General features: G+C 43.0%; 3 protein-coding genes across 11 annotated transcripts in view; 1 reads left to right on the plus strand and 2 right to left on the minus strand.

The window, feature by feature from the left end:
• gatad2ab (GATA zinc finger domain containing 2Ab) overlaps window positions 1-16,971 on the minus strand; it is a 32,485-nt gene extending 15,514 nt beyond the window's left edge. For 5 of the 6 annotated variants that reach the window (XM_020498850.2, XM_020498849.2, XM_020498847.2 and 2 more), the window contains exon 1: window positions 16,782-16,970. The gene's annotated coding sequence lies outside the window, so the exon portion shown is untranslated. Of the gene's footprint in view, window positions 1-16,781 lie in introns of all 6 variants that reach the window. The other variant, XM_031786170.1, reaches the window with a different exon arrangement.
• A 15,392-nt stretch (window positions 16,972-32,363) lies between these two features.
• Window positions 32,364-39,666, minus strand: LOC109902469 (MAU2 chromatid cohesion factor homolog). 4 transcript variants are annotated; one of them, XM_020498844.2, is made up of 19 exons: window positions 39,371-39,666; window positions 39,058-39,075; window positions 38,811-38,876; window positions 38,591-38,686; window positions 38,374-38,468; window positions 38,186-38,213; window positions 37,863-38,018; window positions 37,534-37,680; window positions 37,308-37,398; window positions 37,098-37,201; window positions 36,836-36,913; window positions 36,636-36,701; window positions 36,433-36,516; window positions 36,287-36,336; window positions 36,024-36,101; window positions 35,798-35,909; window positions 33,936-34,026; window positions 33,690-33,817; window positions 32,364-33,533 (listed from the first exon to the last, which is right to left on the minus strand). In XM_020498844.2, the coding sequence occupies exons 1-19, from the start codon at window positions 39,602-39,604 to the stop codon at window positions 33,459-33,461; spliced, it is 1,797 nt and encodes a 598-aa protein (XP_020354433.1). In that variant the 5' UTR covers window positions 39,605-39,666; the 3' UTR covers window positions 32,364-33,458. The 4 variants fall into 4 exon arrangements, with proteins under 4 accessions (XP_020354433.1, XP_020354430.1, XP_020354432.1 ...); XM_020498841.2 differs by having other exon boundaries at window positions 36,627-36,701; XM_020498843.2 differs by having other exon boundaries at window positions 38,805-38,876.
• Window positions 39,667-39,744: 78 nt separating this feature from the next.
• LOC109902470 (mitochondrial coenzyme A transporter SLC25A42-like) lies at window positions 39,745-60,611 on the plus strand. The gene is made up of 8 exons (XM_020498845.2): window positions 39,745-40,087; window positions 40,496-40,630; window positions 43,040-43,139; window positions 43,267-43,292; window positions 47,077-47,243; window positions 52,651-52,767; window positions 57,523-57,674; window positions 57,782-60,611. Exons 2-8 carry the CDS (start codon window positions 40,550-40,552, stop codon window positions 58,105-58,107), a joined length of 969 nt encoding a protein of 322 aa, XP_020354434.1. The 5' UTR covers window positions 39,745-40,087; window positions 40,496-40,549; the 3' UTR covers window positions 58,108-60,611.
• Window positions 60,612-65,417: the final 4,806 nt, after the last annotated feature.

Here is a 65,417-nt window from a genome sequence, read left to right on the forward strand (position 1 = left end):
ACTAAAATCGGCCTATTTTCCAGGAAGGCAGGGCATTTAACTAAAACAAACAGAGGCCAGATTTAGGAAGCTCAAGCAATGATAACAGAACCAAGAGAGGTGGAGGGCACGAGAGGTGGAGGCAAGAGGGTCCCTGCCTATAAAATGGCGGGGTGGAAACACTGTTGCGCTAAGAGGGACTGAGCACTGCGACATAACAAGGACAGATGTGCCCCGTTTCTACCCATCCATGAGCACAAAGGGCATCTATCTGAAGGGGGTGGAGCATGCATGAACCACAGAGCACACAGCTCTTTACTATCATGCCCTGAGCTCACACATTCAAACACACTTAGTGACACTGGAGGGAACTGGTGGTTGCTGAACGTCCTCCCTGAATGCAGCCAGGGACAGCAGGGCTCAAAATGGCCGCAGGGCCTGAGTGGCACAGCACAGTGTAGTATTACCTGCTCTTGACGTATGTCTACATGTGAATCATAGGAGCCAGAATGGCCTCTGCAATTCCCTCCCCGCTGATGACATCCAGTAGAGTAATCTCTAAGGGAGCTATTCTTGTTTGTAACTCAGGCATGCATGACTCATCTCATAGTAGATGGATGGCATGATGAAGATGTAACATTTGAGAGACTTATGTGCCCGTCCTCAAATGTCACGTCACACTTCACCTACCTACCACCCTGTTGAAGCTCATTTGCTATTCACCAAGCAATGTCTATCTATAGCTAGGTTTCCATCCAATTGGCAACAGATTTTCATGCAAATATTCCAAAATCTGCATTAAACAATATGCGCATTTTCCCACCAAATTGACAAAAGGCTGGGCTTGATAACGTAGTGCACATACAAATAACTTGCCGTTAAATTCCCATTTACTGAATAAGAGTTCAAATGCGTTTCCATTGCATTTCCAACTTTGATGGTTGTCACAAAAATATCTGCGTTATATAGCAAAATGTGCCCACTCTGGTCTTGGCACGTGCTCTCTAGCCAACAGCTCTCAGATACAGTGTGGGTAGGCTACCTACATGATGAGATTATTATGGACAAAAGAGCCAGATTACTTTTATTTGTCAAATGTCAGCCAAGAGTCAATCACCATGTGATTGCGATTCCAAGTTTACGTCAAGATGGTTATTATATCAATATTAGCAAATAAAGGCGTTTCACTGCAATTTCTAGCGTAGTTAATTTTACAGACAAAAATATCCCACCTTGTCTAGCGTATTTTGTTTTGTCGACATTAGGAACATTTACCGGCAAATTTGCTGTTTCCATCAGGCCCGTCTTGACATGTAATTTATTCGCATAAAAACAGTTGGATGGAAACCTGGATTATGTGAGAAATCAGGAGATGTTGCATTAGACAACCTCTGAGAAAACAGACAGAGCAATAAACAGAGTACAGCTAAAACATATGTACTAAAAGGCCAAGTAGGAAAGTGAGAGTTTATCCATTCACTGCCATTCAAAGTAACGTGAGAGGGATTGACTGGGGAATAACATGGCAACAGTACTTCAACCAGTCATCTGCACTGACACGTGCTGAGAGAGTACTTTGGAAGCAGGTGATGGCAGGAAGGTACCAGGAAGGAGTGGAATGAAGAGAGTGCTTAGAGCCCATACAAGGACAGATTGATGACATTTCTTTCTGCCTCTCACTATAGGGTGTCAATCAGGAGACTGTGCTGTGAGAATTGAGCCTTGCTCTCAGTCAATGACCCTCCATTCAAGAAAACAAAAGCATTTCATCATGAAAAGACAGGAAAAAACGAGTTCAGGATTTCTTTCATTACTTGAAAATGGCCAGTACAAAACACCGAAAAACATGTTTAGTTTGAATAGAGTGTAGATCATTCTTGCTGTGGGCAGAGGGCCAAGTATGGATCTAGAATCAACGATAGTGTCATTAGGCACCATCTGGCAACTCCAGTGAGAGTCAGTAAAATACAGTGGAATTTGGAAGACAATTTCATCTCACAAATAACCCCAATCTGTCGATCAACACCTGTAATGTAAAGGAATCAACAGGTCCGACTGAAGTAGGCTATGCATTTCAAACAAGCAAAACACCATGTGTGACATCTCAAAAGTTTGTTTGCCTCAAGTGGGGGTGGAGTGAGACAACCTGGTCTCAGAGCATTTTGTATTATTCTCTATGTAAATTCAAGACACTCCATTTGGTATGCTAGGTTACGTTTCGTATGGTTACATAAGGAAGATGGTTAATTAAGGCAAAAAAGAAAGGAAGGTGGTCGGTCGGGGTGGATGGGTCGGCGTATAACAAACTTCGAGCAACCCAAAGGTTTGCAAGTTGGAATCTCATCACGGATATCTTCAGCATTTTAGCTAATTAGCAACTTTAACAACTTACTACTTTGCATGTTAGCTAACCCTTCCTCTAACCTTAACCCTTCACCTAATCCCTAGACTAGCTAATGTTAGTGAGCTAGCTAACATTAGCCACCTAGCTACAATTTGTAACATATCATACGTTAAGAAAATTAGTAACGTACTGTACATAATGCAAATTCGTAACATAATAAATTGTCATTCTTAAAACATATATGAAATGGATGATGGACATCCATAAATTAATACATACCATGTCATACTAAAATGGAATGTCTCAGATGCATGTACAGAATAATACAAAATGCTCGCAGCACATCACACGATAAAGTTTGCAAAGGTGATGGTAACATAGTATGTATCAGAAAACAAATGCTTCAATTGGACTCGATAACTGGCTTTGTAATGTACAGCATTAACGTACACATTCTAAAGGCAAACCGTCACCTCAGGTTTCTAAATGACGTGTGCTCATACATTGCACTCTATCCATTATCAACAGGGTTGGAAAATTACACCCGCCAAATGCTCGGCCTCCAACCGCAAGGCACTACAGAGGATAGTGCGAATGGCCCAGTACATCACTGGGGCCAAGCTTCCTGCCATCCAGGACCTCAAAACCAGGCGGTGTCAGAGGAACGCCCTGAAAATTGTCAAAGACTCCAGCCACCTAGTTATAGACTGTTCTCTCTGATACCACACGGCAAGCGGTACTGGAGAGCCAAGTCTAGGTCCAAGAGGCTTCTAAACAGCTTCTACCCCCAAGCCATAAGACTCCTAGTCAAATGGCTACAGAGACAAATGTCAAATGGCTACCGAGACTATTCACATTGCCGCTGCCGCCGAAACAGAAAGCATGCTCATTTACCACTTTTGAATTAGTTTAGGCCCGTTCCATTTTAAGCAATTTCTGCTATAAACATTGGATCGATTACACAGTTGGCTAGAACAATATGGAGAACCTGGTATGACTCTCCTGTGAGCACATTCTATTTTCATGCAAAATCCTTCAGGGGTATAGGATCAATCAAAATGCTCCATTTCCTCAGGCTGCTAGCTAACCTCTTCTATCTGATATGTAAATTACCTTCCCTAGGGATTGGATTTAGCGAGCTAGAACATTAACAGCACACGGACACTTTTAAAACGGGCTCTATTGGGTCCAGTGAGAGAGGGAGACAACATAATATTGCCCAATAAATGGGCTGCACACAACGCTATTAAATCTCCCTCCTATGCAATTAGTGTCCATCTGTTCCCTGTGATACACATTTTAAAATCAGCATATCATCGTAGATATGAATAACGCAAAATACGTTTGTTTAATTATTCATTTAAGCACTACAGATCGTGTTTTAGGTTCAGAATGACGTCAACTCCTAATATGAATTTAGAAAGAAAGTAAAACTTCAACCCGCTGCATTTTCTTTGGAATATCTGATTGTGACAAAAAACACATTGCTTAATCTGGTTCCACCAAGCTGAGTACATGGAGACTAAACAGAGAGGGAGAGAGAGCATAGAAAGAAGAGTGAAAGAGAGGGAGCCAGCTGACTGGGTGGTGGGGGAGGGTAGAGTGGCTGGCCATAGATCTACTGTACACTGATAAACACTTTTCCTCTTCAGCGTCCTCACTCTCCGTCTCCCATTGGTTGTAGCAGCATGAAGGCAGGGAGGGTGCCCCTACTGGTTCGGCCCTGAACACCAAGGGTTAAGCCCTGCCATTTTAACGCAACTGACAGATCAGGCCATTAGGGTGTTACCTAACAAAATGGAGGCCTTTAACCCTGCATCTACCAGAGTGAGGCTCCACCTGGATTCCCCTTAGCAACCGGACGACGACCGACGGCACGCACAAAGCCCAAGAGGTGCAGCCAGCCCCCTACACGTGAGCACAAAGGAATGTGCACGTACGGAAAAGACTCAATCACAAACACCAAGCACACTGCCCCCCCCTCAAACATACGCGCGCGCACACACACACACACACAATCCCAGTTTCTGAGAGGAAGAGGACTACTTTATATTAGTGTTTGCAGTCACGATGCAGGCCGATCGAGCCGCAGTATGCATTGGGACATTAAGAGCAGATTAGTTCATAGATCATAATTAGTATGAAATACCAGCCGCTGTACCTCTGATTCCATTAACCATGTGATCTTCATGATGATACTGCCAGTGGATAAACTGATCAGCTAGACTAGACTCGTTTTAGCTTGAAGTCATGAATTTGAATGGCAGCACAGTTGAAGTTGAGTTTACCCTGCTCAATAGGTCAACTACCTGGACCGTGATTCTGCAGAACTCAAAGTGAAGGGTTGCACAGGGGTGGGCAATTCCAGTCCTCGAGGGCCTGATTGGTGTCACAGTTTTGCCCCAGCCCTGACTCCAATAATCACCTAATAATGATCTTCAGTTTAGAATGCAATTTGATTTAATCAGTTGTGTTTGCTAGGGATGGAGAAAAAATGTGACACCAAATCAGGCCCTCGAGGACTGGAGTTGCCCACCCCTGAGGGCTAGCACATAGCCTACTTGAGGCAACATGCTGGTAACAATATTTGAACGTTATTCTTCGGCACAGGCTACCTGAAGCCTAAAAATTATTTCTACCCTAGTATATGGAAAAATACCCTTCTTAAAAGGGATATTTTATCCCAATCATATAACGCATCGCCACACTATTTACTTTGTACTGAAAGTGATACATCTGTAAAACTTACTGCTGACATGGGATCATATCAACAGTGGACTAATGAACAAAATAATCAAATAAGTTGTGCGTAAAATATGCGTAAAATATCCCTTTAAAATCTCTACTGTTATAAGTCTCTACTGCATTTGTGAATCCTGATGCAAATTCCCTTAAAGGCATACTATGGGAATTTGCCACGAACTTCCTTCCTACTGGATGCAGAGACTTAAATGGTATCCATGAGTTCATCTGACTCGGGAAGTAGATAAAGGGCCTCATGCCAAAATCCCGAAGTATTCCTTTAAATCATACAGTACACATAATCTAGCAACATCAGAGATTCCTTTTCCTCTGGGAATATGGAGCAATTTCTGTGCCAACAGAAATTGTATTTGAATTCCATTATTTTGAATTTGTATTAGGATATTGAATTTGAAATGCACATATTGAATCATTGAATTTGTAAACGTAACTTGTATTACATGATTTTAAACTGTATTGAATGAAGTGCATTCTGTTAAATTGATTTGAATATTCAATTTAGCATATATACACATACATAGCATTCATTGTCTATCAAGTTAAACTATAATTTCAAGTTTATTATAAGTTTCATAATCAACTTCCCTGATGCAGTTTTGAAATTCAGATCCAAAACCAGAGACAACATCCTGGTACTTTGCCAGCCAGGAAAAGTATAAGAGAACAGATAGTTTCAAACGCTCTCTGTGATAAAACCAAAGCCAGTAGTATGAACAGTGTGATTTCTGGTGCTTTTTTGAAGACATTGTGGCATGTTTATTTCTTCCTATAAATTTGGCTCAAGCATTAATAATGGCGCAGGAGAGGATGGCTGCCGTTTTTACAGTCTCCTAACCAACTGTGCTATTTTGTTTGTAATTAATTTTGTACATAATGTTGCTGCTACCGTCTGGACATCAGAACAGCGATTACTCACCACGAACTGAACAAAGATTTTTTATTTAAAATGAGTCTGACGTGAGAGAAATACTGCCCGAAAAAAGGGGGAGTAGGGCTGGGTGCCTAGCAAGAATTCGCTGACGAGTAGGTAAACCACCACTACCCTCTGTATTATTGGCCAACGCGCAATGGAGCTGACACGGTACAAATCTGTCATTCTGGCCATGAGCAAGGCAGTTAACCCACTGTTCCCCGGGCGCTGATGACGTGCTGATGACGTGGATGTCAATTACGGTAGCCCCCTGCAACTCTATGATTCAGAGTGGTTGAGTTAAATGCGGAAGACTCTTAAGTTGAATGCATTCAGCTGTACAACTGACTAGGTATCCCCCTTTCCCAATCATTGGAAAACAAACTGGACGATCTCCGATCAAGACCATCCAACCAATTAGACGTTAACTGTAATACCTTATGTTTCACCGAGACGTGGCTGAACGAGAACACAAATAATATAGAGATGGCTGGCTTCTCTGTGTTTCGGCAGGACAGAGCAGCTACGTCTGGTAGGACGAGGTTGCGTTTCTATTTGTCAATAACTGCTGGTGCGCAATGTCTAACGTGCTGACCAGACCGGACACGTTGCAAAATAATTATACACATACATTTGATTAAATCATTGCACTCACACTGCTCGCAGGCGTCTGTGTAGCCAGGCGCTAAAACTTGGTTATTTAGTAAGTCCTGCCTCTCCCATCTCCTCATTGGTTTTTAGGAGCATATACCCATGTGGGCGATTGAAAGCTGAACTGAGGTCCAAACACCAGTCGGTTGTGGTAATGCACCTTAAAGTTGGTTGCCAATCGCCATATAAAGTCCAAAGGAAGAAGCATGAAGGAACGAGGAGGGATGACTAGAAATGAATTCAGTTTACAGTTTTATCTGTGGATTAATTGTCAGAGTAGAGGACCATGTCCATTTCAGGCAAAATAACAACCCAATGTTTATATCCCACAGTTTGTTTTGATATTTCAAACTCCCGTGTCCGTCCGGTGTGGATGGACAACAAAAAAAAAGAACTTACGTGCGACTAACATTGAATCCTACTACACCGGCTCTGACCCTCATCGGATATGGCAGGGCTTAAACTATTACGGACTACAAAGGGAAATCTAACCGCGAGCTGCCCAGTGACGTAAGCCTACCAGACGGGCTAAATGCCTGTTATGCTTGTTTCAAGACAAACACTGAAGCAAGCATGAGAGCACCAGATGTTCTGGACGACTGTGTGATCACGCTCTCAGTTGCCGATGTGAGCAAGACCTTTAAACAGGTCAACATTCACAGAGCCGCAGGGCCACACCGATTACCAGGACATGTACTCAGAGCATGGGCGAACCAACTGCAAGAGTCTTCACTGACATTTTCAACCTCTCCCTGGCCGAGTCTGTAATGCCTACATGTTTCAAAACAGACCACCATAGTCCTTGTGCCCAAGAAAGCGAAGGTTAACCTGCCAAAATGATTACCGTCCCATAGCACCCACGTCACTAGCCATGAAGTGCTTTGAAAGGCTGGTCATGGCTCAACATCCACACCATCATGCCATAAGACCCACACCCACTAGACCCACTCCAATTCGCATACCGCCCCAACAGGTCACGCAATCTCAATCGCACTCCACACTGCCCTTTCCCACCTGGACTAAAGGAACACCTGTGAGAATGTTGTTCTTGACTACAGCTCACCGTTCAACACCATACTGCCCACAAAGCGCATCACTAAGCTAAGGACCCTGAACACCTCCCTCTGCAACTGGATCCTGGACTTCCTGACGGGCCACCCCCAGGTGGTAAGGGTAGACAACAACATGTGCCACGCTGATCCTCAAAACTGGGGCCACTTAAGGGTGCGTGCTCAGTCCCCTCCTGTACTCCCTGTTCACCCACGGCTCCGTGGCCAAGCACGACTCCAACACCATCATTATGTTTGCTGACGACACAACAGTGGTAGGCCTGATCACCGACAACGATGAGACAGCCTATAGAGAGGTCAGAGACCTGGCAGTGTGGTGCCAGGACAACAACATTTCAATGTGAGCAAACGGGTCTGATCATGGACTATATGAAAAGGAGGGCCAAACAAGCCCCCATTAACATCGACGGGGCTGTAGTGGAGCGGGTCGAGAGATTCAAGTTCCTTGGTGTCCACATCACCAACAAACTACCATGGTCCAAACACACCAAGACAGTTGTGAAGAGGGCACGACAACACCTTTCCCCCTCAGGAGACTGAAAAGATTTGGCATGGGTCCACAAATCCAGAGAGCATCCTGACCGGTTACATCACCACCTGGTATGGCAACTGCTCAGCATCTGCCCGTAAGGCACTACAGAGGGTAGTGTGGCCCAGTACATCACTGGGGGCCAAGCTTCCTGACATCCAGGACCTATATACTAGGTGGTGTCAGAGGAAGACCCACAAACTTGTCAGAGACTCCAGTCACCCATGTCATAGACTGTTCTCTCTGCTACCGCATCGAAAGCAGTACCGGAGCACCAAGTCTAGGACCAAAAGGCTCCTTAACAGGTTCTACCCCCAAGCCATAAGACTGCTGAACAACTTATCAAACGGCCACCCGGACTATTTACATTGAACCCCCCACCCCGTCCTTTGTTTTTATAGTCACTTTACAAATTACCTCGACTAACCTGTACCCCCACACATTGACTCGGTACCTGTATATAGCCTCCCTATTTTTTTCACCTTTATTTAATGTATTTTTTTATAGCCTTGTTATTAGTTATGTACATTTATTGTGTTTGTTTTTACATTTAGTAAATATTTTCTTAACTTTCTTGAACTGCATTGTTGGTTTAGGGCTTGTAAGCATTTCACATTAAGTTCTACACCTGTTTTATTCAGCGCATGGGACAAGTAAAATTAGATTTGATCCGTTTGGGCTTCCCCTCTATGATGCTCACAGGCCGAGCAGTATATGCTAGAACTGAGAGTAACAAATACCACAATTTGGCTCTCATAAGAATATAATTGAATAGCCCCGTCATGGCTCTTCTAAGGATAGCTTTTCCACTCCCTATTTAAAATCTTACTCTTGTAACTGACTTGGTTCGAACAAGGTCTACTGCATGTCACCATACTGTGTTAGTTTCCTGTGGGCTTCAGCTAAGTGGGCTAACAAGTCTTCAGCTAGGTTACTCTTCAAAAAAACAAAACAAAAAATATATTTATATATTTTTATTTATTTATATGTGGTTTGTTGAACCCCCTCGTTTACATTTCACTCGCCTTTGACCTCATACTCAGAGATCACGGCACCAATATAACTGACTGTGCTCGAAACCAGGCCTACTGCAAAACACCACCACTTTCTGTGGCAGAAGGATCTCAGAAAAGTCACTCATCACACAAGCGTAGTCACAAAACCACCAGTGTTACACTTCACCCCCCTTTGACCTCCTCCTTGTGGAGACCCATCCAAGTCACAGGCGCAATTCCTAGGCTTTAGCTCAGCAGGCTAACACAGTCAACCCAGTCAGTCACATTACCATTATAATGACTACCCTTGCTGGAGACTTGAAACTAACACATCTCAGGCAAGGTTGCTCATCACATAAGCACAGATTACCAAACCACACTATTTTGATGAGTAACATTGCTGGATCTTGAAGACTTGTATTAGTGTAGCCGATGGGGATCTGTGTAACTCACTCCTCAGCCTGAAGTGTTGCTTGCCCCTTGCGCAATTGAAGAAGGCCATTTTTAATACTACGATGGGTTGGAATGCTTCAGGAGGGTGGTCACGTGTGTTTGAGGCAGTGTCCAATGTGTGTCCTAACTTCGAGTATCCGAATGAGCTGAATCAGGGGGAAGTAGCACCTGTCAAGCAAGCAGCGTGTCATCCTTTACATGAACTTATTATCCCTATAGGCTTTAGCTATATGGGCAATTTAGTGACATGCAAGAGACCAGATTCAATCCCAGTCAGTTACAAGAGCAAGATTAAATATGTAAATATTAATTGGAACGGCTATCCTTAGAAGGGCTATTCAACTATAATCTTATTGTGGCCAAATTGTGTTTTTTTTGTGACACTCCCTTCTTACGTGTCCGTCACAGCCTGTGATCATCAGAGGGCAGCAGAAGGCATGTCCATGCGCCAGTGTCTTAGCTTTCAGGAATGGGGTCATAATAGCTTATAGCCAAAACGGTTCAAACGCTAGAGGCAATTTTGTAGAAAGAAAATAAATTCAACAGGCAACATTGGCTTCAGAAATAGCCAGAAGCTTCCATTTACCACAGACTCAAACGCTCTATCTTTAATCCTCTACCTTTCCTGGCTGGCAAAGTACTAGAATGTTGTCTCTGGTTTTGAATCTGAATTTAGATAACCAAAACTGAATGTGTCGGGGAAGTTGAATATATTACATTTTGATCAACTTGAAATTATATTTTGTAAACCTGATACAGACAATCAAATGAAAGCAATATCTACGATATTGAAACTGAATATCAATATTGAATAGTCAATTAAATGTTAAAATATGCAATGTCCATTCAATTTATGAATTAAATTATTAAATTTGTGCATTACAAATAAACAAATATCTTATTCAAATTCAAAATCCAAAGACAAATTCTAAATCATGGAATTCAATTCACTCCATAGGGGAACTCTACAAAAGTTCCACGTATTTGTTAAGTCTGACAAACAAGTTATTTAATAACATTGATCTCACATCAAACCTTGAAGGAATCCCCATCAAGGGTAATGTATATTGCCACAACGCATACAAATGTAACTAAACAAGGCTGCTTGAGATGAACTTCCAAATAATGGGTTTAACCTTCAAACCACATGTGTTCCTGGTGAAAGATCTGCACTGAATATCCTACAAGTGATCTCCCATTTCAGCAAAATTACTTCAAAACACTCATCACAAATCCCAAAAATCTAGACAGCCATACCGACATAGACCTTGCTTACAGTCATACCAGATTACTTTTGTTGGAAATGGCCTGTTGGGGGACGGGGGTGACTTTAGGCCATAGAAAAACACCCAAATCTGAGCAGACAATTGCAGGCAATCTCTCCCACAGCACTGAACAGATAGAGGGGATCCCAACAAACAAAAGACAATACACTCCTTTTGTGCCAAATCAACAGCTACCAACAAAACCAGTATCTGACCTCCAGTACTATTATCTACCTGGAAGCCCACTCCTGAGCGTTGACACAGGCAGCCATGTTTAATTAAACACCCTCTGAAGCGGTGACGGTCAAACACACTATAGGTGTGCTAGATGATGAGCAGTCAGCACCTCCACTAGTGTAACGTCAGCTCAGCAAACATCTAGCTGGCATGTTTGCGACACAGGCAGCCAGCAGGGCATCTGGATGCTTGGTACCCCTCCTGGATGAGTGCCTTGATGCTGTATACGTGTGGCTGCCGCACTGAGTTCCAGAGTTGCCATGTCAGAGCTGGCCAGTTAAAACAGACAGTGGGTGCTATTGTTAGGAGAATAACTGGAATAATGTAGCAATGTCATAGCCCTCACTTCTTCATCCACGACTCTTAATATACCCAGTCGGAAAATGATTGGCAATGTTGAGGCATTCCTGAGAAGTATGTGTGATCATATTTTGAAACAGTTTTCAGGAGTTTGACGATATGTATGATGTCGCAATAACAACTCAACGTATTATTCATGTGAAAATAGGACACAAGGATAACTGTTGGCAGACAGGAAAGTAATTTGGTTCTCATAAAAAGTCACAACTCAATAAAATATTTAGCACACTAGTAGACAAGAGCCCCTATGGCCTACCTACCTGGTTAACAGGTGGCGAATCCCCTATGGAATACCAGCACCGACCCCTAATGTCTGACCAGCTTTACAGCTCCATGTTGAAAGACAGGAGCCTCTCATTTGTGAATTCACAATAAGGCAACACAATGAGGAACCATGCTTGAATTGAGCTAGCTGCCCGTTGACCCCTGGGCTATGAATGAGCAGCCATGTTGGAGATGATGGCCTCCACTAAGTATACAACTCAGTCATCAACAGCAAAAGGGGGCATTTCAATAAACTACTTTTCTCCCCTAACCTCCTTTCTTCCCTGATCTGAAATAATAGGTCAAGTGAAAGCAATTCCTTGGTAGAAATCTCTCCTGTTGCTTTCACCTGTCAAACCAGTCATCGAGGAGAGGAATATACTGTTGAGACGCACCAGAAGTGGAGTACTCACTTCTTCCTGATACTAAGGGCCATTGCTCAGAGTTCACATCTATACTCACATGATCACCAAAGTCCTAATCTGTTCTGGATTACCAGAGGAGGGTGGAATCCAGCACAAACACAGCATTTCTCAAGTGCTAGAGCTGTTCTGGTCCTGACATGAGGAAAATGGTCAACTTGACATCCACACACAGTTGAGTCAACATGAAGTCCAACTAGGGCTGGCGATATGGCCAAAAAAATTCTCTCTCTAATTTACTCACACATACATTGTGTTTTCTCTAAATAAACTTTGTTGCACAACTAAAGGTCAATACACTGCATTTCACAACTCAATAAATTGTTGTAAATGAGAACTTGTTCTCAACTAGCCTACCTGGTTAAATAAATGTGAAATAAAAAAATAAAATTCAAACTGTCAAGAATAATCAAATAAAATCAGGGCTTGTAAAATTATACCTAGGCTAAATAAACCTTCCACAACCATAAGACCCAATAATAATTGAATTATTTTATCAGAATTGTTTAACCTGCTTTGTTACAATAAATATGTCTATGAAAATGCCCTTTAGGTTACAAATGTAACCAGAACCATGCACAATACACATGCCCTTATAATGACCAACTTCTGGTACAGGCATTATAGAACATTAACACAGGTCTCAAACAATCTCTCAAGCACAAACCCACGTGCCAGTGAGTAGCCACCTAATCTTTATATTTAGTGGATATATTTGCTTGATAACAAGGTAGAACTTATTAATCCATCCTCCTGTCCATCTCCAACTGTTGGAACAACATAGCCTGTTCACTTTGTTTAGATGTTGAAATCAAGTGGCCTAGCTGGATAAGATGCTTATTTGACAATGACTTGCCAATTCCTTATATAAAATGTGTATTTTTATGCACGTGGCACATTTGTTGGACCAAACCTGAAATGCTAATAGCGAGATGAAACTGGCCGTTGTCATAGAGGCAGAACCGATATTTCATCTTTGTTGTTGCGAGTTGAATGGGGAGTGTTGCATCTCGCTCATCTCAATATCCTTAACTTGGAAAAACAGCAAGCCACAGCAGCAAAGTCCAGTATGGCAATGCTTAGAGAAGTTAAATGAGGAGGAAATGCAAACTTTGCGAGGTGGAATAGAGGTTCAGTAATTGATACGTCACCTTGTCCAAAAGAGATTTACACAGTTATCAAAACTTCACGCCAGGGTAAGCCTACACGAAACAAGTGTTTCTAAAAATCCCCTATGGGAAAAATGAATGGTGGGAAAAGATTAGAACCATTTCCTTGTTTAACCACTAGGTTTTATGGGTATTATGACTCATACTGTGGTACGCTATACTCTTAGTACAAAGGAAAACATGTGGATGGACAGGACCTGTACTCCTCACACACTGAAGATGACACCAAGACATGCCCTAGAAATGTACACAACATTCTCACCACAGGACGGATCTGAAAAGAGACAACCTGACGTGTTCCCCTCTGGAAAATGATGTAACAGATGAAAAATTCATATTTGATCAATTATTGAAAAGCGCCACATCATGTGAGATATCATAGGGACATTTTGGCATTTGCTCCACTCCCTGGAGCTCGAGTCGTGACATGCACACTAAATTTGCTAATGAAGTGTCTTCTGAAGATAATATGAGCATGTGTATCTTTAGGCTGGCTCTACCTTGTACTACACATCCTGATTTGAATGCCTGCACTGGCCCTGTATAGCCGAGTAATAGAACATTAATCTGAACCCATCCTCCCTATAGTGTCAGGAAGCTGGTCTCAGGGAAACTGAAGCCTCTGACTGGTTGACTCGGGCCACGTGTCGCCTTCCTGCGTTTCCTGTTTACCACTCTGCGACGCCGTACAATTCCCTTGCCAGCAATATCAACAGAGAGGACACCAGCCCGCTGGCGCGCCATCTCATCTGACCGGCTGCCATTCCATATTCATTTCTCTGTCCCTTATAACCTCATCGCTCAAGATGACCACAGCCTGACCTGTTCAACAATCACTCTGTTCCAACGCTCACTGTAGTCCTTGAAGGTTCCCTGTTGTGCTATGACAATACATCAGCCAGACATGTGGATGGATGGAAACAATATTCACCCCTCCATAGAGTGCAGTAGGCTTCTAAATGAACTCTAAATTGAGGAGCATTAGAAGAGACCGATGCAGAGCTGAACATTTTATTATCACACAGAGACACTTTTCTATCTGAGAATCGCCTTTCATTCATCAGCTGAAGAGCGGCTGACATCTCGCTGTGAAATCAGACATCCAGCCTGCTCTCTGCTCTCTGTCAACTGTGGTGCTGAAATGGATGCTAACTTAGCACTAAACACAAAATGCTTCTATCCCATGCATTCTGTAACATTTCTAAACAATAGATGAACATACTAGGCCCATACCAGCCCCCCCCCCCCCCAATCTCATGGGAAAAGGTAAGCCAATCTGGTGGCTCAACTGACAGCAATAAGACAAAGTCCCTTCAGAAAGTCACCACAAAACAATTCACAGTCACACTGAAACAGACATTCTGTTACTTTGTGGTAACACTGAATTCTGGCAGACAGACACACTGACTTGTAATGAAAGTGAAAGTCATCACCCATTTGAGGCATTGGTAGAGGCCTGTAGTGCAATCCAGTCCTCTAAACAAGTTCAATGCAGCTTAATTTCTCTAATGATGTCTGTAAAGAAATTGGCTACTGAGCCACAATACCTAAATTCCATTTTGAAAAGATTATCTTAAATCCAGGAGTTCGAAAAGCTGAGGACTGTGTAGATGGAGGGGTAGAAAAAAAAACTAAGAGTCCAAATCTAACCTTTATTCATTTAAACTTTTCTTTCTCAATGTGGTCTAGTCTAGTAGTTAGCTCTAAAGTTCTACCCTGATGCAGCACCCGTGGATGTCAAGTCAGCCGAGTCATGCTTGTCTGAACACATCATTCTTTAAAGGGTTTTTCACAAGGGACACCGCTTCTCGGGCAGCTCTATGGCCCGTCACAAGATGCAAAGTGACATGTCTCCCGCCACTAGCCAAGGGTGCCCAGTCTCCATGGAGGCCGCTTGGCAGGAGGGGGAATGTGCACTGCTATGGTACCTAATCTGGAGGCTATTGACCCCCACAGAGGCAATTACATCTGGAAAAAAGAGCACTTTCAAAAATGTCCACAAGGCCATGGAGTGCAATGCCTCATTCGCTAAATTTGCCATATTATACAGTGTTCGCTATTACTCTTTTTTTGTATCTGCATTAGCAGTTAACTTGATCCCAATTATAATTCCAAGACTTCAATAAGGTAATTTATTTGCATATTGAACCATGTTGCACGCAGTAGTTTAACAACTCTGTGGTAGTGCTAAAACAATGACATATCTGAGTTCCTCCATCGTTATGCACCTTAGCCATTTTGGTGTAGCCCTGAACCAGCATACCTGAATCAAATAGTCAAGGGCCTGATGATTAGTTGAAGAGTTAAATCAGGTGTGCTAGTTCTGTGGTCCTCAATGAGAGGTTCGAAAAAGGCTGCAATTAGAACTACCAGGCAATGAGTCTTGTCTCAGGACAAATAGCTTGCCTTACGCAGAACTTTATTGCAGAAAGGAAATAAAGTCCAAACAACTATTTAGGTAAAATGGTATATTTTTGATTATGGCAGTCATGTGGGGTCTCACACCAAGGGACACTTCCATCGTCCACCATTACGTACGCCTCCAATTTCCTATCAAAATAAAAACCACTCAAAGCAATGATGAGAGAATGCCGGCTTCTTAAGTGTGATGCAACTAACATATACAATTATTTAATGTAATTAGTTATTTAGTGATAAAGTAAAAACCCAAAACTTTTTTTGTTGCTCAGTAACAACAACCTGTCTCCCACAGTCCAACTGACTAACTAACGTAGTAACATATAGCCAGGTCGTGGGCTAGCAAGCTATCGAGTTAGCATAACTGCCATTGGATTCATACGGTGATGAAAATTGAAGACGTCCTGAGATCGTATGGGTTAAATCTCGTATTACAATGTAGAATAATTCGTATGTTAAACCAGCAAGTGGTGAGATTGATCCAATGACTATAGGGATTGACCAAATTCGGACACCAAATACACTCTCCTGGCTGGCTAGCTAACGAACTCCCGGCCTCGGACACTTGCAGACAGAGACAGACACTCCGGATTCGGTCACAAACAATCGATGTGTGAGAGTCGAAACTAAAATGTTAGTTTTTAGACTGCTTGAATGGATGTTGTGAAGAAAATACTTGTCTCCGACTTTTTAAACATCAACCGGTACAAGTTTACATGCATTCTTTGACTTTTGAGGCGGTGTGTTCTTGGCAGTCGCTAGGTAGGTGTGTGTGGCTAGCTAATTACAGCTAGCGAGGCACACACAAACCATTACCTAGCACTCACTCAGTAGTAAGCTAGGTAGCTATGATAGCTAACGACTAGAAAAAAAAACTTCAAGTTGTCGACTTAATTAAATAAAAAAATCAATATTACTTTTACCCATCAACTGAAATTATATTTTAACTTACGGAGAAGAGGTGTCCCTTTTGCTTTTCACTTGTTTTGACAGACAATTTACACCCGTAATTCGATGTACAAAAAGAATAAATCCCGGGGATCCCCTCTTCAGCCCTGCCCGCTGCCACTCTGACCGGTTGCCAAATAATGAGCTGCTCTCACACATGGAACAAGGCGTCACTTCACTATCATGTGGTCACACAAGGGGCAACCGAGTCAGCATACATTAGGACCACTGATCATATCATACATGTAAAAAGTCCACCGTTTTCAGTTGCATCCTCTGTCTCGTCATTGCAGTGCTTAGCCCCCCCATCTAGTTTTGAATACTATAGTTGCCATCACAGTCTACACCACACTGCTGTTTTGTCATAAAACAATTAAATTATTGTCTGAGAAAAAAAATATATAAGCAGTAACTATGAGAAAAAAAATGTAAAGGCATAGGCCAATAGATAGTCATTGAAAACGGTTATTGATCTGTAAATATTTCTTATTGTCATCATGGCACATGACACGTCATTGCTTTAGTTTGAAATCTCCACAAAACAATAATGAGCAGCTCGAAAGTCAATACTACAACAACAACAAACAAACTAAATACTGGTGCATAGCAATGTGGGACATACCAGAATTATGAATGTGCTATATGATGTCTCCACTCTCTTTCAATGAGTCCTGACCAATACCAATAATTCTCCAGATCATGTCCTTGGGGACATGCAGATCTTGGAACAGTATCTCAGTGCAGACTTATTGAGAGAGAGACTGGGAATGGGATGCAAGTAATATAAGTGAGAACTTATATCAGATTGCATCAGATTGTGGGCTAAATTCCACCAGTTCAAAAGTCAAATTCAACCCCTGAATATCACTATAATTGAACCTTATCAATATCACAATCCCACCACAGCGGTCCCAATACTTCCCTGTGACTGAGTCATGCTGTGAACCTAATTTCAATCTGAAGTGAACCAAACCTTATACTGATCAACTAGGACGGGGTTTCCAAAACTTGGTCCTGGGGCCACCCTCCTGGGTGCACATTTTGTTTTTTTTGCACTAGCAACACACAGCTGATACAAATAGCCAAGTCATCATCAAGCTTTGATTATTTGAATCTGCTGTGTAGTGCTAGGGCAAAACCCAAAACGTGTACCCATGGGGGGCCCCAGGACCCGAGGGGAAACCCTGAATAAGGCTGATTGAAGTGTCTTCAAACCTTGGTGTCATAACAATCAGTTATAAATTAAAACATGAAATTGGATACATTGACCAAAAGTGTATGTTATGCCTGGACCAAAAACAAAGCATACATCCAACTATAAATAGCTGAGGGCACCAAAATCAATGCCCTTGTCTAGCCACTGTATTCGCAATACCTCATTTGTTGTGTGAACTCAAGAGTAGTTCAAAAGAACACCTGTGGCATAAAGCTTGCATCCTCTTCTGAATGAGTTGATGACATTCCCTTTCCTGGATGGAGCAGTGAGAAATTAGAGAAACAGGAGAAATTATACAGTACCAGTGCACTCTGCTCAACCCTTTCTATTTGGGGCCAAATGTCAAGTGATATGTGAAGTGTCAGAAATCTGGCCTTTAGAGAAAAGGAAAATGGATTGAATCCATTGCTTCAAATCAGTACAAAGGAAATATATGGACTTTGTGTGACACTGGCTGTAAACAACAAGGCACTATTAACTTAATCCCTTCTGAAGTACAGTATCAAAGCAGGAAGTACCCCTCCCTGTCATGATCAACATTACTCACTATTTGGCAGGAAGCAACTTCTTTCAGAACTGTTTATGCTGACACTTATCACCTAACAAGCATCACTGCCCTAACAGCACTTATGAACATAGCCAAAATCCAACAACATATTACTTTCTAAAATGACGTACAAAACCGTGAGGCTGATTGGTGTAAAACGATTGTAGTTTGTTGGGTGTCCAGCAGTTGTAAACTTGTTGAGTGTGCAAGTCATATCAAAGGAAAGACAGCCATAACAACTGCATGGCGGACTAGTCAAATGTGACCATTACTGCAACACTGACCCTGAGGTCAGTATTTATCCCTGCAGTAATTCACCATCAGGAGGGCTTCAGCATTCCCCTGGATAAGGAACACCTCACAAGGACTACAAATCAGACTCATCCGTCAAGTCAAAGGGAAAGGGTGGTTTAAAAAGGTACCCTCTTCTATCCTGTGCCTGAATTGATACTCTACCCAAACTAACTCAACTTTGAATCTCACAATAGACCCACAAGAAGCAAGGTGTCTTTTCTGTATGGGATCATGTATTGTAATGTGCAGTTAGCTGGGGAAAATGTACTTTATGAAAGTGTTATCATAAAAGCTCAAAGAAGTTGTTTCCAACCAATTTCACAGCACAATATGAATATAGTTCTAATTCTAATTCATGTAGGCTTTACAAAAGTTATAATAAACATCTAAGTACACTTCCTGACAAACATTTCCAAACAGTTTGGTTGTAAAAAAATAAAAAAATAAAAATGTAATAAAAAAAAGACATGCATAGAGTACTCAAGCTTTGTGTCCATATATTTTCACATTTCCACATGGGACACCTTCCTGAACTGTGGCAATTTCAAAAATAGTTCTGAGTTTGGGATGTACAGTACCAGGCAATAGTTTGGACACACCTACTCATTCAAGGATTTTTCTTTCTTTGACTATTTTCTACATTGTAGAATTAGAAAAATAGTGAAGACATCAAAACTATGAAATAACACATATGGAATCATGTAGTAACCACATTCTCTTTCCAAATATATTTTAGTAGCCACCATTTGCCTTGACAGCTTTGCACACTCTTGGAATTATCTCAACCAGCTTCATGAGGTAGTCACCTGGTATGCATTTAAATTAACAGGTGTGCCTTGTTAAAAGTTCATTTGTGGAATTCCTTTCCTTATTAATGCTTTTGAGCCAATTCGTTGTGTTGTGACAAGGTAGGGGTGATATACAGAAGATAGCCCTATTTGGTAAAAGACCAAGTTCATATTATGGCAAGATCAGCTCAAATATGCAAAGAGAAATGACAGTCCATCATTACTTTAAGACATGAAGGTCAGTCAATCCAGAAAAGTGCAGTCGCAAAAAACTTCAAGTGCTATGATGAAACTGACTCTCATGATGACAGCTCCAGGAAAGGAAGTTACCTCTGCTGCAAAGGGTACGTTTATTAGAGTTAACTGCACCTCCGATTGCAGCCCAAATAAATGCTTCACAGAGTTAAATTAACAGACACATCTCATCATCAACTATTCAGAGGAGACTGTGTGAATCAGGCCTTCATGGTTGAATTCCTGCAAAGAAACCACTACTAAAGAACACCAATAAGAGGAAGAGACTTGCTTGGGCCAAGAAACATGATCAATGGACTTTAGACCGGTGGAAATCTGTCCTTTGGTCTGATGAGTCCAAATTTGAGATTTTTGGTTCCAACCGTCGTGCCTTTGTGAGATGCAAAGTAGGTGAACGGATGATCTCTGTATGTGTGGTTCCCACCATGAAGCATGGAGGAGGAGGTGTGATGGTGTAGGCGTGCTTTGCTGGTGACATTGTCTGATTTATTTAGAATTCAAGGCACACTTAACCAGCATGGCTACCACATCATTCTGCAGCGATACGCCATCCCATCTGGTTTGCGGTTAGTGGGACTAGCATTTGTTTTTCAACAGGACAATTACCCAAAACACACCTCCAGGATGTGTAAGGACTATTTGACCAAGAAGGAGAGTGATGGAGTGCTGCATCAGATGACCTGGCCTACACAATCATCAGCCTCAACCCAATTGAGATGGTTTGGGATGAGTTGGACTGCAGAGTGAAGGAAAAGCAGCCAACAAGTGCTAAACATATGTGGGAACTCTTTCAAGAATGCTGGAAAAGCATTCCAGGTGAAGCTGGTTGAGAGGATGCCAAGAGTGTGCAAAGCTGTCATCAAAGCAAAGGGTGGCTACTTTGAAGAATCTCAAATATAGAATATATTTTGATTTGTTTAACACTTTTTTGGTTATAACATGATTATATCAGGTATGAAGGTAAGACCCAGATGCAGACAACGTAGAATAATCCAACAGGGGCAGGCAATAGACAGGTCAAGGCAGGCAGGGGTCAGTAAACCAGTAAACCAGAGGTGGTGCAACAGACGACTGGCAGGCTCAGGGTAGGCAGAGGTCGATAATCCAGAGGTGCAAGTCGGCAGGCAGGGTCAGGCAGAATGATCCGGCAGGCAGAGTCAGGACAGGCAAGTGTCAAAACCAGGAGGGCGATAAAAGAGAGACTGGGAAAAGCAGGCGCTGATACAAAAACGCTGGTTGACTAGACAAACAAGATGAACTGGCAACAGACAGAGAACACAGGTATAAATATACAGGGATAATGGGGAAGATGGGCGACACCTGGAGGGGGGTGGAGACAATCACAAAGACAGGTGAAACAGATCAGGGAGTGACAGATTCCATATGTGTTATTTCATAGCTTTGATGTCTTCAACATTATTATACAATGTAGAAAACAGTAAAAATAAAGAAAAACCCTTGAATGAGTAGGTGTGTCCAAACTTTTGACTGGTACTGTATATAATCAAAAAGGAACATGTGTATTTATGACAGGGGCCAAATGTTACAGAAGTTTGCTGTCTCAAAGCAGGTTTATCAAAACACATCTCAAAAGGGGCACCTGCTGGTCCAATAAATAACTGCACTTGAAATGCAAACCTTACTACTGAATACAAAATAATGTTCTGCTACAAAATTATGCCTAGTTGTGAAAATCCTCAGGAATTGACTAGCAGCAGCAATTGCATAATTGTATCAGTAAATTCAGTGCGTAAGGAAAATAACATTTGTACAAAGTAAACCAAACTGTTTACCACAACTTAATAACAATCCTTAAATGAAAATCAATTATTGAGGGTGGTCATATCTGTTTGGCTATTCTCTCTTTGTTCTTATCTTTGTGTTCCAGTAGCCACATAGTTGAAGACGTGCACAAGGACAACTTGGCCATCCTGGCATTTCTTTCCTCCCATTCCTCACAGGGGCCAGACAGTTCTGGTTCCTTTGGCCCAGCGTCTTTGGAAGAGTTATTGCGAGTGTTCATATCTCTTTGGCTGCCTATTTATTTGTTCTTCTCTCTGTGGTCTAGCAGCCACAGTGTACCCTGAAACAAAGATGCCTCTGCCCTTTTCCTGGCATGCCTTTCCTCCTCTTCCTTAGTGGGACAATAATAATGTTTGACACAGTCTCCTGTCTCCCAGAATCCTCGCAGTGTCCTTGTAAACCAATTTCACTGTTCTGCATTTAGCCCAGCACTCTGTCAGCTGTCAGCTGGTCATGCATCTTCTGCAGCACTTTGTCCAGGTTATGCTAGTCCTCTGATAGGGCTGCAGCTACTCTGCAAGTGCTGCTGCTGCCACTGCAGCTTATGGTGCAGCTCCTGAAGCTCTGACCGGAGTGGCTGCTGCTGTGAGATGACAGCCTTGTGTACCAAGATCAGAAAATGGTGGTCAGAGTAGAGGCTCTTGCACTTCAAGGCGACTTTAAGGCCTTGCTCTTTGTCTACATGACTCTGTACTCACTTGTCAGAGTATGGAGCTTGGTCTGGAGGCCCTGGTAGTCTAACCCAACGTCCTGGAGCTTAGACTGCAGGCTGTGCTAGGAGGGTTTCATGTTCAGAGACCATGGTTTTATGTTCAGCCATGAACTCCTGGTATTCAGCGAGGAGGTTGTGATGATCTGAGAGGAGCTCCTGAAGCTCCCCCTCTAGCGCCTGGTGATGATCTTCCAGTGGTTGGTGCTGATGGTTTGGTGCTGCAACATTAGGGCTTGGTGCTGCAACATGAGGGCTTGGTGCAGCGACTTCTGAGCCTCACATGCTGAGCTTTCTGTCTGCAGCCTCTCACTCAGCTGAGCACTGTGGACCTTCACTGTGTCCAAAGCTGACTTCAGCTCCTTGACCATGGCCTCACCTTCCACTAATAGGCGGTGGCAGCGACTGCTCTCGGCCTGCAGGCTGGAAGCTAGGTCACTCTGTTCTTGCTTGCTCTTTGCAAAATTAACGGAATTTCTCAGCCTTGACCATCTCTGAGGCCACAGCCTCCTCCAAGTCGCTGCAGACCGCTTTGGTCTCTTGATGCTCCTCCAGCACAATCTAATGCTTGGAGAGGCGCTCAGACTCATTTCTGCATTGACCTCCAGGAAGGCCTTCACTTGAACCCTCAGGTCCTGCACTTGGGAGCTCTGATCTCGCTTTTAAAGATCTCTCTCTCTCTCTCTCGGCTCTCTCTCTCTTTCGGCTCTCTCATTTAACTGTTCACTTTGAGCTTTATCTGCAGATTAAGTATCTCTATCACCATGGCCTGTCTCAGATGGACACACTCTTCCAGAGGTTATTGCTGCTCATAGAGGGCAGCCTCGACGTCTAACTGTTGCTTCTGGCTCCTGCCGTGTTCCTCTGCCAGTTCAGAGGCCAGTTGGTCAGCCTTCAGCATAAGAGAAGGCAAGAGATTACTCTGTTCCTGCGCTCAGCTCCAGCTTCTCATCTTGCTTCTTGATCTTGCTCTGCTCCATCTTGAGGTCTGAAGCTATTTAAAGCTTCATGCTTGTGCAATGCTCCTTGTCCAGTGATGCCTGTAGAACAGCTAGCTGCCCCCCTTTTCTTCAGAGCCTCTCTCAGTGCAGCCATCTCGGAATCCTCCCCATGGGATGGATGTGCAAGGGACCTAGATGACTTGTTCCCTTCCTCAGCATACTTTTTTTGAGCTGGTAAAGACAGAGTGTGTGGAGGGGGCAGGCTGTTCGTGGACCTCGTTAGCAATAGATGAGGCAGACTTCTCACGCGTCTCCTTAATGATAGAGGTAGATTCCTTTCTCTGCTTTTCTTCCTGGGGCAGCAGCACCAGATGAAACATAGATATTTTTGTATCAGTATGTGGCCACTCTTTGAGCATCTTTACTCACATTAAAACAGTCATATAAAAATGATTCTCACCCGTGTCCTGAGGGATGGAAGGGAATGGGTGGCCTTGTCATGGGCCTGTTCTTCACACTGTACCTGGTTGAAGCAAAGAAGTCAGAGAAGGTGGAAGAGGACGATTGCTCCTAGAGGAGGGAGACAGCTTCTGGGCCTCAATGACAGGGACAGACTTCTCATTAGATTCCTGATGTAGCAACATCACATGAAACAAAGGTATCTAGCATTAATGTGGCAGCTGTCTTGTTGGATCTTTACTCACACTAAGATCAGACTAGTTGGCTGATCCTGGATGCCCATAGGAATACTCTGAAGAGACTCCTCATCAGACAACTGAGGCAGCAACATCACATGAAACATCAAATATTTGTACGGGCCACATTGAATTAATGTTTGTCCACCCACTGTAAGTGTAGTAGATTAAATGTTACCTGTTTATTGAGGGAAGACTTGTCACTTCCCTCTGCTTTCTGACTTTGGACAGAAGAGGCAGCCTTGCCATCAGTATTGTGAAAGGATGATGCTGAGGAGGCAGGTTGCTTTTGGATCTGCTCAGCAATGGTGAAAACTGCTCCTCTGCCTCCTCAATGATAAAGGCAGACTGCTTGTGGGCCTCCTTGGTGATAGAGGAGGCAGACTGCTCTAACTGTATCTCATCCTGTATCTCATGTATGTGGCCATTCTAAGAACCTCTTTACTCACACTAAGAACAGCAGGGTGATTATTACCAGTGTCCTGAGGGATGGAAGAAACCGGGGTTCTTGTCGCCTCCCTTATTGGAACTGTTCTCCACACTGTGGTTGACTGAGTCAAAGAAGGCGGTATATTTCTCCTGGACTTTAACAATAGAGGCAGACTTCTCCTGCGCCTCCTCCACAATAGAGGCAGACTTCTCCTGCACCTCCTCCACAATAGAGGCAGACTTCTCCTGCACCTCCTCCACAATAGAGGCAGACTTCTCCTGCACCTCCTCCACAATAGAGGCAGACCTCTCCTGCACCTCCTCCACAATAGAGACAGACATCTCCTGCACCTCCTCCACAATAGAGACAGACTTCTCCTGCACCTCCTCCACAGTAGAGACAGACTTCTCCTGCACCTCCTCCACAATAGAGACAGACTTCTCCTGCACCTCCTCCACAATAGAGACAGACTTCTCCTGCACCTCTTCAACAATAAAGACAGACTTCTCCTGCACCTCTTCAACAATAAAGACAGACTTCTACTGCAGCTCTTCAACAATAGAGGCAGACTTCTCCTGCACCTCTTCAACAATAGAGGCAGACTTCTCCTGCACCTCTTCAACAATAGAGGCAGACTTCTCCTGCACCTCTTCAACAATAGAGGCAGACTTCTCTGTCTGCCTCTCACCAGTCCTAAAGCAGCAACATCACATGAAACAGAGGTTCCTTATATTACCTTTAGTTCAAATTAAATACATCTTTACCCATATATATATAGATATAACCTTACCAGTTTATTGAGGTTGGACTTATCACCTGCCTTGGATGGTTCCTCCACTGCTCTCTGGGTTTCGGCAAAGGAATCAGCAATGCCAACAGCATTGTGACACGAGGATGCTGAGGATGGTGGATGTTCCTGGATCCCCTCAACAATAGAAGAGTCAGACTCCTCTCTCCTCTTTTCATCGCAGAGCTGGGGCAGCAGCATCACATGAAACAGAGGTATCTAGTATGAGAATAATGGTCCATTCTCAGAGCAGCATCTTTACGGACTCCTCTTTGAATATGCGTATTTCTCCAAAACTCAGTTGTCCTGAGTCTGCACAGAACTGCCAGGACGTATGATCAATGGAGCCACTCAAGTTTTTTTTATCCTGTATTTCTCAACACATTCTTGAAAATGGCCTCCAAACCTTCCAGCTGGGGGAAATCTTTGTGGGCTATACTCCACCTTGTCTCAGGGTAGTAAGTTTGTGGTCTGTTGATATCCTTCTAGCAGTGTGGGGGCTGTGCTTTGTCCAGGGGTATCGTAGGACGGTGCCACAGTGTCCCCGACTAACCCCTGTCTCAGTCTCCAGTATCTATGCTGCAATAGTCTATGTGCTGGGGGGCTAGAGTCAGTCTATCCGATTTGGTGTAAATCTCCTGTCTTATCTGGAGTACTGTGTGAACTTAAGTATGCTCCCTCTAATTATCTCGTCTCTCTCTTCTCTCTCAGAGGACCTGAGCCCTAGGACCATGCCTCAGGACTACCTGGCCTGACGACTCCTCTTATAATCTCCACCCGGCACAGCCAGAAGAGGACTGGCCAACCCTCAGAGCCTGTTTCCTCTTTTCTTCCTTGGTTCCTGCCTTTCTATGGAGTTTTTCCTAGCCACTGTGCTTCTACATCTGCTTTATGTTCTTTTTGCGGTTTTATTCTAGGTTTCTGTATAAGCACTTTGTGACGTCTGCTGATATAAAAACAGCTTTATAAATGCATTTGATTGAAACCTCACCGGTTTATTGAGGGATGTCTTGACACTCTTAGAGGAGTTTTCACCTCCCTCACCATTTATCTCCTGTACTTCCTGGCTATGAGCACAGGATAGTGGCTTTGTCCCCAGCGCTTGGACAGGAGGGAACGGGAGTGATGCTGCAATGGATAGCAGCCTTTTTAAGGGCTATTTTGTGTTTTTTTTGCACTGATTGTAACTTTTTTTGAAAATAGGTTTCTGCCATTGTTTCCTATGACCGGAAAGAACTTCTGGACATCAGAACAGCGCAAAAATATGTTGCATAAACCACCTCTACCCTCCATTCTATTGGCGAACGTATCACTGGAGAACAAACTGGATGAGCGCCGTTCAAGGCTATCCTATCCTAATTGGAACCTGAAGAACTGTAATATCCTATGTTTCTCTGAGTTGTGGCTGAACAAGGACATGGATCATATGCATCAAGCTGTTTTTTTATGCATCGGCCAGACAGAACGGAAGCGTCCGGTAAGCTCAAGGTGTGTGTCTCTTTGTTAAAAACACCTGGTGCTCAATCTCTAATATTAAGGAAGTCTTGAGGTTCAGCTCACCTGAGTTATAATACGTCATGATAAGTTGTAGACAATTGTAACGGTCGTCGTATGAAGGAGAGGACCAAAGCGCAGCGTGGTAAGTGTTCATCTTGATTTTTAATACGAATAGTGAACACTGAAACAAAACCAATAAAACGACAAACGAACAGTCCTGAACGGTGAAATAAAACACAGAACAGAAAATAAACACCCACGAAACACAAGTGGGAAAAGGCTACCTAAGTATGATTCTCAATCAGAGACAACTAATGACACCTGCCTCTGATTGAGAACCATACCAGGCCAAACGCAAACACAACATAGAAAACGGAACATAGACAACCCACCCAACTTACGCCCTGACCATACAAAGACATAATAAAGAACTACGGTCAGAACGTGACAGTACCCCCCACCAAAGGTGCGGACTCCGGCCGCAAAACCGAAACCTATACGGGAGGGTCTGGGTGGGTGTCTGTCCGCAGTGGTGGTTCTGGCGCAGGACGTGGACCCCACTCCACCATAGTCCTTCTCCACCTCTTTACCCGCCTCCGTGGCCTCCGCGACCCTCGCCGCCGACCTCGGACTGGGGACCCAAGCCACGGGTCCCGAATGGACGGGAGATTCCGGCAGCACCGGACGGACGGGAGTATCCGGCAGCACCGGACAGGCGGGAGACTCCGGCAGCTCCGGTGTGAAGGGCGATTCCGGCCGTTCCTGGCTGACGGACAGCTCCGGCAGCTCCTGGCTGACGGACGGCTCCGACAGCTCCTGGCTGACTGATGGCTCTGGCAGCTCCAGGCTGACTGACGGCTCCGGCAGCTCCTCGATGACTGACGGCTCTGGCAGCTCAGGAGAGATGGGCGACTCTGGCAGCTCAGGACAGACGGGCGACTCTGGCAGCTCAGGACAGATGGGAGACTCTGGCAGCTCAGGACAGACGGGAGACTCTGGCAGCTCAGGACAGACGGGAGACTCTGGCAGCTCAGGACAGACGGGAGACTCTGGCAGCTCAGGACAGATGGGTGACTCTGGCAGCTCAGGACAGATGGGAGACTCTGGCAGCTCAGGACAGACGGGAGACTCTGGCAGCGCTGGGCAGACGGGAGACTCTGGCAGCTCAGGACAGATGGGTGACTCTGGCAGCTCAGGACAGACGGGAGACTCTGGCAGCTCAGGACAGACGGGAGACTCTGGCAGCTCAGGACAGACGGGAGACTCTGGCAGCTCAGGACAGACGGGAGACTCTGGCAGCTCAGGACAGACGGGAGACTCTGGCAGCTCAGGACAGACGGGAGACTCTGGCAGCTCAGGACAGACGGGAGACTCTGGCAGCTCAGGACAGATGGGTGACTCTGGCAGCTCAGGACAGATGGGAGACTCTGGCAGCTCAGGACAGACGGGAGACTCTGGCAGCGCTGGGCAGGAGGAAGACTCTGGCAGCGCTGAGCAGGCGGGAGCACCTGTAGGAAGGAGACAGAGAGACAGCCTGGTGCGGGGGGCTGCCGGTCAGGTCTCCTACCTGCCTTAGCCACACTCCCCTTGTGCCCCCCCAATAAATGTTTGGGGCTGCCTCTCGGGCTTCCAGTCGCGCTGCCGTGCTGCCTTCTCATAATGCCGCCTCTGGCCAGTGATTTTGATGCAGTGAAACTGTTTTACCTAATTTCTATCAGCATGTCACCTGTGGCGAAGAAACTCTAGACCATCTTTACTCCACACACAGAAACGCATACAAAGCTTCCCGTCACCCTCCATTTGGCAAATCTGGCCATAACTCTATCCTCCTTTTTCCTGTTTACAAGCAAAAACTCAATCTGGAAGTACCAGTGATGCACTCAATATGGAAGTGGTTCGATGAAGCGGATACTAAGCTACATGACTGTTCAGGGATTTATTGAGGAGTTTATCACATCAGTCACCGGCTTCATTTAATAAATGCATCGACGACGTTATCCCCACATTGACCTTATGTATATATCCCAACCAGAGGCCATGGACTACAGGCAACATCCGTGCTGAGCTAAAGGCTAGAGCTGCCGCTATCAAAGAGCGGGACACTAATCCAGACACTGATAAGAAATCTCGCTACGCTCTCCAATGAACCATCAAACAGGCAAAGTGTCAATACAGGACTAAGATCGAATCCTACTACACCGGCTCTGATGCTCATTGGATGTGGCAGGGCTTGCAAACTATCATGGATTACAAAAGGAAACCCAGTCGCGACCTGCCCAGTGACGGAATCCTACCAGACAAGCTAAATGTCTTCTATGCTCGCTTCGAGGCAAGCCACACTGAACCATGCATGAGAGCACCAGCTGTTCCGGATGACTTTGTGATCATGCTGTCCTTAGCCGATGTGAGTAAGACCGTTAAACAGGTCAACATTCACCAGGCCACAGGGCAAGGTGGATTACCAGGAAGGGTACTCAGAGCCCTTAGAAAGTTCTACAGCTGCACCATTGAGAGCATCTTGACTGGCAGCATCACCGCTTGGTATGGCAACTGCTTGGCATCCGACCGCAAGGCTCTACAGAGGGTAATGCATACGGCCCAGTACATTGCTTGGGTCAAGCTCCCAGCCATCCAGGACCTCTACAACAGGCGATGTCAGAGGAAGGCCCTACTCCAGCCATCCAAATCATAGACTGTTCTCTCTGCTACCGCACAGCAAACGGTATCGATGCACCAAGTCTGGAACCAACAGGAACCCGAAGAGCTTCCACCACCAAGCCATAAGACTGCTACATAGTTAGTTAAATAGTTAACCAAATAGCTACCCAGACTATCTGTATAGACCCTTTTTGCACTAACTTTTTTGAAGTCACATAGGCTGCTACTATGTATTATTACTCGTAGTTATATGTACTGTACATATCTACCACAATGAACTTGTACACCTGCACATCAACTCGGTAATGGTACCCCTGTATAAAACCAAGTTATCATTACTCCTTGTGTATTTATTAGTACTTTTATTATGAGGTGCTTTACTTTTCTGTTATTTCTCTATTTTCTTTGTCTCTGTATTGTTGGGAAGGGCCCCTGAGTAAGCATTTCACTGTTGGTCTACACCTGTTGTTTAGGAAGCATGTGACAAATAAAATGTGATTTGATTTGAGAGGCAGGATGGTCCGCCACCACCTCCTTTGACTCTCTGGCCTGACATGGCTCTGCAATGAAGGAGCAATGATTTCAAGATAGACCTATTTGTACAGGCACAGTACATCTTTTTTTTATGGTAGGAAATAACTGTTGAGATGATAGTATTAGCATTTGAGTATTTTATTAGGATCCCCATTAGCTGATACTGAAGGAGCAGCTAATCTTGCTGGGGTCCACACAAAACACAAACATGGCATAATACAGAACATCAATAGACGAGAACAGCTCAGAGTTGCATATTTGAATACTCTGAAATCTTAGGAACACTTTACATGGAATGGTGGAAAATCATCCAAAACATACATATCATCTTCTGAAATGGCTTCAATTGCACAAGGAGATACAAGTGTTGTTTTTGAAGGATACACACAAATACCAACAGAAATAGCAGTACATTTAAAAAAAAATATCACTGAAGCTAAAGTCCTGTTGCACATCTGGAGATGAATCAAAGTATAAATCTAAGTTATAATACAGAATGGGTGTATCACTGAAACAATATTTCTCTGTCCTACTAAACACCTACTACATTGCAAACCTGTTACTGGACTGCTTTAAAGTGCATTGAATTCATATCATACTTTAATAAATACTGTTAGTTGTACAGATAATTAGTCCATACCAATATACATCAAATAAAATGTCGTTCTTCACATGCGCCGAATACGACACCTTACAGTGAAATGCTTACTTACAAGCTCTTAACCAAAAATGCAATGTTAGAAAAAAAGTGTTAAGAAAGTATTTACTAAATTAAACGGCAGTAAAAAACGTATCACTCCAGTAGCCTGCACTCCAGTAGCCTGCACTCCAGTAGACTGCACTCCAGTAGCCTGCACTCCAGTAGACTGCACTCCAGTAGCCTGCACTCCAGTAGACTGCACTCCAGTAGCCTGCACTCCAGTAGCCTGCACTCCAGTAGACTGCACTCCAGTAGCCTGCACTCCAGTAGCCTGCACTCCAGTAGACTGCACTCCAGTAGCCTGCACTCCAGTAGACTGCACTCCAGTAGCCTGCACTCCAGTAGACTGCACTCCAGTAGCCTGCACTCCAGTAGCCTGCACTCCAGTAGACTGCACTCCAGTAGCCTGCACTCCAGTAGCCTGCACTCCAGTAGCCTGCACTCCAGTAGACTGCACTCCAGTAGCCTGCACTCCAGTAGCCTGCACTCCAGTAGACTGCACTCCAGTAGCCTGCACTCCAGTAGACTGCACTCCAGTAGCCTGCACTCCAGTAGACTGCACATTGTAAATAAGGAACTGACTGACCCTGAATATAGCTTACTTACTTTCTTTTGTTCTTATTATTTCTATGTCTATTTCTTGTGTGTTTTTGTTTTCTCTTATGTTATTTTTAGTATTATATTGTTATTGATTACAACTTGCAAGAAGAAAAGCATTTCACTGTACTTTTGCATGTGACATTAAAACTTGAGACTTGAAACTTGAAATGTCTTGGCCACAAACGGCGCAAATTTCAAATGGTGCAAAATAAGCATCAGTTTTTCTGTAAATTTCTTAGGCCTATTTAATCATTCTATTTCATTGCTCCCATTTGACTTTAGTCTTGGTGCACTGCACACACAGCACAACTGACCATTATACATGAAGTTAAAGATTGTCACATACAGTAGGTGCAGTGAAATGTGTTGTTTTACAGGGCATTGGGGTCAATAATTTACAATTAATTAATTCAGGGGGTGAATTGCACTCACCTATGACTCATGTTGACATGTCTTTCATAAATAGTTATCATGGTATGAAATCATATGCATGCATTTCACTACATGTTCGTGGGAAAAGTCATGATAAATTGAAGATGATCAAATCTGCCACGGACGAACAGAGGGTAGTGCATACGGCCCAGTACATCACTGGGGCCAAGCTTCCTCCCATCCAGCCTCTGTACCAGGCGGTGTCAGAGAAAGGCCCTAAAAATTGTCAGACTCCAGCTACCCTAGTCATAGACTGTTTTCCCATTGCTACCACACGGCAAGCGGTACTGGAGCGCCAAGTCTAGGTCCAAGAGGCTTCTAAACAGCATCTAACCCCCAAGCCATAAGACTCCTGGACATCTAATCAAATGGCTACCCAGACTACTTGCACTGCCCCCCCATATGCTGCTGCTACTCTGTTATTATCTATGCATAGCCACTTTAATAACTCTACCTACATGTACATATTACCTCAACTACCTCGACTACCCGGTGCCTCCGCACATTGACTCTGTACCGGTACATCCTGTATATAGCTTCGCTATTGTTATTTTACTGCTGCTCTTTAAATATTTGTAACTTTTCTTTCTTTAGGTATTTTTCTTAAAACTGCATTGTTGGTTAAGGGCTTGTAAGTAAGCATTTCACTGTAAGGTCTACTACACCTGTTGTATTCGGCATTTTTTGAAACAACACAAAATGGTTTCAAATACCACATTTATTCAGACTTTGTCCCCCAAAGTATTGAAAAACAATATAATCAATAAAAACATAGGCATTGGATAGAATATGGCAAATACTCAAGCTTCTGACGTGTCCATATAGATTGACTTAAATAGCAAGCATTGAGTTGGATTTCTACATGTGATACTGGTAGTTAAAATACATTACACACTTGACTACATTTACTTTATAAAATGTCACTGTACAATAAAGGTTTCCCATGTGGCATATGTATACAATGTATTGTAAAGAAAACCTTTAACTAGACAAATGATAACATAACAAAAAGTAATACACTGATTTCTCTTTATCCATTTCATTTATGACTCTTGTATGTTCAAAAAATGTCCATCTTCATGATCTATGGAACTCAATAAATGAACTAGAATTTATATGTATATCCAATAATAGTTGTGTTTGTGATGCATCTTTAAAATGGGCAAATCGGTGATCTATGACATGTCAAATGTTACAACAAATATTCCTCTCTCAAAGCAGGTTTATCAAATCACAGCTCAAAAGGGACACCTGCTGGTCCATTAAGTAACTGCACTAATGAACATTCCAAATCCTTCACTATTCTCTCATGCACTCTTTCAGGAAGATATTCAAACCCTTTATCTCAACACTACCAATTTAACATTCAAGTCCAAACTTAACATGAAACAAAACATGTTGCTGGTTCAATCCATGAGAAGTAATGCCAAGTGTACCTACACTAATTCACGTGGATGTGGTGCTAGAAAACAATGACTAGCTGTGAAAATCCGCAGCAAATGATTAGCAACAGTTGAAGAGTTAATCAACATCAGTAACTTCCATGCATAGGAAAAATGGTATTCATACAAAGAAAAGCGGTCAAATATTTTGCTAAAGTTACAAAAATATCAACATTAATAAATTAATTGTATAACTGCTACTATGTTTTTCCAGTACCCCTCTAATTTTCAAAAGACGTAAAGAAACGATAGTTGAATTATAGACATCTTTGAGGCTAGAAGAATGGTAGCCCTTGTGTGTTGTCAGTTTGCTCTCGCTCTCTCGTATGCATGTGTATGACGGAGCCATGTGTTCATAGCAGGCTGGCCAGGCTGGTTGTCGGGCCGTTCTGGGCTTGAAACTGCCCAGGTGGTGGGCCGTCCGTCCACTGTCACAGAGGAGATTAGTATTGTTAATTACCCATCTGAGCCAGACAGACAACAGAAACACAGCTAAACAACCTATATTATCTATTTACAATACACAACTTTTACGGCAGTAATAATTCAAGATAAAAAAAAGTTAAAGATAAATTGATATGTACGCTGATTAGGTTGTGTTCGGGGAGGCTGCAGGCAGCGATGTGGTCCTGGAGAAGCTGCTGGGAGAAGTTCTGGTGCATCTGAGCAGCTTCATGGGCATCTATGGTGTTTCCCAGGGCCTTGTTCAGATCTACAGGGACAAGACAAAAACAGTGTGGTCAAGGAAACCTACATCAAATACTTTAAGCTTAGTAGGGAGCATTGAAGCTCAATCCAAAGACAAAAGAAATGCACAGGTACGGACGTACCTTTTAAAAGGGCCGAGGACCACAGCTGGACAGACATGTCAGGGATCTTGCTGGCCAGCTGCATCGCTGGAACCACCATGTTGTTGCTTTCCTAGAGAAAAACAACAACATATTGTTACACAAACTACAGTTTGAGTCAGAAGTTTACCTACACCATAGTCAAATACATTTAAACTCAGTTTTTCACAATTCCTGACATTTAATCCGTGTAAAAATTCCCTGTCTTTAGGATCACCACTTTATTTTCAGAATGTGAAATGTCAGAATAATAGTAGAGAGAATGATTTAGTTCAGCTTTTATATTTCTTTCATCACATTCCCAGTGGGTCATATGTTTACATGCTACCAAATACTAATTGAGTGGATTGCCTTTAAATCGCTTAACTTGGGTCAAATGTTTCAGGTAGCCTTCCACAAGCTTCCCACAATAAGTTGGGTGACTTTTGGCCCATTCCTCCTGACAGAGCTGATGTAACGGAGTCAGGGTTGTAGCCCTCCTTGATCGCACACGCTTTTTCAGTTCTGCCCACAATTTTCTATAGGATTGAGGTCAGGGCTTTGTGATGGCCACTCCACTACCTCTACTTTTTTGTCCATAAGCCATTTTGCCACAACTTTGGAAGTATGCTTGAGGTCATTGTCCATTGCCCATGCGACCAAGCTTTAACTTTCTCGCTGATGTCTTGAGATTTTGCTTCAATATATCCACATCATTTTCCTTCCTCACAATGCCATTATTTTGTGAAGTGCACCAGTCCCTCCTGCAGCAAAACACCCCACCAACATAATGCTGCCACCCCCATGCTTAACGGTTGGGATGGTGTTCTTCGGCTTGCAAGGCTCCCCTTTTTCCTCTAAACATAATAATGGTCATTATGGCCAAACAGTTCTATTTTTGTTTCATCAGACCAGAGGACACTTCTCCAAAAAGTACGATCTTTGTCCCCATGTGCAGTTGCAAACCGTAATCTGGCTTTTTTATGGCAGTTTTGGAGCAGTGGCTTCTTCCTTGCTGAGCGGCCTTCAGGTTATGTCGATATAGGACTCATTTGACTGTAGATACTTTTGTACCTGTTTCCTCCAGCATCTTCACAAGGTCCTTTGCTGTTGTTCTGGGATTGATTTGCACTTTTCGCACCAAAGTACGTTCATCTCTAGGAGACAGAACACGTCTCCTTCCTGAGCAGCATGACGGCTGCGTGGTCCCATGGTGTTTATACTTGCGTACTGTTGTTTGTACGGATGAACGTGGTACCTTCAGGGTCTTGGATGAACCAGACTTGTGGAGGTCTACAATTTGTTTTCTGAAGTCTTGGCTGATTTCTTTTGATTTTCCCATGATGTCAAGCAAAGAGGCACTGCGTTTGAAGGGAGACCTTGAAATACATCCAGAGATACACCTCCAATTGACTCAAATGATGTCAATTAGCCTATCAGATGCTTCTAAAGCCATTACATAATTTTCTGGAATTTTCCAAGCTGTATAAAGGCACAGTCAACTTAGTGTATGTAAACTTCTGACCCACTGGAATTGTGATACAGTGAATTATAAGTGAAATAATCTGTAAACAATTGTTGGAAAAATTACATGCACAAAGTAGATGTCCTAACTGACTTGCCAAAACTATAGTTTGTTAACAAGACATTTGTGCAGTGGTTGAAAAACAAGTTTTAATGACTCCAACCTAAGTGTATGTAAACTTCCGCCTTCAACTGTACATACACAAATACTTTTTTCAGCACACGTTGAATAAAATGTATACTATACAGTAAGCTATGCACCCATACATCATTTTTGTAAAGGGGCAGGGTAGATGTTCCTTGAAAAATATCAATTTGTGACCATTGTGGAGTGATCTTACCCTGTGGTTTCCCAGTACATAGAATATATGGCCTAGCAGAACCAGTGAGCAGGCTGTCAGTCTATTCAGGTCCTCCGCATTGGACATCTTCAGAGTTTCTCTAAGGAACCGTCTGTAATAAGAGTATCATTATGAAATTATGTATTTTCCAATTCCCACTGAAAATTTGAGGACTTATGGGACACTTCTCAGCAACTCCGTAAAAGAGGAGGTGGGGGAGACTCACTTGGCCTCGTTGTAGCGTCCTTGGAAGAAGGACAGGAGTCCTCGGATGTAGAAAGCTGCAGCGCGGAGACAGTGAGAGCTGCAACACAACCAAACAAACAAGCCCGTCAGCTTGTAGTCAAATACACCAGCTCAGCAACGGGCTGCATTCTTAGCCTTAAAAAAAAAAAAAAAAGGTATTTGGTTCTGAGAATGTGTTTGGATTACAAAGCAAAATTGAGCAACCATTAAAATCTCTGTGTTATGCAATACGTATTAACACACCTCACAGGAAAGTTGTGATCAGGGTTTATCCTCTCAAGGAGACTGTAGAGCTTTAAAAGAAAACAAGGTTAATACAGTTAACAATACTTTATTTTGAGTAAAAATGAATAGTGTGTGTGTGTGTGTGTGTGTGTGTGTCTACTAACCTCCTGGTGTCTGTTTCCTTCCCTGATGTAGACGCTGGCCAGGTTTGTCACAATGAACGCCCATAGTTCCTGGTGTGTGGTTAGCTGGAAAGGAAACACCTACAGATGAACTTACTATCCAAAACGTGACAATGTAATACATATTGAATGCATGCAGAGAGAACCCGTATAATAAGCTTAGCGTTACGACTTACGTCACTTACCCGCAAAGCGGCGGTGAACTGTGCCTCTGCGTTGTCCATACAGTTGACAGATATGCAATACAGGCCCTGAAAAATGGAACAGCACATAAAGTTAAAAGAAGGGAGTTTTAGAGTTCCAGTTAGAGAAGTGGGTGGTAAAACTGTTATTCAAGATAGTGAATTGAGGGTATGTATTCTGGGTGAAGGTTTCAAATACTTACAAGTAGAGTGTGGAGTTGGGCAGCGTGATTGGTGAATAACCTGGGGGACTGTTGGCACAGTTGGCAGACCTGGGAGATCTGGGATATGGAGAGAGAAAGTCATCATCTCAACTGTCAATGGGCATGAAATTGCCCATCATATATTCCAGTAGCTACTTTGATTGAACTTTTAAACATTCCACTGTAACTTCGCACAGTGTTTATGTTCAGAGTGAATGAGTAAAACAGAAATAAGATTGGTCCATGGATGCTTCTACATTACCTCTTGTAATGCAGTAGCCTTGTGACCAGTGACTAGCCGACACATGATGATGTGCTCCAGCAGAATGACCTGGAACGTTGAAAGGATGGGACTGCTGTCCAGCACTGAAATAAGGGGGGTGGGACATTTTAGACAACAGTGGGTGTTAAACAGATGATTTTGATAGTGGTACAGAAAAGAGGCGACGCATATGGGCATCAAATCACTTACTTTTTAGTTTCTCAAGCTGCATGAGTGCTTTGTCTGTGTATTTCTGTGCCTTCTCCAAATACCCTGCTTGCATGGAGTGCATGACAGTCACCTGGAACATATAGAGAACAAGGTTATTACCATGTAACATGTTGCTTTTACCTATCCAATCCTTTCAGATCTGCACCAGTGTCTGTGGGGGATCAGTCCTCAGGTATCAGATGAGAAGGGAAAATATGGGGCTCACCAGGTAGACGAGAACACACATGTGTTCCTTGGGCAGCCAGTGGAAGAGGTCAGCAGGGTTACTGGGCAGGATCTCATCATCATGGAGTGTAGAGATGGTCTGGATGCACTGCTGCAGTTGCTTAAGACAGGGCTTCACACTCTTCACCTGCAACATAACATGGAGGTGGTCAATACCAGTGAAGCTGTTTCAACTACACTACAAATGAGTGGGAAAGCATATAGGCCATCTTGTCCAGGGGTGCATGACTACAATGTTGGGTGTTATTGCCCTTGTGGACCACAGTTAGTGCATCTGTGGTTTTGATCCAGCCTGACAGGCGTCTTTACCTGTCCGGCATCCAGGTAGTGTGTGACCTGCAGCACCAGGAAAAATACCCTGAGAGACTCTTTCTGGATGGGGTTTCCCTGCCAGTTCTCCACGATCGTCCCGCACAGCGTGAGCAGAGGGTGCACCTCCCCCAGCTTCCTCTCCATCAGTAGGAGCTGATACAAAGGATAAACAGAACATTATGGTATGGATTCTCTAGTGCAAAATATTAGTTTATACCCATGCTATAAGTGCATTGCATACTTAAGATATCTGTTAATACTTACTAAAACACAAATGACATACAAAATTCTGCATTTTCATAAAATAATTTGATACTTACCATTCCTTTACTCAAGAGGAACAGCGCCCTAAGAAACACACATTGCATACTCAGCCGACCGTTATAAAAATGTTTTCATTAAGTTCACTGGAGGGCATGTTTAACATAACATCTACTGGATCTTGTTTTATGGATGATTAAATGTGGACAGAAAAAGTAAATAGTTCAGCACAGCAAGGTTAGAGTACCTGGTGTATTCCGAGCCCACCACTCTGGCATACTCAGCACCGACCCCTAGGAGGTCACAGGCAGACACAAGGTCTTTCTCCAGAGTGTGCAGTTGCTGATAAAAGGAAAAAATAAGACACATTCAATGCACTGCAATGTAAAGGCTTACAATCAAACATCCAAAAGACACAAGTCAATTCAGTCAGTATTTACAGTACATCTGACAGTACAACATACCGCTAGTTGAAACAGCAGGCGACAGTGCCAATAGGGAGTTTGCTGTGAGATCTGGATTGCCTTTCGCAGTAAAGGCTTTGCAGAATCCACCAGATTCTGAAAACAACAAATACAGAATCAAAACTACTCAACCTTACACTTGAATGAAAACATGTTTGTCAAAATGAGTCTCCAGACATTGCAAAAGCAGGAAATGTATTTTAGCTTTATTTACCGGTACCTGCTGACAATAGAGTTCGGACAAAAGACTTGCTGCTTCAAATTTAACATCTTCAAATTGTGGGATCTGAGATATTCTGTTAAGGAAAACCCTTAATTGACATTTAATACAGAATTTTACTATCGAGAAATAATGTACCAGATGGAACAGCAAACACAGAACTGAGAAATGTTATGCAGAATTGCACGACATTGTAATGCTAGTTACTGCAGTGTTGGCGTTGAACCCATAGCATTGAAAAGGATACTTGTTGTGATATTAACCACTGAAAAAAATAGAAAATAGGAGATGTTAGAGACAAAATACAGTACAATGTTGCATGCAGTCAAAGCAAGCAACAGTAGTAGCAACTTCTAACACATTGAACGTGTGAAAGATGCGCAGGCCTACCGGCTAGGCTATCATGCTAGCAAATTATCTTCTGAGTCCAAATGACTGATACCAGAAAGCCAGGCTCTAACGCTAGTTATCGAACTTATTATTGTTCCCATTTCACTATTCAAGGCCTCGACTAACGCATCTCTGGTTCCATCATCGAGCTTTCCTAAACTCTCCCTCACCGCTTTCTCCAAGTGGCTCCGCGCCAGCTCGCTGTTCTTCGTATGATGATAGAGCACCGAGCCGAGTTGAAGGTGAGTTCTGGCCTCCACCCTTTGCGGGGGTTTAAACTGAAAAACCGCTTGAAGACAATGCACACACAGACGAATTTTGGGTGGACTTGAGGTGCGGAAATGTTCTGCAAAGCCAAGGAGGGCGAGGTACCAAGACTCCGGGGCCTCTACGTTGGACGCCATTTTCCCGAAAACAACAACAACAACAAGTACTGATCGCGGTGTCAAAAAAAAAGAGTGCTGTGTCTCCCTCGCGTGATTTCGCGTGGAGTCCAATGTTCGGTTTGAAAATATATATGGGATTTGTAGTCCAAAACAATTGTACGTGCCCTCAAACTGATAAACCCTTGAAAGACAATAATCTCGTGCGCGAGCAAACTCCAATAATTTTTGGATAAAAATAGGCCATCACCTTCCTTGTCGCAGTTTGGCAGCTGTCGTTTTCAATCACCTTGGAAAAAGATCGTAAACGCTGAGATAGACGGACAAGTTGACTGATGTGTTGACCACAGATATTGACCCAACGACACCAAACAGAGAGAGAAATGTGGCGACGGATCTCGGAAGACGACAGAGGAGTTGAACACTGAATGTGAAACATTGCTGAAGATTGTTCAAGATTGGCCGGATTTGCAACAAACACAGGCACAGTAATCAAGATTAAAGGCGAGGAATTCGTATGCGCATTCATTTGCACTTCTTTATTTTTAGCCCAAGTGGTGTGCGGCAATGCTTACTTTTTCACACTTAACGTTTCATTATTTATTTGGATTATTTTGCAGAGATTGGTGAATGTCTCATAATAATAGTAGATCATATATTGTGTTCATAATAAGTAAACATGTTACATTTAGTTGGGAATATTCTAGAATGAATTGGATAGCCAATTGTGATGTACTGTTTTATTACAGAGGAAATTAAACAGTGTGTAGCTAGGTGGTAATTATTTTCTGTTACTTTGCAAATAGGGAAGTTGATACATTTAACAGCATATTTGTTGAAGGTGACACAGAGCTCATCTATGCATGCAGTGGGAGGATATGTTGTTTATCATCATGTTTCTATCTCCTGCAGTGGATTGTTGGGTGTTGACTGACTGTCAGATACTGGGCGTCATCAAGGGCACACATGGCCCATACAGTGCAGGACCACCAGATGGCACAGCCCCAGGCAGCAGTGTTGTCTCTCCCTCCCTCTGGCCAGGCTAAAGTGAGCCCCCACCCCCTCAGCCCCTACATCATGGGTTTTCCCTGATGCAGTAGCCTAACAGCAGGCAGGCTTACATACCACAGAGCTGTTTATAGCAGGAACATGCAGGCCAAGACCAACCAGCTGAAGGCTGCCAAACATGTTTACCAGAACAGCAAGTAACCTTTGGCTAGTATGGGAGACCCTGGGACATGGGTATGGGGTTAGAGTGGACTAGACTAGATTGCATCTTTTATCTTTATTTATTGTTAAGTAGTACCAAATGACACTGCAACATTAGTCATCACTAATTTGGGGCTCCTGAGTGGTGCAGCGGTCTAAGGCACTGCATATCAGTGCTAGAGGCTTCACTACAGACCCTTGTTCGATTCCAGGCTGTATCACAACCGGCCGTGATTGGGAGTCCCGTAGAGCGGTGCATAATTGGCCCAGCGTCGTCCGGGTTAGGGTAGACCGTCATTGTAAATAAGAATTTGTTCTTAACTCGGTAAAAAAAGTTGCTGTAATGCAAATTCTTTGGGTGGCCAAGAGCGCAACAAAGAGCAGTACAGAAGTCGGTCACCATAAAAAGCAGTTTCTCTCTCTCTACCTCTACCTCTCTCTCTCTCTCTCTACCTCTACCTCTACCTCGCTCTCGCTCTCGCTCTCTCTCTCGATCTGCCTACCTCTATGGCTGCTCAAGTCAAAACATTCCAACCTACGCATTGCTGCAGACTGCTTGGAGATTCCCAGTGTGGCCTCAAAAGACTTATCTCCCTCTGCATCCTAAACATACCTTATCAGGGATTTTACTGGGTCCACCGTCCAATTCACTTTTACAACCCTCACACACACAAACACATTCTGAACCAGCTAAGAGATTATCTCCACCTCCAGTTAGAGGCAAGTAAAGCTGTTTATGTCTGGAGTGCTGTACACTAAAGTAGCCTACATGATATAATGGCGCATTACTGCTCTGCAGATCATATGAAGTGTATACTCATGGAGGAGAGGTTTACTACAGTCTACTGTAAAATGGGTTAGGAATCTGTTGAAAGATAGTTCAAATTACACCCTGGCAGTACTCCAAGAGCATGAGAAACCTATATGTGATACCTTTAGCCCAGGGGTCTCCAACCCTGTTCCTGGAGCTACCCTCCTATAGGTTTTCACTCCAACCCCAGTTGTAACTAACTTGGTTGGTTTATCAACCTATTCTAATTAGTAGAACCAGGTGTGCTAGATTAGGGTTACAGGATGGTAGCTCTCCAGGAACACGGTTGAAGAGCCCTGCTTTAGCCTGTATCTGCAGCCAGTGATCATGACATATTATAGTCCCCATTACTGCTGTAGTGTTTATTTATTTTATTTCACCTTTATTTAACCAGGTAGGCCAGTTGAGAACAAATTATCATTTACAACTGCGACCTGTGACAAAAACAACAACATAAACAAATGTACAGTCAATAACACAGTCAAAAAATTATATGTACAGTGTGTGCAAATGTAGAAGAGTAGTGAGGTAAGGCAATAAATAGGCCATAGAGGTGAAATAATTACAATTTAGCAATTAACACTGGAATGATAGATGTGCAGATGATGATGTGCAAGTAGAGATACTGGGGTGCAAAAGAGCAAGAAGATAAATAACAATATGGGGATGAGGTAGTTGGGTGTGTACAGGTACAGTGATCGGTAAGCTGTTCTGACAGCTGATGCTTAAAGTTAGAGAGGGAGATATAAGTCTCCAGCTTCAGTGATTTTTGCAATTCATTCCAGTCATTGGCAGCAGAGAACTGGAAGGAAAGGCAGCCAAAGGAAGTGTTTGCTTTGGGGATGACCAGCTAAATATACCTGCTGGAGTGTGTGATACGGGTGGTGGCCAGTGAGCTGAGATAAGGCGGGGCTTTACCTAGCAAAAATTATAGATTACCTGGAGCCAGTGGGTTTAGCGACAAATATGAAGCGAGGGCCAGTCAACGAGAGCATACAGGTCGCAGTGGTGGGTAGTATATGGGGCTTTGGTGAAAAACGGATGGCACTGTGATAGACCGTATCCAATTTGCTGAGTAGAGTGTTGGAGGCTATTTTGTAAATGACATCGCTGAAGTCAAGGATCGGTAGGATAATCCGTTTTACGTGGGTATGTTTGGCAGCATGAGTGAAGGATGCTTTGTTGCGAAATAGGAAGCCAATTCTAGATTTAACTATGGATTGGAGATGCTTAATGCGAGTCTGGAAGGAGAGTTTACATTCTAGCCAGACACCTAGGTATTTGTAGGTGTCCACATACTCTGGACGGTTCTGACTTAGAATAGTGATGCTAGTCGTGAGTTATGGAGTATGTTTATGACTGATACAATTTCAAAGTGAGTTTGTCTTTTGTGTCCTGTGTGAAGTGGAACACTGAGTGTTTCTTTCTGTGTGCAGAGATGGACAGTGTTGGACTCCCTGCTATGTGGAGCATTGGCAGGAGCCGTGGCCAAAACAGTCATAGCTCCTCTGGACAGAACCAAGATCATCTTCCAAGGTAAGGCCATTTCCCTGGAAGACCATGCACTCAGAATATAAAGTAGGGGTTCCTTTCGTAAATATATACTAATTTAATTGTTAGTATCTTTGCCTTAATACTTATTTTCCTCCTTCTCCTACTTTAGTGTCTTCACAAAGATTCTCTGCTAAGGTGAGTTTATTATATAACTCACATTGAAATAATAAAGATGTACTTGATGTACTGTATGTCTTCCCAATTGGCAGAGGCTGGCAGAGCAGGATTTAATGGTGTTATCTCTTAGATGGGAATGTTATTTGGTCACTTGGGTGTGTGTTACTTTTTAATCTGTCTGTCTGAAGCTGGAGGACTCAAAACATTGCTATTTCAAAGGTAATGTCCTGTATATTAAATATTAGAATGCTGAACAGTCACAAATTCTCTCCATGCTGCCATAAGGGTGAATCCTAACTTCCAATTAAATCACATTTTCACATAGTCATGCATTGACGTCAATGGGAGACTAAGTGACAATTTGAAATTAGGATTCTCCCCAAGGTGTAGACTGTCTTGTTTAGTAAATAATAATACATATAGCTGCAAGCAGCAATTACCTGGGGTCCAAGCCTTTTTTCCCATTTAGCCCTTTTCTCTTTCTGAAATATTACGGCCTTATTTTACATAATCAAATTCGGTTCAGGCACAACACCAACAATTCCTCACTGTTTAGGAATGTCTATCTGAAAGCTGCATTGGTGAGATTTGAACCCGGCCCGCCATGGGATGGCATGTATTACAACCCTCTGAGCCATGCTCACCTCATGGCAAAAGTCAGGGTTGAACACTATGGAAGAGCGTGCATTTGTTGTAGGTTCCAGTCTTGACTCCATTTCTTGCACTTACACAAATCTTATAACATGTAATATATGCCATTTAGCAGGTTGCTTTTATCCAAAGCAACTTAGTCATGCGTGTATACTTTCTTTACATTTGGGTGGTCGCGAGAATTGAACCCACTAACCTGGCGTTGCAAGAGCCATGCTCGACCAACTCAGCTACAGAGGACCACCATGTGAATAGTGGACCAGTGCACGCTTCAGGAAATGGTATAGATTATTGAGATGCTTAGCCAACAGGGAGGTCCTACCCTCCAAGAGCCCAAACATATACGCATCATTGGCCCAAACATTACCAGTATAATGTATTGTACTGTACTGTACTCAAGTTTACTCTACTGATGTTGTTTTTCCCCATTTAAACTGGTCTGGTCATGGTCTCGATACACTGGTCCTTGGTCTGTGTCTCAGAAAGTCTAGTCTTGTTCTACGTCTTTTTTACATTTCTGTCAATTTTCCGGCTGACTAACCGACCCTCATTAATCAGTCAACAAACGGTAAAAACAATTCCAAATAGTAAAATTGTGTGACCAACAAAAAATACTATGCATGGATACAAGGAACAGACATTTTTCATTAATGAAAACATGCAACAATAAGCCTATTGTCTTAGTCAAAAGGCTGTAGCCTATTATGGAACATGCAGCTGCTGTAATGAAGCAGCTAATAAAACATAATTTGCTAAAACAGTTTTAAACCTAATGCCTGCGGAGCTGAAAACACTGTTCTAAACAGCTCACCTAATGTCAGTGGTTCCATGTGACAGAGGTAAAATCTCAGTTAGCAGGAGAAAGAGGGTGAATCTGATAGCCGCAAATAGGATGGGTTGCTAATATGACTAGGATTGTGCCACTGGCATCGGGACAATGAAATAAAGTTGATATGAAAATCAATAGGACAGGAGAGAAATTCTGGTTAATGGCATGAGGAAGTCTTTTATAAAATAATTGCCTTCACATTTCTATGGTTGAATTTTGGCAAGGCTACTTTGAAGCAAGGTAAAACATTCCTCATTATTTGAGGTAAAGTAAAACGTTCAGGTTTCAAACAATTATACTGCCTCAAGATCACATTGTAAAGTGGTGGGTGACTCTGCTTACCATTGACTATAGCTTATGCACTCGAATGGCGAATGGGAGTTGCGCTTTAATTCCAAGTTGAGATTGAGAAATAAAAATAGTAGCTTTTTTAATCGTGGCCATCCCAAAAAGTTTTTAACACGCAATTGCATTTAGAATTATAATATTTTGCGCAATGACTGGGTTATAAAAAGCATGTTTCACTCCAGTACCAGCTTTATGAGGAGCTGCTCTTTACAGGTGATAGGCCATTCCGCTCCTCAAACTAGGCAGTGTATGCTGTGATAAGACGCATGACGACTAACGAAAATACAAAGTCGGCAATTTAATTCCACACAATTATGCAAATGAACCTATAGACCGATAAGCATGGTCAAATATATTTTTCCCGGCGGCTAACGAATTTAATGGTTAACCGTTAACATCCTTAGTCCATTCCCTCCAAGAGCAACTTAAATTGTCAGGCCCAACCTCACTCAACTTCATTGGCTCACAGCGGCCATGACGTTTAAGATATCAACTTAATTTATAATACATTTGCAAATCTTGTTCTATAGATGTTTTACACCAAGTTTTGGAGAAATCGGTTTAGTGGTCTCTGAGGAGATGCTGTTAAAAATGTAAAACCTTTTGAAGTCAAATGTTGTTTGTAGCGCCACCATTTGGCCAGACGTATTCGGCCACCAATTTACAGCTCCCACCAAGTTTGTAGGTCTTACCATTTAAGAGCTATAGCTCTCCAAAAATAGGAAAAAAATGTATAAATGTAATATTAATCCTAGCAATTATAATAGTGTTCCATCCCTTTCAGGGCTTGGACCACTAATAATAGTAAACATCATTTGGTAGGTGCTTATATTTATCCTATTTCACACACGTACATGTGTGATTTGGAAATGTGTTTTTTTAATCATATTCCACACTCAATGAGACACCCTCGGAGAGTGGGTTCAGGATAGAGGTCGACCGATTATGATTTTTCACCGATTATTGGAGGACAAAAAAAGCGGGTACCGATTTAATCAATTTTTTATATTTTTTATTTGTAATAATGACAATTACAACAATACTGAATGAACACTTATTTTAACTTAATATAATACATCAATAAAATAAATTTAGCCTCAAATAAATAAATAATAAATATGGGCTCGAACCAGGAACACAACGACAACAGCCACCCTCGAAGCAGCGTTACCCATGCAGAGCAAGGGGAACAACCACTCCAAGTCTCAGAGCGAGTGACGTTTGAAAAGCTATTAGCGGCACCCCGCTAACTAGCTAGCCATTTCACATCGGTTACACTAGCCTCATCTCGGGAGTTGATAGGCTTGAAGTCATAAACAGCGCAATGCTTGACGCACAACGAAGAGCTGCTGGCAAAACGCACAAAAGTGCTGTTTGAATGAATGCTTACGAGCCTGCTGCTGCCTACCACCGCTCAGTCAGATACTTGTATGCTTGTATGCTCAGTCAGATTATATGCAACGCAGGACATGCTAGATAAACTAGTAATATCATCAACCATGTGAAGTTAACTAGTGATTATGATTGATTGATTGTTTTTTATAAGATAAGTTTAATGTTAGCTAGCAACTTAACTTGGCTTACTGCACTCGCGTAACAGGCAGTCAGTCTCCTCGTGGAGTGCAACGAGAGGCAGGTGGTTATAGCGTTGGACTAGTTAACTGTAAGTTTGCAAGATTGGTTCCCCGAGCTAAGAAGGTGAAAGTCTGTCGTTCTGCCCCTGAACGAGGCAGTTAACCCACCGTTCCTAGGCCGTCATTGAAAATAAGAATGTGTTCTTTAACTGACTTGCCTAGTTAAATAATCGGCCAAATCTGTGTCCAGAAATACAGATTTCCGATTGTTATGAAAACTTGAAATCGGCCCTAATTAATCGGCCATTCCGATTAATCTGTCGACCTCTAGTTCAGGACCACAAATGTCTTGTTGAGTTAGTGTTAAGGGTGTTGTGTTACTGTGTGCCCCCACCTTCAGGAAGCCTTCAGACTCCTCTACTGTACATACATGAAAGATGGCTTCCTCAGTCTGTGGAGGGGCAACTCTGCCACCATGGTGCGGGTCATCCCCTACGCTGCCATCCAGTTCTGCTCCCACGACCAGTACAAGAGAATCCTGGGGGGATACTATGGCTTCCAGGGAAAGTGAGTAAAGTACCACTCAGTAAAAATAATTGAGAATACACATATGTATCATGGCGCCGGAGAAGATGGCTCACATTTTACGTGCCCCTAACCGAATGTGTTTTTTAAATTCATTTTTTTGATTTGTTTGTAACGTATTTTTTAACTTATTCTGTACATAATGTTGCTGCTACCATCTCTAATGACTGCAAATAACTTCTGGACATCAGAATAGCGATTACTCACCACGAACTGGCAGAAGCTTTTTTTTCCTTTAACGAGCCCGACGTGAAGGACATGCTGCTTTCCCGGGAACAGGCCCAAATCCCCGTTATTTGCGAGAAGTCAGAGAAAAAGAGGACGGAGGTCAGGCTGCCTTCTGAGAATTCGTAGGCAATCGAATAAACCCCCACTGCCTTCCATTCTTCTAGCTAACATGCAATCATTGAAAAAGCAAATCGATGACCTAGGAGGAAGATTAAACTACCAACGGGACATTCAACTTTAATATCTTATGCTTCACGGAGTCGTGGCTGAACAACAACATTATCAACATACAGCTGTCTGGTTATACACTGTACGGCAGGATAGAACAGCGGCGTCTGGTACAAGGGGGGCGGACTGTGTATTTGTAAACAACAGCTGGTGCATGATATCTAAGGAGGTCTTAAGGTTTTGCTCACCTGAGGTAGAGTATCTCATGATAAGCTGTAGACCACACTATCTACCTAGAGTTTTATCTGTATTTTTTGTAGCTGTTTACATACCACCACAGACCGATGCTGACACTAAGACCACACTCAATGAGCTCTATTCCGCCATAAGTAAACAGGAAAATGCTCATCCAGAAGCGGCGCTGCTATTGGTCGGGGACTTAAATGCAGGGAATTTGAAATCCGTCTTATCAAATTTCTATCAGCATGTTAAATGTGCAGGGAAAAAACCTCTAGACCACCTTTACTCCACACACAGAGATGTGTACAAAGCTCTCCCTCACACACCATTTGGCAAATCTGACCATAATTCTGTCCTCCTGATTCCTGCTTACAAGCAAAAATTAAACCAGGAAGCACCAGTGACTCGGTCAAAAAAAAAGTGGTCAGATGAAGCCGATGCTAAACTACAGGACTGTTTTGCTAGCACAGACTGGAATATGTTCTGGGATTCTTCCGATGGCATTGAGGAGTACACCACATCAGTCACTGGCTTCATCAATAAGTGCATCGATGACGTCGCCCCCACAGTGACTGTACGTATATACCCCAACCAGAAGCCATGGATTGTAGGCAACATCCGCACTGAGCTAAAGGCTAGAGCTGGGACTCTAACCCGGAAACTTATAAGAAATCCCGCTATGCCCTCTGACGAACCATCAAGCGTTAATACATGACTGAGATTGAATTGTATTACATCGGCTCTGGCGGTCCTTGGATGTGGCAGGGCTTGCAAACCATTACAGACTACAAAGGGAATCACAGCCGAGAGCTGCCCAGTGACATGAGCCTACCAGACGAGCTAAACTACTTCTATGCTTGCTTCGAGGCAAATAACACTAAAACATGCATGAGAGCACCAGCTGTTCTGGACTACTGGGATAACACTCTCCGCAGCCGATGTGAGTAAGACCTTTAAACAGGTCAACATTTACAAGGCCACAGGGCCAGATTAATTACCAGGACATGCACTGCAGGCATGTGCTGACCAACTGGCAAGTGTCTTCACTGACATTTTCAACCTCTCCCTGTCCGAGTCTGTAATATCAACATGTTTCAAGCAGACCACCATGGTCCCTGTGCCCATGAACACTAAGGTAACCTGCCTAAATCACTACCAACCCGAAGCACTCACGTCTGTAAACATGAAGTGCTTTGAAAGGCTGGTCATGGCTCACATTAACACCATTGTCCCAGAAACCCTAGACCCACTCCAATTTGCACACCGCCCTAACAGATCCACAGATGAGATGATGCCATCTCTATTGCACTCCACACTGCCTTTTCCCACCAGGACAAAAGGAACACCTATGTGAGAATGCTATTCATTGACTACAGCTCATCGTTCAACACCATAGTGCCCTCAAAGCTCATCAATATGCTAAGGACCCTGAGACTAAACATCTCCCTCTGCAACTGGATCCTGGACTTCCTGATAGGCCGCCCCCAGGTGGTAAGGAGAGGTAACAACACATCCGCCACGCTTATCCTCAACCAAGGACCCCTTGGGGGTGCGTGCTCAGTCCCCTCCTGTACTCCCTGTTCACTCATGATTGCACTGCCAGGCACGATTCCAACACCATCATTAAGTTTGCCGATGTCACAACAGTGGTAGGTCTGTTCACCGACAACAACGAGACAGCCTATAGGGAGGAGGTCAGAGACCTGGTCGTGTGGTGCCAGGACAACAACATCTCCCTCAACGTGATCAAGACAAAAGAGATTATTGTAGACTACAGGAAAAGGAGGACCGATCACGCACCCATTCTCTGCTTTAATGGAGCAGGTTGAGAGCTTCAAGTTCCTTGGTGTCTACATCACCAAGAAACTAACATGGTCCAAGCACACCAAGACAGTTGTGAAGAAGGCACAACAAAACCTATTCCCCCTTAGGAGACTGAAAAGATTTGTCATGGGTCCTCAGATCCTCAAAAGGTTCTACAGCTGCACCATCGAGAGCATCCTGACTGGTTGCATCACTGCCTGGTATGGCAACTGCTCGGCCTCAGACCGCAAAGCACTACAGAGGGTAGTGCGAACGGCCCAGTACATCACTGGGACCAACCTTCCTGCCATCCAGGATCTCTATACCAGGCGGTTTCAGAGGAACGCCAGCGACTCCAGCTACCCTAGTCATAGACTGTTCTTTCTGCTACCGCACGGCAAGAGGGTAGTAGAGAGGGTAGTAAGTTTTAAGTTCCTCGGCGTACACATCACAGACAAAACTGAATTGGTCCACCCACACAGACAGCATCATGAAGAAGGCGCAGCAGCGCCTCTTCAACCTCAGGAGGCTGAAGAAATTTGGCTTGTCACCAAAAGCACTCACAAACTTCTACAGATGCACAATCAAGAGCATCCTGTCGGGCTGTATCACCGCCTGGTACGGCAACTGCTCCGCCCACAACCGTAAGGCTCTCCAGAGGGTAGTGAGGTCTGCACAACGCATCACCGGGGGCAAACTACCTGCCCTCCAGGACACCTACACCACCCGATGTCACAGGAAGGCCATAAAGATCATCAAGGACAACAACCACCCGAGCCACTGCCTGTTCACCCCGCTATCATCCAGAAGGCGAAGTCAGTACAGGTGCATCAAAGCTGGGACCGAGAGACTGAAAAACAGCTTCTATCTCAAGGCCATCAGACTGTTAAAGGCAGTTAACCCACTGTTCCTAGGCCGTCATTGAAAATAAGAATTTGTTCTTAACTGACTTGCCTAGTTAAATAAAGGTCAAATAAATAAAAATAAACAGCCACCACTAACATTGAGTGGCTGCTGCCAACACACTGACTCAACTCCAGCCACTTTAATAATGGGAATTGATGGGAAATTATGTAAAATATATCACTATTTACTTTAAACAATGCTACCTAATATAATGTTTACATACTCTACATTATTTATCTCATATGCATACGTAGATACTGTACTCTATATCATCTACTGCATCTTTATGTAATACATGTATCACTAGCCACTAACTATGCCACTTTGTTTACATACTCATCTCATATGTGTATATACTGTACTCAATACCATCTACTGTATCTTGCCTATGCTGCTCTGTACCATCACTCATTCATATATCTTTATGTACATATTCTTTATCCTCTTACACTTGTGTCTATAAGGTAGTAGTTTTGGAATTGTTAGCTAGATTACTTGTTGGTTATTACTGCATTGTCGGAACTAGAAGCACAAGCATTTCGCTACGCTCGCATTAACATCTGCTAACCAGGTGTATGTGACAAATAAAATTTGATTTGATTTGAAGCAGTACCGGAGCGCCAAGTCTAGGTCCAAGAGGCTTCTAAACAGCCTCTACCCCCAAGCCATAAGACTCTTGAACATCTAATCAAAATGGCTACCCAGACTATTTGTATTGCCCCCCCAACCCCTCTTTAAGCCGCTGCAACTCTGTTATTGTCTATGCATAGTCACTTTACCTCTTCCTACATGTTCATATTACCTCAATTACCTCGACTAACCTTTGCCCCCTGCACATTGACTCTGTACCGGTACCCCCTGTATATAGCCTCCACATTGACTCTGTACCGGTACCCCCTGTATATAGCCTGCACATTGACTCTGTACCGGTACCCCCTGTATATAGCATGCACATTGACTCTGTACCGGTACCCCCTGTATATAGCCTCCACATTGACTCTGTACCGGTACCCCCTGTATATAGCCTCCACATTGACTCTGTACCGGTACCCCCTGTATATAGCCTCCACATTGACTCTGTACCGGTACCCCCTGTATATAGCCTCCACATTGACTCTGTACCGGTACCCCCTGTATATAGCCTCCACATTGACTCTGTACCGGTACCCCCTGTATATAGCCTCCACATTGACTCTGTACCGGTACCCCCTGTATATAGCCTCCACATTGACTCTGTACCGGTACCCCCTGTATATAGCCTCCACATTGACTCTGTACCGGTACCCCCTGTATATAGCCTCCACATTGACTCTGTACCGGTACCCCCTGTATATAGCCTCCACATTGACTCTGTACCGGTACCCCCTGTATATAGCCTCCACATTGACTCTGTACCGGTACCCCCTGTATATAGCCTCCACATTGACTCTGTACCGGTACCCCCTGTATATAGCCTCCACATTGACTCTGTACCGGTACCCCCTGTATATAGCCTCCACATTGACTCTGTACCGGTACCCCCTGTATATAGCCTCCACATTGACTCTGTACCGGTACCCCCTGTATATAGCCTCCACATTGACTCTGTACCGGTACCCCCTGTATATAGCCTCCACATTGACTCTGTACCAGTACCCCCTGTATATAGCCTCCACATTGACTCTGTACCGGTACCCCCTGTATATAGCCTCCACATTGACTCTGTACCGGTACCCCCTGTATATAGTCTCGCTATTATTTTACTGCGGCTCTTTAATTACTTGTTCCTTTTATTTCTTAATTTTTAAACTACATTGTTGGTTAGGGGCTTGTAAGTAAGCATTTCACTGTAAGGCCTACACCTCTTGTATTCGGCGCATGTGACTAATACAATTTGATTTGTTAACGTAGCACCATTCTGAACTCTGGTGGTCATCATCAGCCTCCAAGGCAACCCTTCAGTGATCTTTCTTGAACAGAACAAACCATTTTCTCTAGTGTGAAAAAAAGTAATATTGTCGAAACCATAGCTGCACTCTAATGTAATTTGATCTGTCTGTTTCAGAGCCCTTACTCCTTTTCCACGTTTCCTGGCAGGGTCGTTGGCTGGCACCACAGCTGCCATGCTCACCTACCCCCTGGACATGGTGCGGGCCAGGATGGCAGTGACACCCAGACAAATGTAGGGCTCTCCAATAACACTCATAAATGTCAGTCTTTGAATGTATAAACATACCTGCACACGGGGCTCTAAAGTGCGACAAAAAATGTGACCAAATATTTTGCTGTGCGACCAGGAGTTTTATTTTGGGAGCACTGTGTGACTATGAACAAAATCTCCCATAATTGTTGTTTCCAAGTGCCTTAAAGAAACAAGCGAGTGCAGATGTGTTAGCGTCATGGTTGCACCATTACTACAGCAAAAACAGCTAGCTTCCTTCTAACCCAACTAAGATCTGACCTATATTAGCGCCTCAACATTTCTATAGTGGATTGCATTGACCAGATTTCACATTCATAAACCATTTCGTGGGCTATTCTAAAACTACTCAAAACCACACCGTTTCTAAGCCCAAAGGTGCAAAATCCTGAAACTCCGGGAACACTTGCGAAACAGACCAAGCAGACTAGGCCAGGGTTTGGGGTTTGAGAAGTCAATGAGAGAAGTGAAAAATTTATCCATAGTTGTTAATTTTCTCAATCTAAAGACACAATCTAGACTCTAGCGAATGTCTTAAGTAGATAAACATGTTACTCCTCCAACCGTGTGAAAGTGATTTTCGTCAAGAAATGACTTTATATTGAGGAGTGCCTTTTGATTTGACGGCCTGAACAGTTTGGTGCGATACGAAAGTTAGACCCAACTTCGCCATGACATCGCCTACAAGTGTGATCTGGGATTTATATTGAAGAAGCAGTTTCTGCCTATCTTCATACTGTACTGTCTTTGTCCAAACATTTGGGGTCATAGAAAGAAAGGACAACGGATAGATTCTTCAGGAGATCAATGATCGTCAATAAAAAAACGTACGTTTTTAAGAGACTGTGTACAATTTTCAATGTAATGAATCTCAATAGGAAAATAGTGATTTATATACAATGTAGAAACCTACTATTCCACAAATGACTTTGTCATTTCAATGACAGGTATTCATATTATTTCTTTTAGCTTTTATAATAAACTAATGTTTAAAGGTGTTACACATTAGTTAAAAACAATTGTTTTAACTCTCTTGCAGATAAACATGTGCCTTACACAAATCAAAGGTTAAAAGACTGACGCAATCCATAGTTTACTCATGAATTGTCTGAAAAATGACAGGAAAGAAATGTAGCTTGGGTTAAGGTCAGATGACTGATTCTACTTCTGATGGGCAGTCATTCAGACATTTGAGAAATGGATGTCTATCCCTGTTTAAAATAACAAAATCAACATGCTTCTTGAATTGTGTGTCTGACAGTGGTGGTAATCTAGCCAATTTCTGGAAAGTGGTCAAATCTTTGAAACAAAACTCCACCCCCTCATTTTCCCCAGCAGGTTTTGATAGCCTTTGCACCCAATCTAGACTAAATAGAAATGTGTGATGTTTTTAATAAGCATTTTGCCTCAGCTTGGCCACCTGTTTGAAAGGATCATCTCTGAAAATCTAATGAGCTCAAAACAGATTGTAGAGAATGATGCATTAACAGACTAATATACCTTATTTTTTATTTCAACCCTTTGATGTCTATGATGTACTAATGATGATGTACAGTTGAAGTCAGAAGTTCACATACACCTTAGCCAAATACATTTAAACTCAGTTTCACAATTTCTGACATTTAATCCTAGTAAAAATTCCCTGTTTTAGGTCAGTTAGGATCACCACTTTATTTTAATAATGTGAAATGTCAGAATAATAGTAGAGAATGATTTAGTTCAGCTTTTATTTATTTCATCACATTCCCAGTGGGTCAGAAGTTTACATACACTCAATTAGTATTTGGTAGCATTGCCTTTAAATTGTTTAACTTGGGTCAAACATTTCAGGTAGCCTTCCACAAGCTTCCCACAACAAGTTGGGTGAATTTTGGCCCATTCCTCTTGACAGAGCTGGTGTAACTGAGTCAGGTTTGTAGACCTCCTTGATCGCACATGTTTTTTTAGTTCTGCCCACAAATGTTCTATAGGTTTGAGGTCAGGGCTTTGTGCTGGCCACTCCAATACCTTGACTTTGTTGTCCTTAAGCTATTTTGCCACAACTTTGGAAGTATGCTTGGGGTCATTGTCCATTTGGAAGACCCATTTGCGACCAAGCTTTAACTTTGTTTTGAGATGGTGAGTATCCAAAACAAAACCTTTGGATGCTGTCTACCATTTGAGATGCTGCTTCAATATATCCACATAATTTTCCATCCTCATGAAGCCATCTATTTTGTGAAGTGCACCAGTCCCTCCTGCAGCAAAGCACCCCCACAACATGATGCTGCCACCTCCGTGCTTCACGGTTGGGATGGTGTTCTTCGGCTTGCAAGCCTCCCCCTTTTTCCTCTAAACATAGCGATGGTCATAATGGCCAAACAGTTCTATTTTTGTTTCATCAGACCAGAGGACATTTCTCCAAAAAGTACGATCTTTGTCCCTATGTGCAGTTGCAAACCGTAGTCAGTTTTTTTTATGGCGGTTTTGGAGCAGTGGCTTCTTCCTTGCTGAGCAGCCTTTCAGGTTATGTCGATATAGGACTCGTTTTACTGTGTATATAGATATTTTTGTACCTGTTTCCTCCAGCATCTTCACAAGATCCTTTGCTGTTTGTCTAGGAATGATTTGCATTTTTTGCACTAAAGTACATTCATCTCTAGGAGACAGAACGCGTCTCCTTCCTGAGCAGTATGACGGCTGCGTGGTCCTGTGGTGTTTATACTTGCATACTATTGTTTGTACGGATGAACGTGGTACCTTCAGGGTCTTGGATGAACCAGACTTGTGGAGGTCTACAATTTGTTTTCTGAGGTCTTGGCTGATTTCTTTTGATTTTCCCATGATGTCAAGCAAAGAGGCACTGAGTTTGAAGGTAGGCCTTGAAATACATCCACAGGTCCACCTCCAATTGACTCACATGATGTCAATTAGCCTATCAGAAGCTTCTAAAGCCATTACATCATTTTCTGGAATTTTCTAAGCTGTTTAAAGGCACAGTCAACCTAGTGTATGTAAACTTCTGACCCAATGGAATTGTGATTAAGTGAAATAATCTGTCTGTAAACAATTGTTGGAAAAATTACTTGTGTCATGCACAAAGTAGATGTCCTAACTGACTTGCCAAAACTATAGTTTGTTAACATGACATTTGTGGAGTTTTAATGACTCCAACCTAAGTGTATGTAATCTTCCGACTTCAACTGTACATCTATGATGTACTAATAAAAATAAAACATAGGGCCTGATTCACTTCAAATCTAATTGTATTGCTCACATACACATATTTAGCAGATGTTATTGTGGCTGTAGTGAAATGCTTGTGTTCCTAGCTCCAGCAGTGCAGTAATATCTAACAATACACAACCATACACACACACATCTAAAAAGTAAAATAGTAAGAAATATAGCAATATTAGGTATAAGTAATGTCAGAGTCTGGAGTATAAACACTGTGTACATACAGTATAGTCAAAAGTTTGAACACAGCTACTCATTCAAGGGGTTTTATTTATTTTTACCATTTTCTACATTGTAGAATAATAGTGAAGACAAACTATGATAACCAAAAAAGTGTTAAACAAATCAAAATATATTTTAGATTCTTCGAAGTTGCCACCCTTTACCTTTGACAGCTTTGCACACTCTTGGCATTCTCTCAAACAACTTCACCTGGAATGCTTTTCCAACAGTCTTGAAGGAGTTCCCACAAATGCTGAGCACTTGTTGGCTTCTTTTCCTTCACTCTGTGGTCCAACTCACCCCAAACCATCTCAATTGGGTGGAGGTCGGGTGATTGTGGAGGACAGGTCACAATGTTTAAAAACATACAGATGAGCTAGTTAAAAAGCTAAGATTTATATTTTTTATCTTGCCTCTCCCTAAATAGCAGGAAGCAGATTGTACAGTCAGTTCTTGATTTTGGTGACACCGTTTACCAGATTGCAACAGCCCCTACTCTAAAACCTTTGGATGCTGTCTACCATAGCACCATTAGTTTTATCACTGGTGACAGTTTGGATACTCACCACGGCGTCCTGTAACAGAAGGTTAGCTCGTCCCCATTACAGTACAGCAGATTAATTCATTACTCCCTTTCTGTTTCCTGAAGCCCTACTACACAAGCTTCCAACTTACCTAACTTCATTGCTAAAGAATGAGCTACCAAACCCGCTTGACCAATTTAAGTCAATCCTCCTTTAGTTTCAGTGCCCTTCATTGTTCAAATAACCTGCAAAATTCCTTGTATCTTGAGTCCCTTTTGCTGCTAGGGCAGTTTAGGACTCTGGTGTTAAAGGAATTCATTGAGGATTGCACTTGTTTGTTTGTAATGGTTTATTTGTTGAAAGTGTAGTATTGTTCCTTTTTTTTGTAGTTGTTTTGTTTTATTTGTAATGTTAATTTTCTTGATTGTGAAAATGTTTGTACTCAGGGCACCATTGTGAATGAGACCCTGGTCTCAATTGGGCTCCCCTGTGTAAAAGTAAAAACAAAACAAGTGCTTCAAAAGTAACTAGACTTCATATAGGCCCAATAAAGGCTGTATCTCAATCAAATGTTTAAAAAATCTTATTTTCTGGTGCTCCTAACTTTAAGTTGGGTGCACCATTGCTACCAATGAAAAATGTTCATTTCGAGCCCTGCCTGCACGTGGTTCCCCCTTTCCCCACTTATTGAAAGTTTAACAGGTATATGGGGTAATATAGGTAATGTTTTTATCCTTGGTTAATATCCTACTCTTCTCTTTCTTCCCTACAGGTACAGCAACATTATGCACGTGTTTGTGCGCATTACGCAGGAGGAGGGCATTAAGACCCTGTACAGAGGCTTCTGCCCGACCATCCTGGGAGTGATCCCATACTCAGGAATCACCTTCTTCACATATGAGACCCTCAAGAAACTGCATGCAGGTACAGCCTCCTTTTTCTTTTACAACTGTCTTAATTGAATGATTAGCTTTTTGATTAAGGGCTTAATTGGATCTCTCTTTCTCTCCTTATCCCATTCCTTTCTTCAGAGAGGACTAGGCGGTCCCAGCCGTACTCCTACGAGCGTTTAGCATTTGGCGCGTGTGCTGGCCTACTCGGCCAGTCGGCATCTTACCCACTGGACGTGGTTCGCCGACGCATGCAGACGGCCGGGGTGACGGGCCAACAGTACGGCAGCGTCCTGAACACCATGAAAGCGATCGTGGTGCAGGAGGGTGTCGTGCGTGGACTCTACAAGGGCCTCAGTATGAACTGGATCAAAGGGCCTATCGCTGTGGGGGTCAGCTTCACCACCTTTGACCTCATGCACAACCTCCTGCACAAGATGCACCAGTTGGGATACTTCACACACTGAGCCAGAGGAAAGGTTTACTGTTGAGACTAGAGTTGTCGTCCGTCGGTCACAGACACAATATGGATCCTCTGCAAGTCCGATAGGGATTGAAAGGGGAGAGTGGATACTGGACAGACAGGAGGAGACAGAAGCTGTCAGTTTATTTAAGCGCACATCCTCTGACACACATTAAGCACGCACAGCCAGACCCCCCACTCTTGCTGTTGATGGATGGGATGTCTGTACTAAGGCTACAATAAGTGTCATCAAACAGGGTAGATGTTTGATGAGTTTGCAATATGAGAGGTATGAGAATGTGAATGATTTTACATTTCCAGTCCTGATATTTGTTTGAGATTGTGGTATTATCTCTGGTAAGGGCACTTAATGGGGCTGGAGATTATCAGAGGCGAAGAACTTTACAATCGGTTCATTTTAGTATGGAATTGTATCAACTATGCTCACAATGTTTTCTGTTGCTTTAAACTGAAGATTCACTTATATTTTCTTCTTGATTATTTCAGGGCTTGTTGCAGCTGTAATCCGCTGCTCTGCTCACTTCTGCATTTAGCATCAACGTTTCATGGAAGAGTCACCTAGTGGGCCTTGCTGCCAGAAAATAGTTTCTTGGTTGCTGGGTAGTTGGGAATGTAGTCTTATTCCAAAGAGCTTGTTTCTGTTTTGTTACGGTTAAAAATGTCAATTTTATGACGTGCCAAGATGGAATGTACTGTCAGGAGAATTATTGGCACCCTTGATAAAGATGAGCAAATACTGTATAACAAGTACTGAGCTATAATGTATTCTCAAAAATGCAGTTGCTCAGAGAAAGAGATTTTGTTTATCAAGTAATCTTTTTTTCTCCAAAAAAGATGGGTCAAAATGATTGCCACACTTGTTTTCAATACCTCTCCTTGCGAGGATAACGACACTGAACCTTTTTCTACAATGTTTGATGAGATTGGAGAACACATTGGGAGGGAAATTGGACCATTCCTCCATACAGAATATTTCCAGATCCTTGATTTCCTTCATCTGCGCTTATGGGCTACCATTTTCAATTAAAACCACAGGTCTTTCCATGTGGTTCAAGTCTAGAAACTGATGGCCATTGCAAAATGTTGATTTGTGTGGTCAATTAACTGGTGTGCGTGGCCAAAGAGCTCAATTGTCATGTCCTCTAACAAATGGAGATTGCTAAACGGCATTGGCAGTTGGTTTGGAACCTTTGCTATGGTCAGATGACACTACAATAAAGCACTAGGCTTCCACAGAATGATGCATATGAAGAGAAAAAAACACCTACTGTTCCATATGGTGGTGGATCTTTGATGTTATTGGGCTAATTTGCTTCCACTGGTTCTGGGGTTCTTGTTAAGGTCAACGGCAGTACAAGGACATTTTAGCCCAAAACCTGATTGCCTCTTCTAGGAGGCTGAAACTTGGCCACAAGTGGATCTTCCAGCAAGATGATAACCCCAAGCACACATTAAAATCCACAAAGTAATGGTTAATTGACCACAAAAATCAACATCTCAGTCTCCGGACTGGTTTAAATTGAAGAGGGCTGACGAAGGATATCGAGGATCTGTTAGGATTCTGTATGGAGGAATAGTCTGAGATCCCTCCCAATGTGTCAATCTCATACAACATATTAGAGAAAGGCCCTGTGACATTCTCCTCGCAAGGAGAGTTTTTAAAACTAGTGATCATTTTTACCCGGCGTTTAAAAAAAGTTTTTTTGTATTGTTATAATTTGTTTTATCTGAGCAATTGCATTAGTATAACATTTGTAAATGTTTTATTCTCCATTGGACCTGACTGTCGGTGTGCAATAATGCCCTCACGTTGATGAGACAGAGATGGTGATATCATAGTTAATTTTTTATTAACAACATGCCTGCAGTCCCTCACACACACTGAATGCCATCTTCCATTTTAAACAAACTGAAGTGTTTCAGGCAGGAGGCCACAGGTGTGTGCAATCAGCATATTAGCAAGGCTCGCAAGCAGTCAGTTGACAATAAAGGGACATGTCACTCATTCCAACGTTCAAACCAACAGTTAAAGGTTGTGCTGATGAATAAAGATGAGTTTATTGGATTTGCATGTGATAATGGATTGACAATTTAGCTAGGATCCTAGATATATAAACACACAATAAATACATTCATTCATTTTACAGTGAAGGCTACTCCTTCACAGTCAGTAATCATTTCAGCCTGACTGCACAGTTTCACTATCTGGTGTCTATAAATATAGATGTGTAGTGTCTAACTGGAATCTAATGGATATCATCCATATTTTCCCACTACATGTAGCCTAAGGCATAAATATATCATCAGTATATTTCTAATATTAAGGTAGTCTTTCTATTATCTGTAGTCTTATTGTGAAGAAAATCCAGTTTGTCATAAATCTGTATCTATGTTTATTGATACTTTACACAAGAATTTCACTACACCCGCAATAACATCTGCTAAATATGTGTATGTGACCAATAAAATTGGATTTGTTTGACTTGATATTGATGTCTTGAATATATTAATATACTAAAAAACGTACTTCTCGAGATCAGTGTATATGTGAAATAACCATTGATCAACACAAATTATGCTAAAAACACATCCTGTATTAATTACTAAACTTGACATCTAATTGCAATATTTTTTATGAATGATTCATTCATAGCAATGTTTCCCAACCCTGGTCCACGAGTACCCCCAACAGTACACAGTTTCGTTGTAGCCCTTGACAACACTGGCTATGAAACTCATTGGATGTGGCAGGGCTTGCAAACCATTACAGACTACAAAGGGAAGATTACCAGGATGTGTACTGCGGGCATGCACTGACCAACTGGAAAGTGTCTTCACTAACATGTTCAACCTCTCCCTATCCGAGTCTGTAATACCAACATGTTTTAAGCAGACCACCATGGTCCCTGTGCCCATGAACACTAAGGTAACCTACCTAAATGACTACCGAACCGTAGCCCTCACATTTGTAGCCATGAAGTGCTTTGAAAGGCTGGTCATGGTTCACATCAACACCATTATCCCAGAAACCCTAGACCCACTCCAATTTGCATACTGCCCTAACAGATCCAAAGATGATGCAATCTCTATTGCATTCAATACTGCCCTTTCCCACCTGTGAGAATGCTGTTCATTGACTATAGCTCACCGTTCAACACCATAGTGCTCTCAAAGCTCATCATAAAGCTAAGGACCCTGGGACTAAACATATCCCTCTGCAACTGGATCTTGGACTTCCTGGCGGGCCGCCCCCAGGTGGTAAGGGTAGGTAACAACACATCCGGCACACTGATCCTCAACACAGGGGCCCCTCATGGGTGAGTGCTCAGTCCCCTCCTGTACTCCCTGTTCACTCATAACTGTACTGCCAGGCACGATTACAACACCATCATTAAGTTTGCCGATGATACAACAGTGGTAGGCCTGATCACCGACAACAACGAGACAGCCTATAGGGAGGAGGTCAGAGATCTGGCGGTGTGGTGCCAGGACAACAACCTCTCCCTCAACATGATCAAGACAAAGGAGATGATTGTGGACTACAGGAAAAGGAGGACAGAGCACACACCCATTCTCATCGACGGGGCTGTAGTGGAGCAGGTTGAGAGCTTCAAGTTCCTTGTTGTCCACATCACCAACAAACTAACATGGTCCAAGCACACCATGACAGTTGTGAAGAGGGCACGACAAAACCTATTCCCCTTCAGGTAACTAAAAAGATTTGGCATGGGTCCTCAGATCCTCAAAAGGTTCTACAGCTGCACCTTCGAGAGCATCACTGCCTGGTACGGCAACTGCTCGGCCTCTGACCGCAAGGCACTACAGAGGGTACGTACAGCCCAGTACATCCCTGGGGCCAAGCTTCCTGCCATCAAGGACCTCTATACCAGGATGTGTCAGAGGAAGGCACTGAAAATGGTCAAAGACTCCAGCCACCCTAGTCAAACACTGTTCTCTCTGCTACCGCACGGCAAGCGGTACCGGAACGCTATGTCTAGGTCCAAGAGGCTTAGCTTCTACCCCCAAGCCATAAGACTCCTGAACATCTAATCAAATGGATACCCAGACTATTTGCATTGCCCCCACACCCCCTCTTTTACGCTGCTGCTACTCTCTGTTATTATCTATGCATCTACCTACATATACATATTACCTCAAGTACAACTAATCCGTGCCCCCGCACATTGACTCTGTACCGGTACCCCCTGTTTATAGTCTCGCTATTATTTTACTGCTGCTCTTTAATTACTTGTTCCTTTTATTTCTTATTCTTATTCATATTGAAATGAAACAGGCAAGGAGCAGGTCTCGAACACTCGTCCTTCTAGCCCGAGGCCCGCGCCTCGGGCAAAAGCATGCTCGTGCGGCAGAGTCCGGGCTTATAAAGTTAGGGTCTTTACTCTACTTCCTCCTTTCAAAGAGCGCGTCCTCGCGCTAGCTTGCGACTCTACGTCTTACAGGAACGCGCTCACCGGCCAAGCACACGCACTGTCGTGGATGCAAGGTCCGATCACCTCTGACACCAATGTAATGAAACAGCAGGAAGCAGGTCTCGAACCCTCGACCTTTGAGCCCGAGGTGAGGGCTCAAAGGTCGAGCGGCAGTGTCGTGCGGCTGTATCGATTTCCGCGCTTATAAACCCAGGGTCGTTACAATAATATGTACCTGCATTGTTGGTTAGAGGCTTGTAAGTAAGCACTGTAAGGTCTACTACACCTGTTGTATTCGGCACGTTTGACTAATAAAACTTGAGTTGATTTAATCACCACCGTGCATGAAATATACGTATTTTGGTAACACAAAACAATATCTCCATTTGTCCACAAGGTGGAGCCAAGTGTTCAGCAAACTGAAAGCTGTGGCTGAAACGGTACACCGTATGTGCAGAACACCGAGACATTTTATTATCTGATAGACTGGAAGTCAAGTCATAATTTGTTGACCTGAAATAACTGTCCAAATGGAAAATAATATTAAAGTTATTGTAGTTTTTCATTAGAAAATCATTAGAAAGTACCATTGTTCGTTATATGTTGACTTGACCTCTGATTGTGGCATTGGAGCCATAGGCAGTAGGTTGATGTAAAGTATCACTAGATGGCAGTAGTTAGTTAGTTCAGCCTCTGATCACAACCTGCCTGCCTGCCCTGAATTTGACCTTCACACTGGTCACTGTGGGGTTTGAGTAGGATCATTGTTATTACTAAAATTAGACCTTTATACACGATTCTACACCCACCAGTGTGCAGTGCAAATCATTTTTATTGTATTTTCTAACAATATAGAACATACATAAACAAAAGACAATAAACAGACTCAATGACATCACACCTGCTCAGACCCACCTGTTCCTACCCCAACAATGCACATCACGTATGTCTCGCAACCACACTCCCACTCCCCCTTCATCCCCTGGAACTTTCCAGTGCTTGTAACACAATGCCATATGGCCTCAAATGATGCTGTTATGTTTCTCTCTGTAGCCCAAATTTTTTCAATATTTAAATAGTAGTGCATTTGATTCATCCACTGTCTTAACGATGAAGAATCAATTGAGTTACAGTTTTTACCTCAAAGTTTTTTTCAAAATGATTGATGAGAAAAGTATGGTCCAGTCCATTGGGTATGGTCCAGTCCATTGGGTATGGTCCAGTCCATTGGGTATGGTCCAGTCCATTGGGTATGGTCCAGTCCCACCCTCATATGCCACGTCTTGAAATATGCAAATATATGGATTAAAAGTAAACTTACAATGCAAAACTGCAGGGCAGTAAAAAAAAAAATATTCTGTTTGGTTATTCTACATATTGAGAGATTGGGACTATGAGGTTCTATAAAGCATTTTTGGCAACATTTAGTTATTGACACAGACTTTTTCTGTTCAATGTTCTTTACCTTTATAGTACTCTAAATACCCCCAATTCATGTTGATAAGTTCAAAAGAACACAAGATAAAGAAAATTGCTGACACCTTTCAAATTGATGAGGGTTCTGTACTTTAAAGCCAATTGTCTGAGAATCATCTTTTTGCAGATAGAACCTTATAGTCCCAAGCTCTTGATATCACTATGGCAATGGACCACAGTGGCTGAATAAATATCATGAAAATATCTTACACGTCTTCAAAAGATACATTCTATTTTATTTTTTTAAAACATGGTAATTGGGCTCAAACCCATTCCAGTCTTTGTAGTTCCACAGACAAACTGCAGTTCAGCCAAGTCATGCATCATTTCATAGAGACTTTCAACCTTGAGTTCTTTCTTTGATATAAATAAATATCAAATATCAATAAATATCAATTATAAGTCAACCTGTGAGGTGTCACGATGTCAGAGCTGAACTGAACTGACGCTGCACTTAAGGGCATATCTGCCTCACAAGCACAGATAACCATTGCAGATATCTCAATTCATTTTAGAAATAGATTTTTTGAAACTACATTTAAAACAACAATTGTAGTAGTCCCTTAAATTACCAGGCAAATTCCAGCCAAAAAAAGTATACCTTCACCTTCTGCGTTATCTCGGAATCTTTTATTCAGCAAATGCATTTGCTTCAGTGTGCTTTTGGCCACGGGTTTCAAAAGATGAGAGGAGTGGTATTGCCTCAGTCGGTCCACTAAATGGACTGCGCATGTGCTGTGATCCTCAAAGTATGGTTGAGATGATACTGTGGCCAATGTGGAGCGATGGCGCCACCTCACCCCCCTCCAGTTAATGATATACACCAGTGGGTGTAAGCCTGGGTGTCTGCTGCAGCCTGACAGACTGACTGACCGACCGCTTGGCTGGAGAGAGGACTCTGTCTCTATCCCTCCCTGCCTCTCTGCATTCCTACCTCTCTGCCTCCCTACCTCTCTGCCTCCCTGCCTCCCTCCTTCTGCCCTTGACCTTGACTGTGAATTCTGGGATACCTTGCCACCCTACAGTTAGCAGCCACCCTGGTATCGCCACAATCTAAACAATAGAACCAGGAAATAAAATGGGCGAAGGGGGCCTGGGATTGTGAGAGTGGGGAGGGGACAGGGATGCTTGGTGGAGGCGCGGTTGCCATAGGTACCTGTAACTGTGCCAGAAAGGAGACCGACGAATTTGCATTTATTCAAATCATGCATGAATAATTTGCTATCCAGCCCTGGAACGCAGGCAGCAAACAATGACGGTTCACACATCCGCACCCCGGTTCCCTCTCCCTTCATATCCCATGGCTGTGTGGGAGAGGTGAGGAGGTTATACTGGGAGGTATGCAGGAATAAAAGCTGCTTGGAAATGCATCTGATTTGAATGTGTC

This window comes from Oncorhynchus kisutch, linkage group LG13 (genome assembly GCF_002021735.2).
Source record: "Oncorhynchus kisutch isolate 150728-3 linkage group LG13, Okis_V2, whole genome shotgun sequence".
Lineage (NCBI taxonomy): Eukaryota > Metazoa > Chordata > Actinopteri > Salmoniformes > Salmonidae > Oncorhynchus > Oncorhynchus kisutch.

What these genes read in the sequence shown, in the direction of transcription:
- LOC109902470 (XM_020498845.2), top strand. Translation starts at nt 40,550, where the DNA reads ATGGCCCATACAGTGCAGGACCACCAGATGGCACAGCCCCAGGCAGCA. An exon ending in AACCAAGATCATCTTCCAAG is followed by an intron (nt 43,140 to 43,266) that starts GTAAGGCCATTT and finishes CTCCTACTTTAG; the next exon opens with TGTCTTCACAAAGATTCTCT. An exon ending in TACTATGGCTTCCAGGGAAA is followed by an intron (nt 47,244 to 52,650) that starts GTGAGTAAAGTA and finishes TGTCTGTTTCAG; the next exon opens with AGCCCTTACTCCTTTTCCAC.
- LOC109902469 (XM_020498840.2), bottom strand. Translation starts at nt 39,604, where the DNA reads ATGGCGTCCAACGTAGAGGCCCCGGAGTCTTGGTACCTCGCCCTCCTT. An exon ending in GTGGGCTCGGAATACACCAG is followed by an intron (nt 38,214 to 38,373) that starts GTACTCTAACCT and finishes TGTGTTTCTTAG; the next exon opens with GGCGCTGTTCCTCTTGAGTA. An exon ending in ACTACCTGGATGCCGGACAG is followed by an intron (nt 37,681 to 37,862) that starts GTAAAGACGCCT and finishes GTTATGTTGCAG; the next exon opens with GTGAAGAGTGTGAAGCCCTG.